At 37.4% G+C, this 72089-nt stretch overlaps 2 protein-coding genes across 5 annotated transcripts; one reads left to right on the forward strand and one right to left on the reverse strand.

The window, feature by feature from the left end:
* The first annotated feature begins 811 nt into the window (after positions 1–811).
* On the forward strand, positions 812–59888 carry nedd9 (neural precursor cell expressed, developmentally down-regulated 9). Of its 4 annotated transcripts, none has more exons than XM_088601259.1 (8): positions 812–1016; positions 18627–18731; positions 42170–42613; positions 52774–52872; positions 53457–53561; positions 54898–56046; positions 56992–57081; positions 57811–59888. In XM_088601259.1, exons 2-8 carry the CDS (start codon positions 18672–18674, stop codon positions 58318–58320), a joined length of 2457 nt encoding a protein of 818 aa, XP_088457385.1. In that variant the 5' UTR covers positions 812–1016; positions 18627–18671; the 3' UTR covers positions 58321–59888. The 4 variants fall into 4 exon arrangements, with proteins under 4 accessions (XP_088457385.1, XP_088457386.1, XP_088457384.1 ...); XM_088601258.1 differs by lacking the exon at positions 812–1016 and adding an exon at positions 16755–16896; XM_088601260.1 differs by lacking the exon at positions 18627–18731 and having other exon boundaries at positions 813–1016.
* Positions 59889–63428: 3540 nt separating this feature from the next.
* smim13 (small integral membrane protein 13) lies at positions 63429–71808 on the reverse strand. Its single transcript, XM_088601263.1, has 2 exons — positions 71359–71808; positions 63429–67032 (listed from the first exon to the last, which is right to left on the reverse strand). Exons 1-2 carry the CDS (start codon positions 71432–71434, stop codon positions 66842–66844), a joined length of 267 nt encoding a protein of 88 aa, XP_088457389.1. The 5' UTR covers positions 71435–71808; the 3' UTR covers positions 63429–66841.
* Between the last annotated feature and the right edge of the window lie 281 nt (positions 71809–72089).

Here is a 72089-nt window from a genome sequence, read left to right on the forward strand (position 1 = left end):
GTCATATGCCAGCATATGTCTAACCCAGTCTTATTTTGTAAACAAATTGATATTCACATCTTTTTTAAATTGGTATCTGCTGGTAATAAACAAATATAACCAAAGTAAAAGTCACTGTATAACCCAGGCTTGTCAAATTGTCCTTGTAACTAAAATAAATCATCCTTACACTTATATAGTGCTTTTCTGGACACTCCACTCAAAGTTCTTTACGGCAAAAGGGAACGCCCCTCCATAACCACCAATGTGCAGCACCCAATGGGATGATGTAACAGCAGCCAAAGTGCGTCAGTACGCTCACTATAATGAAGTAATGAAGCCAATTTAAATATGAGAATTAAGAGGTCATGACTGGTAAATCTGGCCAGGAAACCAGGGTTACACCCCAATTCCTTTTGAGAAATGCCCTGGCTATTTGTGTATGATATATATGTGCATCATGGCAAAATTAATAGTTTGATGCATCATCTCCTAACAGTTTGAAATGATCACATTGATATGTTTGGATATTTTCTGTTTATAATTTTTTAAGTGAGCCCCATATCACATGTCTTCAATTCAATATTGCTAATACTTGTACATGTGACTACGTTAAATGCTTATAGCCTGGCTGTCTTTTTCCTACTTTTTAACCTCATTTCTGTAGGTTTGTTACTCAGCATAAATAGGAGACATGTTTTAACAAAAAACAGGAAAAAATATCTAGAGCTTCAACAACAAACACCCCTCTTGCCAGAATGTTCAGAAAGTGTCTGTTATCAGATTATTTCCTGTTTTGCGGTCTTTCTGGGTGAGCAGTTTGCTTTCTTTTCGTAGTGACAGTTAAGGAGTAGCAGAAATGGACACAACATTGAACTACTGGTTCCAACTCTTCGCTGGTCTCTGCTAGCTCACAGGTATACAGCAACCAGTCAGAACTGCAAAGACACATGAAATATCTTTAATGGTTAATTGGGATCTGTGGAGAAAAACAATCTTCAAGGATGTGAGGGTATGGAATGCTAAAAGAGAAGGAAGTAAGTGCTTGTTAATGCTTGTTAATGAAGATTCATTTGTCAGAAGTACAAAAGAATAAATATAAAGCCAGCCAGTCTGTTCTGTATTGCTGTCCCACAGAACCAAACAGGACCGCTCTAGTATCAAATGAACTTGTCAAGGACTCTCAGTAGATCAACAGGGCATTTGATTATGCTAGAAACATGAAGAACCATTAGGGATTTGCTATTATTGGGTAAACTGTAAGCAGGTAAAATCACATTTCTTTAACATACTGTAGCAGCATTCCCTGTCTGGAGAAACCCACTTGAGAGTCAGTCCAACCATGAAGTCTCTTGTTCACAGGAGTAACACTACAGGGATGATTGCTTTTACATTGATCTCAAATGAAAGAATGAAAAGTGATTACTATGTCAACTATGTCAGAAATAACATACTAAGTAACAATAAAATAGTAACTACAAACATTTAGATGTTAGAATTCTTACTGTAGGCGTGTGCAATGGTTTCATATTTACATTTTCACACTGAGTCATACAGGCCTATGCTTCCTGACAATTCAAATTTTAAAAAGAGCAAACAATATTCATGGCATGGCTAAAGCAAGCTTTATCATGATTAAAAAAAAAACTTTGTTTAATAATGTTTCCCTATTCTTTCCAGGATAGAAACTTTAAAAACCTCCTACTAAGTATGCAGTTCTTTAAATGTAACCCCAGTTACCTTAATGTGTGTTTCTCTTTTAGACAAAATCACATCTTAAAAAGCTGAGTAGGCATTGCATACAGCAAACTACAAAATATCTTCCTATACATGGACCGCTACACACTGGAACATTCGTTCAGATCACATACAACTTCATCTCCATGGCCTTGGGGATCCATCACAAATTATAAATGCAACATGAAGGGTTTATAAAAAATAGGTGAGGACTTTGTGTTTTGGTCTTAAGTTAATTTGCAGACAATTTTGTTATACATGTACTGTATGTCCTCAACAGTTCACTCAGAAAAAATAGGGATTTCTCTTATTTCACAGGAAAAAAAACTCTAACCTGAAGACAAACTGGAGATCCAGGAAAAATAAATGAGAGGAATAGGAAGATATAGATCTGACATTGTTAAAAAAAAAGTGTGATAAACATAATAGTCACAACAACATACCTTTCTGTAGCCTTTTGGTGGATAATGCAAACAATTACTGAAATATTTATTTCAAATCACAGTACAATGCCAGCTATTTCCAGCAAAGAGAAAGTCGAGACTCAGCAGACATTCTTGAAAGAAGCTCTGCCAAATGAAACAGATTCACAAAAGTAGCCTTTAAAACTTAATTATTGCATAGTCCATATGTTAAGAGGAAATATACAGAAGCCTTTGACAAGACATGTCTTAACACATTTTTATTCGATTTGTCTGATCACTGAGGGGATTATGAAGAAATACAAAAGAAGTACAATAAGAACAGAACTTTAAGGCATGTAGGAAAGTATCAAATTGATATTAATCCTAAGGAGCCAATGATGAATCAATGAACTTTGATTGTGACGTTCTGGATGAGCTTCTACAGCACTTTATACTGCCTACACGTGTATAAGGTACCATGAGTTGCTATGATTATGTTTCTGGACAATGAGAGTTCGAAATTGTTAAATGAGAAGCTTTGTTTCTTCTCACCTAAACTGTAAACGGTGTATTCCTAAGACTCAAAGTTGTTCTAATAGTAGAAAATATCACTGGGTGCGTTGATGAATTTTTGATTGTGTTTACACACTACTTTTGCACAGTGCTCTATACATTTACATAATAGTGTGTTTGCGGCAGTGTATACTGAAAAGGCAGAAATTCATTCCAGAGGTAATAAAGACTGTAGGTGAGAGGTAAAAGGAAAAGAAAAAATATTTACTGGGCATGGGTATTAGATTTCATTGTCCTTATTCACTGCTGGAAAGAACAGCCAGCAGTCTGAAGGGGGCCTCTGAGGCAATATTGTCTCACTAGATAAAGCTTTCCTCTAGGGGACAGGGATCACTGCGAGAGAAGCTGAAGACACTGCAGGATAAAACAGAAACAAAGAAATGGTTTATTAGTCAGCGGTTAAGCCCAATTAAACAATGTCATCTGACCCTTTTAAAACAAGCAGTGCAAGACTTGATGCACTTTTTAACAGCATTACATGTGCCAAGATAACCAGAAGAGGTTTTCTTTGGGACGAAAAGAAGGATGAGTTCAATACGATAGGTGCTTTGAAAACGAACCTCCGTTTAATCAAATTGCATTTGTCAACTTTGGCGTATTCTGGCAGGGTTCCATGACTGCAATACATGGAAGAAATCTAAGTGCTGGACTGTGTTGTGCACCATGACACTTTTCCCACCCAAAAATAAGTTGTGAGGTAGACAGCATTGCTAAAACGAAAATAAATATTTTTCAAACATGCAAAATATTGGGGCAGTTTTAGATACAGTAGGAATGAGTGCTATAAACATAAATACTCAAATACGCAAGGCTATCAAAATGTACAATAATGACCTACTGTGACAAATCTGGATTTAAACATCTTTTTTGAAATTCTGGTGATCCCGTCACTGCTAGGGTGCCTGATAATTGCTTGATCTACTGATAAGCACACAGATAGTAACACAAATAGAGAATGGTGCTTGCAGGAGCAATAGATTTACATAAAAGACTATCAAGCAGTCAAGGATTTGCATATAGTTAAACATGTTTTACATGTGATATTAAATAAAACCTTGCATTTGAACTTTGCATGTGCCAAAATCTTGTTTTTCTTTACACTTGGAATTGCCATTTATTATTTTAATTTCTATACTTGTCTCCTCCACGATAAAATCAGTTAGACAGGAGGAGTGATGCAGCTGTGTATGGTCACTGTTGTACAGTAAACCAAGAAAAACCTACAGTATATACTGTAGTTGAAGCCTAGCCAGTGAAACTTGGGCCTCTAGAGTGCCTTGTGTGCTTTCCACCCTTCTTCCCATTTGATTATTATTTAATATTTTGTCTATATTTTCTATCCAGACACCATCCTATGGTGTCCCTTTTCCTGAAATTGCAAAATGGTCCATACATAGGTTTTTAATAAGGATTTAGTATGAATCATATGATTTAAAACTTTAATGCTCCTTCTATACTTCTAAGTATAAGATAAATTACATTGAGTGTCAGCAAGAGTTAAAGAGAAAAAAAATAATATGTTGATTACATATTGTAAGTATTCAGACCCATGAACTCTTTTTTTGCTGATTTTCTACCTTGGTGCAAATTTTGCCCATTTGCTTCGGCACATTTTTCAAGCTGTCTCACACTGTTTGGGGATTGCTTATGGTTTTCAAGTCTTTCTGCAAATTCAATAGAATTCAAGTCAGGGCATTGACTGGGTCACTCAAAGACATTCATTTTCTTATTGTTAAGCTGATCCAGTATAATGCCTTGTTATAACGCCTATGCTTTAGGTCATTGTCCTGTTGAAAGTTGAATTTTTCATTGGGGTTCAGGTCTATATCCACTAGGATTTGCAGGTACTGTAAGTTCCAATCAGCCTTGACAAGCTTTACGGTCTGTGGTGAGCAGAAACAGAATTATTCCATACAACTGCCACACCAGTACTGGACAGTAGACAAAGCACTCTGACCTCTGACGTATTTTAGCTACTGGCTGTTCTAGACTAGCACAGAACAAAAACAGTAGTATTTGAATGACCGAAATACAATGTGTTAATTTAATGTATCCCATTTTGAGTTAGACATGTGTTATTGGTGCTTATCCTTTGTTAAAAATGAACTTTTTTTTTTACTTATATCAATTTTATTCTGCTCTTTAACTTCAACAAGACTTTAACATTAAGAATAAGGTATGGAAAAAAATCAACACAGCATCAAAAATAGTGATAATTATGCAATGGATGCCACTACAAAGCGTAACTCTGATATCTGAAATCTATTTGATCCACATTTTCAAAGAATGTGAATGTGTTTAAAGGCCATTAAACACTTCATTTGTGGATTTAAGAGTATGATCATGTAACCACAGAATCCACTGCCTGTCTTTGGAAAAGAAACCTTTTCTGGAGGATCCAGACATAATTCTTTTTACCCTACAGTTATGCTTTAAAGGGATAATAAAGATGGGCGGAGGGAACAGGGAGCCCACGAGGTGAAAGACAAACTGAGCTGTTCGCCCTAGGCGATAATGAAACAGACGAAGAAGAGAAATTAAATCCTGAAGGAGGCTGGGGTTTAAAGACAGATTTTATCAGATCAAGACAACACTGACATTTAAAGAGGAGTGAATTAGTCTTAGCTCAAGTCTTTCATTTCATCTGTACCACTACTTGTTTAATACCCACATAACTGTACAGCGCCTATTTATCCTCTTTATCAAGTAGTTGAGATTTCTCAGTTTTTCAGCAAAGGGGAGATGTTTTTATAGACATAAATGCTTTTCAGTTAGATATCTTCTGCTTGTGAACCATTTTTAAAAAAAATGCAAACTGTGAACTGATACATGCAATTATTGTATGAGATTTATCCGAACACTTTGCGTCACCCTAATTTTTATGCCAGAGTGGAAATTTCTCTCCCGCACAGAAGAAATACTGCTACCCTTTCCAAATAGCCATGAAAGCACTGTAGACTGTTCTCCCATATTAAAGTGCAGTTTAAAATTGACAACATGAGAGCTTTTTAAGAGTGTTCAAAAGCACACCTGCTGACATACAGTAAATCTTCCACATACCACCAGGGCAGATAGGCATACCCCAGTCCAATGTTAGGTTCTCTAGTGCTTTTAAGATCAATTCAGACTTGCCCTTTCAATTCAAACTCTTCAGAGCATATATCTCCATTTCAGTGGATCTGGTTCTCTTGATGAAATGCGAACAAATGAAAGAACAAATTGCAGTGATTTTGACTGCAACTAAGAAACAAACAACTTTGTCTGACAGTGTTCAGTATATGCTGTATTTTGCAATATGCTGAGGAATACATTTAAATAAGATAATACAAAGATAAAAAAGTCTTAATTCAATAATTAATAGGGATTAATTTGGATTAATACCTACTTCCCAGTAATTTTAGACATGACATGACCATTTTGAAGGACCTTAAATATAACTTGAATAAAAAGATAGCAATAGCATAAAGTAGGTATGTATGCTTGTGTGTACAAAGGTATAAATATGTCCACATTTACCAATAAGGCTTTAATAAACAAAAAGGAAATTCACAAGAGCACTGAAAAATAAAATACACTATATACAGTACACAAATGTCACCTCTGGTAATTGAAAGGAAGTGCCCTGTTTGACAATATATATCTTTTCATAACTTTTATTCTGGACACCAGGATTTTCTGCAGTCGGACATAAACTCTGGTTTTTAGTCTCCTGCTAATGACTTTGTCTTAAGTTGTAACTATTAAAGGCTTCGTGAATGTGGTAATGTTCTTAACACTCTGTGAGGCAGCCACAGCTGGAAAAGCAACTAGGCTCTCAATTTTATTTTACTTCTGTTGCAAATTTAGAGCAAATATATGCATATAGAGCCCATGTAAGGCTGGACTCAAAACTAAAGCGTATTAATAGAGATTCCTTGTTAATTTACAGTTGGACTCAATGTGAAAGTGTATGTATAACATTTGTGAATTTACATATTCTCTAGTACTACTTTATGTTTATAGTCTAAATACAGGCTGTGTACTGTGAGCTATTTTGCTTTTTCCATCAGCTCTCTGAAGAAAGGTCTGAAACTGTTTTTGCAATGCCTGCATTCCACATTTGCTTTATGTGTGGTGAAAAACTCTAATGATAAGTTATGATACTTTTCCGTCTTTTTTCATCACCGGATTGTACTAATGCTTTTCACATTTTTCCTTTCAACCATTTTCAGCTTGGACATTACTAATGCTGTACAGCTTGCCGGATTGGTTAAGATGAAAGGAGATACTGTATCTGGTCAAGAAAAATACAGTACCTTGACCATTGTCAGCAGGACAGAGGAGTGGAAAAGTTCTCACTGTTTGCATATTAAATGGACATATTACTGAAACAGGCGGATTTTCCTCTTTCACTTTTTCTCAAACTGCTATTGCTGTTTATTTCTTGGGTTCCTAATAGTTGTTTTCTATGGAGGTGCATATAACACTGTTGTGTACTGAAAGCTTAGTACTGAGCCTGATGTCTGAGAGGAAGAAGGGTCTGGAACAAGCTGTCCATGATGTTGAAACTGGCTTTTTTCAAATAAAGGCTGGATGGGTTTCTTGGGTCATTTAGTAGATTCTGGCTCCCCCTGTGACCCTAAATTAGAAGAATGCGGTTAGAAAATGTAAGGGTGGAATAGCAGAACATTAAGAAGTGGTATTAAAATCCGTAACTGTTAACTGTTTTTGAAACAGAAGTGTGATGGCTATGGGGATGATTATCCTTCATTTGTGACTGTCTAAACACAGAACAGTGACGGATGTTTGCAAAGACTGAAACGAGACCACAAATGGGAGGTTAATGCAGGAGCTTTGCATTCCTATAAGATACTGGGGCCTCTTCTGGGAAAATTACAGCATGCTGCCAACCAGCCTATGAAAACAGCATTAGGCATAGTAGACAGTATTGGGTCTAGAGTCTCATTAACATGTCATGCTGGCTTTTTTAACATAAAATTAATAACAACAAGCATCAGATAGTTAGCTTTTGAGAATGATATATGATATTTTCATGGGGTGAAGGCAGGAAGCCTGAGGTGTCTGCTATATTTTTCCTTTGCGTTTCTTGCTTGTGTCTGAAAAGTGGGGTGGGGAGCTACGTGACGTCAGTAACTTGTACAAGTGGGTGTATCCTGCAGAATGGAAAACTTGAGGTCACCTGCTTTTTCTAGGACACAATCATGCTAATGAAAAGTTTCTATACTGTTTATTAATGCCCATAGAGCATATTTACACAGGCCTCAACAGTATTTAGCGAATCTCTGAAAGAAAGAAAGCAGTATATTACACAACAGGTGACTTTGTTTTTATTCTTCTATTCCATTCTTTTGTTTAATCCTTTGTTTTTATGACATGCAAACTTGTAAGCAGATGTGTTTCAATACTTCACTATCTCTTTCTATTTTCTTTCAAAGGAAAATACATTTCCAGGGAATAAAACATTCTTGATTTACTTCACTTAACAAAAAAAATTTACCCTTTAGCATTCTGTCTACAGGGAAACACATGTTTTCTTTAGTACAACATCTTTTTAAAAAAAAGTAAAATACCCTTTAAATGTTAGCAAGACCCCTTTCAATTGGGATTGGGATTGAGACAAAATAAAATATAATAGATTAACATGAACAGTTGTATTTTTATTTTCGCTTATTGTACCACAGACATATTTTGTTACAAGCAATTTGTTTGAAAATATAAGAAAGCTTTGAAACTTGACTGCCCAGTTCTTGGGTTTCTTTGTGTCATTATCAGCAATAGGTACAGCACCAATATAGACAGTGAACCCTTACTTCACCATGTCCATTAAATGTCCATTGAATTGTCTTAAAACCAAATTGAGCTGTAATATGTCTGCAGTTAGTGAGATAAGGAACAACAAAGCTTTAGCTAAAGTGGAAAAATTTCTTTGACATCTGTGAAGTACAGGACTTTGTACTTCAGAGCACTGAGAGATGTTTCAAAGGTCAGGTTTAGGGGATGGAAGAGGAAACAGAGAAAGCTGCTAAACAGTCAAACCAGAATGACCAAGCTAAATCAAACAAAACAAGTTACACTTGTGTACGTCTTTGCCCCAAACAGGCATAATTTGAACAATGATGCATAAATGAGACACATTTGGGCCCTAACACAAACCAATTTGAACAATACTGTACTGCATGTACAAATAACCAAAGCAATATAATATGTAAGACATTTCTTTGTGATGTTTCAGCAAGAAAATAAAAATTATACCAGCAGATAAGGATTTGTGAGATAGTTTAGGGTTAAGGCAGCCTTTAGGTGCTAGTTCCGAATTATGGTTAAAATGCTTTATATTCTATTTCACTTTGTTGCAACTCTTTTTGATTTGTAATCCTACTGTATGTAAATCATTGCTGCGTTTCTTTTTCTGCACTTCCATCCGATTGCAGCTAAGCCCATTCACTTTTATAATACCTTAGCCCAGGTGTTTCTAGTCCTGCTCCTGGTGTGCTATAATACCATGTGTTTTATAATTCTGAGATAGTTTTAAAATGGTATTCATGGACCACAGTTGTGTTCATCAGACAAATGACTTGATTACTTGATCAATAACTTGCTTGTTCCCAATCTTTAGAAGTAAGGGGCCTGTAACCCTTGCCTTACCCTCTCACTATGCACACAGGCAATAAGGTCACTTACAGGCAGGGGTTCCCAGCACCTGCTGGTTTCTCTTCCAGCTCTTGGTTACACATCTGAAATGAATTAATAATAGAATTAATGAGAATTGTCTGAATGTTTTCAACTCTTACATTTGTTTGACATAACTTTTCAACGATTGAATATCAAAAGCAAAATCAAATCCCAATTGCCCTATCAGGCCGCTCATTAGTTCAATTAAGGCTTTGATTAGGTATTTAAAGCTGAGCTGGAATGAAAACCAGCAGGTGTGTGGTCCTCTAGGACCAGGATTGGGAACCCCATGTCTTCAAGAAAGCTGCACCTGGGGGACAGACAGAGGGAAGTTTCTCAATTTCTCAGTCACAGTGGGATATAAGATAGATACACTTGGGAAACATTGAGGACTGTTTTCAGAGATTTCTGAAATCAGTACTAAAAGCATAATAACATAAAAAAAAGCAAACATAATCTGATAATGTTTTTTATTAGCATTCTGGTTTAAAGAATGAATGGGCACTGTTGTCAAATTTCAAAAGGAATTTTTGAATAATCCCAAATTTCATTATGTAAAACATCAAGCCATAATACAGTATTGTTTATTACAAAACTAGGAGCTGTAGGCTGTCCACAAATGGTCATTGAATGATAAATGTGGAATTACTGACATTGACCCCAAAATCTCCCTTTCGTTTTGAGAAATAAGAAGATGATGTGTTTTTAAATCTTAAACAACTGAAGATTATTCAATTATTCAAATATAAATCAATTTCTGATGTTCCACAGCACATAAAACCTGTTTTGTTCATTTGTTAATGTTATGTTTTATAATATATACAGTTTAATGTATAAATCTGCCTAATGTTCTTTTGTTGTAAGTGTCACCTGCTAAAATCCTTTTATCGGTAACTGGCATGCAGCCTTTTCATATGTGTCTTTCAGAGAGGCTCATATGTTCTAAATCCCTTTTATCACTGGAAACACTGTTTCTGAAGTCTTGCACTGGAGGCTGAAACAATAGTATGTTATCAAGCTTGCCTAATTCCTGGCTTTTTAAGGTTTAGAAGGGTACAGTACATAAAAGAAGGGATCTATGCAAAAGTGTATGTTCTTTAAAATGTTTTAAAGAAATTTAACACAATAGCTAGTTTAACAAAAATATCTTGGTATCTTATTTTCTATGGGAATCATAGATTCTACACTATGGTGTCCAGTCCTTGTCTGTAAATTTTTGTAGGTCTCCTCAAAGAACCAGCACTTGAAGAGTTGGAATACGCTGTTAAATTGGTTCCATTAAAAGCCATTAATAAGCTGATTGAGTCCAAGCAAGGAACTATACAAAGCAGTGCAAATCACATCTGTTAAGCTATCAGCAGTGACATACAAATTATTGTGAAAATAAGAAGACTTTGTGGCTATTAAACATTAAACCTGGAGAAAAATATTTGCAGTTTTTTGCCATGTTCAGATAAAGTTTATAGCAAATTATAGTGACTAATATCCTGATCCCTGCAAAATGATACTACGGATAAACAGAATGAAAGTAGATCAAAATCTCTTGTGCTTCAAACTTTCGTAAAAAGGTCTATTGCACAATTCTGTGATGATGAAAAAAAGAACAATTGGCCGTACAGTTATTGTGCACAAGGAACATACACTCTTTACCTGCGACCAGACTAGCAGGTAACAACCAATAAAATCTCGAAATCTTTGTTTTCATTTTTGGTATAATAGTATATATAGTGAAAAAATTAAAGAGGAAAATTCACTTTTGAGCTTAAATTTTATAGCTACTAGTGCTGCTCCATTTACTGTACGTACTTTAGCTTTTCAAAAAACAAGAGGCTTTCTGCCTAAGACAGCAAAAGCAATTCACTGGGCTAAATTACGTCTGCATGACAATAAACCCAGTCTACACACAGCTTTCGCATGCCATGAATAACGAAGCAGTCAAGCATTATATTAGCCACAAATAAGCTGAACCAGGTCTTTTGACAAGGGGTATATACTAAAACCTTGCTCTCCAGTTTCCTTTTTCATTTCACACAATAGGCTGAATTAGAGGAGATTAAAGACAGCAAAGATTCCCATTTCTACGCAGATTTTAACTGCATACAGCCTGAGCTGTAGGTCATGTTTGTCCAGATTTCTATACTTTAGCCCCACTTTGAAAATGAAACTGGCTGAACATTGGCAAAGGTCTGTCCAACTGGCAGAGGCCTAAGTTGGTAGAAACCTCTACTGGGGCAGGAAAAATCTGTTTTTTACAAGCTGGAAAAAAAAGTACAAATGAGTATGTGTTTTCAAATCCCCAGATTTCCGAAGCATTTTCTGCTCTGGTTACATCCTGTACTGTGTGTTTCTCTTTTTCTTTCCTCTGCCTCCTGCTCACCAGATACCAGAGCGTCTTTTGTAGCTGATCAGCATAGGATCCAGCTTCAATTCATGAGAGTCCAGAAGGTCTCTGCATGCAAACCAGCACTAAGACACACGGAGTAGGGAAAAAAACCTTCTGTACAGAAATATCTTCTAGTATGATATCATTTTGCAGGACAAATTTCTGACTTCCTCATGAAAAAGCTAGTACACTTCTTACATGGCACTGTATATATCTGTTACAGTACATTTATCAGTTTCCTTTTCACTTCTGAGAGTCCATATTTTTGCCTCAAAATTGCTAAAGAGATAATTCTTCCTTATAAAGTGCTTTGAACAATTCTATTGCACAAAACTGAGTTTATTTTTGGATTTTGCCAAAAACTGTGATTTACAAAAGGTTTACTTTGCACCAGCACAAGGTTGACTAGACAAGAAGTGCCACTGTTTGAGAAAGATCTGTTGAAGAATGGGCTTTGTAGTGATTAATCTCAATAGAGCAAAACATATAGGTGCTCACACAAAGATAAAAAATTCTAATACAAAATCTGGATTACATCTATGGGATTAAATGTTGATGTACTGGGAATAACTAAATTTTGACATGTATGACAATATTAACTTTAAAAGCTTTAAGGAAGCAGTTGTACTCAGCTAATAGCAGAAAGCTACTTATTCCTGGTAAGTGTCATAGAAACCTGGAGCTCACTGGGACTTCATAGGGCTCAAGTTGAGACCACATCCTGCATGGAATGACAGGGCACTCAACCCACACAATTGAAAAACATGCTGTGTGCGCACACAAAAGGCAGCCCAGTCTGGAACCCAGGACCAAAGAGCTGTGTTGACTAGCCATGCCTTCGTGCCAGTCACAACTGACAGTAGCACAAACTGAATGTTTTCCCAAAAGAGGAGTAGGAGGTGGTCATATAAATGGCTACTAAAATGATCAATTTAAAAAGGAGCTCACACAGCTAACCTAACATTTTTGTTAGTTTTTTGCTTGTAACACAAAAGGAATTTGGGTTTCGACACACCCCAACCCTGTATTTGATTCTACTCTTCTATCTGTAGTGGAAACAACATGAAAAAAGGAAGGGGTGGGTCTCGTTACCACCAGTTTCTAAAGACGGGAAAGGAAACCGCGAACTCACTTCATTTTAATTTCTGTCAGTTTTTCTGTATTCTTGAGAAATACCTTCTGTGTTGTTTTATTTAGCTATGCAGTATCACTCGGTGAATCTCAGAAAGCATGGGATGGAGAAAATAATCCAGACTTCTTACAATTCTTTAAACCAGTTAAAAGGAAAAAAATCAACTTTGTGTGAGAAGACATCTGCAGACAGTTTATAAAACACATTCAAGACAAAAGGGAAGGTTTGGTGAGAACTGTGGAAAATGTTCTTTAATTCTGCCATTAAAATAATAAGATATTTCATGTTTTATTTAGATTTATTTACTGAAAAATATACAATTTCAAAAGAAGCTTCTAGAAATACAAATTAATTCTGCTAATAACCACAAACATTTCTGTTGTCATTTATTCATATACAGTAAATGGTCTCTAGCCATAATAAGCAAAATTATTATTTTATGGTGGTTATCCACTTTATCAATCAGTTATAACATGGTACATCCCATTGGTCTATGCTGTGAGATAGATTAGGAAAAGTTCACTGTAGGGATTCAGATTTTCTATATCTCTCACTAGAAAGTGACCATGATTACATTCTGAAACCACCACTAATATTTTGCATGCAACATTTTCCTTCCTTAAACAAACATGGAATCACCAGCTACAGTATTTACACACAGTTTAGACCTGCCATTTGTTCTTCAGTATGACTCACCACAGCACTCCTGGTCCCACACTAAGAGAGTGAGGACGGTGTGCACGCCTCTCAAACACATTCTCCTCTGAGAGCTCCACCGTGGCTTGAAGGGGAGTAAGCTCTGATTGAGGGAGCACTGGCAGTAACACGCATGTGCAGGTTTCTGGGCATGATGCTTTCCCTGTAAGTCAAACCAGCCAATGTCAGACTCCCACTTCATCAGGTGTGGGCTAAAACATAGGCAATGCACAGAACTGACTGAAAATGTTCACTCTGCACAGAGAAGATTTGTAGTTTCACTCTGACATTCTCTCCAGTTTAAACATAGTCTTGCTCTGTCAGTATGGCCAGATCATTATGAATTGTTTTCCATGTTTGGTGAAATGATTGTCTTCTGAGTGCCAATAGGGACACAGTTTGCTTGAAAAAAGACAGGGAAGGAAGATCATGAAAGACAGGCATTCCTGGGTTGCAAGAATGAGGAGCCTGTCCTGGATACATGGATACAGGATGGGATGCCAGGATATTGCAGGGCATGTATACAAACCAGTGCAATTACGGTACACACATTAAACTAGCATGCATGTGTTTGGAAAGCAGTAGAAAACTGTAGAACCTGAAGAAGACCCATGCAAACAACATGTGAACTCCACACAGAAGACACAGAAGCACGGAATCAAACTCAAGTCACAAGCAACATTGTGAGTCTGCAGCATTAAGCCCCACTGTGCTGTATAACATGGAGAAGTTACAAATGAGGCACAAACTCAGTATTTCCCTAGCTATTACTAATTAATTGAAGTAATGGTTACCTTACTGATGTACCTGATGTTTTTTTTGTTCAAAATAGTTTACAGAGAAATCCTGAAACACTGCTCCACACTGCTCAGCCTGAAAAATGAATCATTGTTTTCTTTCTACTTGCATATTCTTTACAGTATGTGCTTTCACATCCTGCTTTGTCTGTTTTACCTGCATTATCATGATTCAGCATTTTTCTTTCTGCAATTTAGAAGTCTGTAAATGTGTCTAAGGACCAGAGTGAGGAGACTAATTGCATCTCTGAAGCAAATTCAATGCAAAGCACTGGGGCTCAGTTTGTGTCTCGATCAGATTGTTTCCCAAGTTGTTTTAAGTTTAGTATTTGTTTTACTGGCATTGTACAGACAAGGACATTGTGACCTATTTCTCTCACTTCTCTGACCTGACCACAAATGAAAATTAATGAGGGTATTTAACTACTTCTGGTTGCAACAAGCACATGTTGGTTGCTTGTTGGATCTGTAAAAACATGGCTTTGAAAGATGTAAGAGCGGAAATAACACATGATGAAAGAAAGTGCTCTTTGGTTTCCTGGTCAGTTTAGTGCAGGTAAATAAGTTTGCTAAAGCTTGTTTGCTAGTATTACTAACGGCCACATTGTCTTTTTGAGTTGAATGAGTGGAAAGAAAAAACATTGCAAGGGTTGGCAAAATGAAAGTGCACAAGGGCAAATTTGGTGATCATAGAGCGAGACCAAGAGATGCTAATCTAATACAATCTACTCAGTCCTTACATTCAACTCTACAACAGATCATACTCATACTCACTTCATATACAGTACATACATGTGATTAGCATCTGTACATTCATTATCAATTAAAATATTTTGGATGGCAACCACCTTGGCATATGACTAAGCGTGAGATCGTTGTAACTTACTAAATATCTGGACTTAAATTACCCAACAGTTTTGATGACAAGGATTTGTATGCCATGAATATTGCTTTGATGTCTCTGTCAATGTCATGATAAAGGTAAGAGCACTCATGGTTTCCATTGGAAAAAACTCAAGTAATGCAGTTGCTGTTTGGTGTAGGCTTTGTTAAATGCCACACAGCAGGCCATGTGACAAAATGATCCATTTCCTGCAAGTGGTGCGTGAGCACAGAGGGGTGGTTTGCATTTCTGAAACCCCATGTTTCTGTTCATCAGTGGAAAATATCTGCCCATGCACACATATGTACAGAGTGAAAGAGATATTCAGTAGACAAGAAACTGTGTCTCTTTACACACAGAACAAGCAAAAGTTAATTCACTGTCTGCTCGAGGAGACGATGATAGCTCTTACACCTGAGTAATGACTGACAGTCTATCAGATGAAGCATGCGTTTCTACTTTGTCTCAGTACTTAAAGAGATTATACTTACAATATTTGGGCTGAGGTTAAAACAAGTACTTAAGTCTCTACCTATCAATTTTTTTGAACTCTTCCTACAGCCTCTTTTGATAAATACAGTATAAATATATATATCCATCCATTCTCAATTACAACTCAGTTCAATACAGGGTCATAGTGCACCAGAGCCTGACCCATTGGAAAGTAGGCACAAGCTGGGATACAGTCTGTATAGGATGGCAGCCTATCACATGGTACACAGCCTCTCATCTGGAGGACAATTTAGAGATGCAATATAGACAGCATGTCTATGGACTTTGGAAGGAAACCAGAAAACACAGAACATCCATGGCACTACAAGAATAGCATGCAAACTCCACACAGAAGTCTCTCAAGCCAGAACCAAACCCAGAAGCAGAAATAATGTGGGGCAGGAGCTATGATCGCCACACTACCCCAACATATACAGTACATAAATTAAACCATACATTTTTGTATATATTTATACTATACTGTATAACATTTATATGAAAAAATGGTGCAGTACTTTTGATGATTTAATATGATAGGGTTATGAGACATCTTTCAAAACTGGGTAGGTCCAATTGGAAAAACTGAGCTGTAACAAGCCTTTTGTGAAAACAAGTCACTACAAAAACAGGCCTACTGTACAAAGCAATATTCCACAACAGGACATTGTTAAAATATTGCCTGCCTGCAACAACAAATATATCTCTGGTTAAAAGGGCTAACATCCCTGTGAAGTGTATTTGGATGGGGAGCACGTAGTTTTCTCTAAAATAAGAAACTACCTTTTCAATATGTGTTAGATTTCTTACTAACAATTAATTAAATACAACAAAACATGTCAAGAAATGTTGAAAGGAGGCCAAATAACATGAATGAAATTTTGAAATATTTATTACTCATACTGTAACAAAAAGTCACAAATTAATGTGATTCTGTACCTACAACATGAAAGGAGTGTCATGAATTCAAAGTAGAACTTACACCGAACATCAGCAGAGTATAAATAGCATTTGTTGGTTAGCATATACTGTATGTGGGTATATATTCTCAGTACAGGAAGCCTGTCTTATAAGCTTTCATTTCTCAAAGTAAGACGATGAGTCTGACTTTGGACTGGATATTTCATCTGATATCTTTGTTCAAGTTAAGGGTAAGTTACCACTTTACTTTAAATTAATAAGTTATTTTTAAAACACTAGTGGGTTAAATATTTTAATCATACTAGGGGACTTTTTCTCATGTTTCTGCATAATTTATTTTGAGGCAGTATTTATTTCAAGCAGGTATCGTGCTTTGCCTCTTTGTTGAGCCACAAAAAACTTGGTTAAGCAAGTTTTTTTTCCCATTTCTCATTTGTTCTTGCCCCTCAAAACTCAAGTATGCTTGAATTACCATAATATGTGCTTTTCAGCTGAAGGAAATAGACAACACTAAATTAAAGGTTTAAAGATATACCATTTTGAATACAAAGTCTATACATTTTTTATTAGTTCTTCCTTTACAAAAGAAGAAAAATGGGCACATTCATTTGAGAAAAGCACATATTGCCTTCATTTTATCTTATGGAGATTAAGTGCTTTCTAGAATGATATTTACTGTACCTTTAAAAATTCTAATTAATATAGCTACTATAATTTTTCAATGTCTTTTTCCATAAAACTTTAATAGTAAAAAAATGGTTTCTAAATCATTTTTTATAACAGTTATAAGTTATAACAAATATTGTTATAAACATTTGCTTTCTTCTTTGAAGCAAATTTCAAAAGTAATCCTTTAATCTAATAATCAAACCAAAATTGAAAGATGTCAAGGAATTGCAAAGCCTTTGAAAATTCAATTGAAATTGAGGTAGCTTTGCCTTATTTTTTGTGATGAATGTAGTCATGTTTTTCTTAATAAAAAACATGTATTCTCACTGGATGACAACAGTCCCTGCTGTTAAATAGTGTAACACTATGGGGTTGATGTGGTCGCTCTCGCTGCTTCCGCATCAGGTCGGCCCCCCACCGTCGGGGACTCGAACGCGTCACTCAACAGGGACCCAGCCTCTTGAGCCAAAGGGAAATCTCCCCTCAGCCCGACGGCTGCGGTCCCTGCTATTCACAGGGAAGGGTGGTGACGTCACTGCGCTAGTAAGCCGGCCCTCGCAACCAATGGAGGCCGTATGCGTCTAGAAAAAGTGTCTTGTGTCCTGTGTCTAGAAAAAGGACGTGGGTGATGTTTTTTTTTATCACTTGTCATTTCATTCCCTAAATGACATTTGAAGTCCACATTTAAATATGGCAGTGACTTCATCTTTCTCTGCTTGGGATAACAAAGAATGAGCAATGGATTTGTAAATTAATGTTTGCTGTATTACCCAACTTCTTAACTGCCAACTAGTACAGTATAAAAGACTGCTGGTCAATAAGTAACATTTAGCATTACAGCACATTTTATCCTGACATTAGACAGTCATAGTGTCTCCCCCTTATGGTGCTATTCAAAGGTGGGGGCTTATAATAGCAGAAAACAGCCCATCCAGCACATTCTTGCTTTATGATGCTTTCTTACTAAATTTGCACTAATTTCCTCAAGGCACTTTCCCATTTACAATTTACTACCAATCCTCAGGCACAATATCTTTGAGTGGTGGGTTAAATTGCAGCTAAACACTTCAATTATGAGGCTGGGTGGAGACAGAGATGCCCCCTGAAACACTAGTTATATTCATTTACCTAAATATGTGTACAAAAAACACAAATCTAGGTTTGCTAGTGGAAGAACTGTAAAAGCTTTGAAAGATGTCTTCCCTTACTTGACAGCCTTTTTTGTGTGAGCTTCTACTCTTATGTCTGTTGCTTTTGTAAAAAAATAAAGCTACAAAAACATATTTTCTAGGTGCGAACAAAATCTGACACGATAGGAAGAAGTGGAAAGGAATGAATGGCAGAAATTGGGAATCATCTATCTGTTCCAAACATCCAATGTTCAAATGAGGACCAGGTAATGGCTGAATAGTTTCAGACTACTTTTTTGTGGAATGGTGCAGAGAATGAGCAAATTCAGATTTGGCTTTAACTTGCTTAGTGGAGGGAATAATACAGGTACAGTAGCTTAGCTATGTTATTCAGACTGTCAGACTTCCTTAAAACAAAATTCTTCACCCAAGGTCAATGAGGAAGGTATGGGCAAGGGTTTGTCCCTTAGTTTGTGCCTTGTAGCTCAACAGACGTACATTCAGTAACAGGTTATTAACTACTGCCAGTATGTTAATATACTGCCAAATAGCTGGAGGCTTTTGACAATGCTGAAGAGATGGTTGATCACTTTCTGTCCCTATTATGTCCCTATATTAATTTACTACTAAAGATGGTTTACACAAGGTCAGCATGCCAAAAGAATAGAGAACATTGCAGCTTGGTTTGTATGGGGTTTGTCTTATCATTGTTTTCATTATCTACTCTTGCATGCAAACAGTGATCAATACAGGTACAGTCTTGAAGGAAATTCTTTTTAATTGTAGAAGACAGTTCTTCAATCGACACCTTTCAGGGCCTCCTTAGTCATTTACATTCTTGAGGAGTTCTCTGAGTATTTTCTCAGGGGGTCCAAATTATGAAAAATGCTCTCTGATATTAATATTTTACTAACATTTCAAACGCCACTGGGTTGGATTTTTTCAAACCTCTTCTTGTAAAGTGCTGTAAAGAGAGATATTGTTTTGTTTAATGGCACTTCCTGTTGCTGTTGGAGATTAATAAGAGTTTTTTTTAATCCCATTTGATCAATTTTCATCAAATAAACTCTATCAAGTTTTTATTTGATTGAGTACTATTAAATTCCTTCTTTTTTAAAACATCGTGAAAACTGGCAGGGGATTTTCGCAAGTATGACTTTCAAGAGTTGCTTGGAAATTTCCTGTACATTGCAATTCTTTTAAAAATCCTAATAACTTACTCAAAGTAAATAGGCTATCAAAGGTTAATGTTGCCTGCATGGGGAACATCAAATTTCCTTTTTTGGAATATGGAGCTGGGTTTTTCAAAGTAATTTTGCAAACATTAATCATAATAATTCACAAATAGCTTTGTGCAGTATGTGCATTATTTCAATTTGCAATATTGTCTGCTACTTTAAAAAGACAAAAACAAACAACTTGCAGCAGTTACAAAAAAAAGTTAATAGCAGAAATGGGATGCAATAGTGTTGCTGCTAAATATATTACAACATCTTTCATCACCTTTGCACAAGTCTGTCCTCTGGTTCTGAATGATGAAACTCATTTTGACCCTGGCAAGAAGCATCTCAATTTGAAATGCAACTTTATCACACTCTTAATCTGTTACTTTTCTGGACCTGTAGGTGGCACTGTTCTGTATTAAAAACAAATTTCCAAACCAGTGCCCAGTAATACAGTACACTATGATGATGGAAGTGCCATCCTTTAGATGAGACTTAAAACCAAGGTATTGACAACTTAGTCATTAAAGTTCCCATAGCACTATTCTTAAGAACAGGGAGTTACCTCTGATGACGTACTGTAGATAAAACCCACTCTGGGCTTGAACAATCTGGCCTTCCTAAATCTCCCCATTCATTAACATTTCAAAGTAATTTCTCACTTCTCCATTTGATCTGCTGTGTGGAGAGTGTCCAGGGAGGGTTTACTTTAACAATGAGCTGTTTCAGATCAACATTTCTGCTCTGTCTTTTTGAGAAATTAAAATTCAAGAAAGGGTTTTATTGTTGCCAAATATGATAAACGACTCTTCAGTTCGCTGATCTTTTTTTCTTGCTCAGCTGTTCTTTTGCATGGAAAATGCTCTTTCTTAATTATTTGTTTTTACAACATTTTACAAATTAATATATTAGAGACAGCATAGAGGCTGAGGACATTGCTGCCCAATAAAAACACTGGCAAAAAAGTAGAATTTAACTACAGCTGAGGTATATATAACTTTAACCAATACTGTCAGAGAAACATTTTATACCCACACTTTGCAATTCCTGTTTTTTATTAAATTAAATCTCAATTCTTGCTTATTTTCAATTTATCTAAGCTCTCAGTTACATTATCACACCCTTAAATAAATTAATTGGTTGATTAATTAAATCTCTCTCAGTTTTTAATACCGTGACATCCAAAAATTGGGAACAATTCCGTAATTCTTATTATTCAAACGATAAGTTCAAAAAGGGATTTGAATACATTAAATAAAAACATTAAATAGATAACAAGATTAAATAAAAAAGATCATCTGCATTACCAAGGCCAGGATTGGAGTGCAGTGTTTTACAGGAAGTATTACGTTTGTCTTCTGTACATTAAAGGTTTAAGGTTTTTCCACAAACAAAAACTTGAAGCACAATTCAACATTTAGACAACTTGTGGTGATAAGTCTGATTTAGTTTGAGTATGTAGCCATGTCAGCATGCACATGCTGCAGATGAACAGGTAAAGGTTTATTGAATGCTGATAGGAAAAGAAAAGAGTCATAACGTTTTCTCTGGAGCCTTCTTCAGGTATGAGGGAGAGAGGGAAACCAGCAGATAAGTAACGCATGGCAGAACAAAGACAGGGTCGTTAAGAAGGGGCAGGGAGCAGGGAAAAGAGTATCAACACTCAGTCTGATTTAGCCAAACATACTGTACAGTCCATTGTAGTCACTGCAGTGTTATTCCAGTCTTTCTTCAAACTTGGCTGGAGTCACTGCTGTGACTGTAGATTGTTGGTTACCTTTGATAACCCAAAGTTATCCAATTTGTTAAACATATGCTCTGGTCTTTGCTGGAAGCCCTGTAGTTTCCATCTTTGCATGATACATTTTTGAGCCTGATCCTATGAACAGTCACAGTGGTGTATAGACATTAAAAACTGCCTCCAGGACTCATAGTGAAATAGTTATGGAAGGGAAAGTTTAAACAGCAAGAGAATGACTCATTTATTCTCATGATCATTTTTTTGTTTCTGGGTAGAGACAATATTTCTGAATTTTGCCTAAGACGTTTTTAAGACACCGCTTGTGGAAGAAGTCTTTGAGTCAAGGAGAGACTTTTTTTAGAACAACGCTTAAACCCAAGACCTTTACACCCCAAAACAGGTGATTTTCCTCTGTGTATCGTCATTGTTCTGCTATGTTTAATGTCTGACACAGCAACACACTGTGAGCACTGAGAAGATTTCCAGAGGCAGCAATTCACGGTCAAGCCATAACATGCCTCCTCCAGGCTTCAGGATTTGCTCAGAAGTACAAATATGGAGTACAAAGATAGCCCGGGAGAGTTTGGGAACAAGGTTTTGTAGACAGATACACCTTTACCAAAGTGATAGAGAGGTTAAGGTGTGGAGAAAGAATTTGCAGATGAATTGCAGGATCTCCAAAGACCACCTGTCACCTACTGTATGAAGCGTGGTGGAGGTAATGTTAGGCAGGCTGCCTCTGGAACTGGCTCACTTGTCTTTATTGATGGCATGGTGTACAGAAATGAATTATGACAGGAGCAGAAAGAATATCTGATATTAAAAAACATTTTTTTACTGCTTAAGTAGAAGAATGTGTTTCCATAATTTTTGATTGCCATGTCTCAATGTGGCATAACAAAGTACTCAAAAATATGGCCAGTACAAAGGAGTTCATCAGGAGAAAAACTCTTCGACTGGGCAAGTTAATCTTCCAGATTTAAATTGAATTTAGGATGGATTTTCCATACTGAAAAAAATGTGTCAGAACATCCCAAGAATAGGGTAGAACTCAATATGGCTGCAGCAGAGCATCTCAAATGATCACGAAAAGTTGGGTGAGCTCAACAGGCAGATGACTCAAAGTACACGCAACCAAAATCTTGTCTGCGTTTTGCAGCTGTAAAATGTACGGAAAGTGAATGTGTTCCAATACTTAGGATCGCTTGAAATTGCTAGGTTGCGCACAAAGTATGTTTGTTCTAATTTAATTAAAAGAATGTGTGCAATTACTCGAAAATAAAACGTGTTTTATACTGTACTTTCTTTCATACAATCTCATTATCACAAATAAAATGCGCTATCACAACTATCGCAAACACAACACTTGTTGAGTACACATTTCGAAGGACTTCCTCTAACAGGGCGGAACAGCTGCCGCCGGCCAATAGCGGATGGATTATGTAAACGAGCTCAGCAATCATGCTGGACAAATGAATTCTCTTGGATCATATATACTAGAGAGAACCTGGTGGGAGTTTTGGGAATAAGGCTTTTTCCTGCGTTTTTAGAGAAAGCGAACTTAGATGGTTATTTAAAGTGAAAAGAACTCAGTTGCAGATGCTTTCGCTGTGATCTCTAGAGCGGATATAAAACTGATCAAAGACAAGCCGTTCAGTATGAAGTACAAAGTAAGTACATGGGGTTGTATTTTCAAAATTATTATTTTAATATAGATGTTAGATTTTGAATTCGGAATATTTGCGGAGACTGGTGGAAAGAAATGTGTGTTTCCATTATGTACCTAATACTAATAATATCTGTGAAACAATCCTGTTTAAAGAAGTGCTCTTACAGCAGCCTAGTTCTAAAGTAGTAGACATCTGTTTTTCTAACATAGTTGAACATTTGCTTAACTTTACATCCTTATTTTAGTAAGGATGTTACTTTAGCTCTGGATTTCATTCTTTATTGAATCATTTTCATTTTGCCTTTGTGTATTTCAATATTACTCTCAAAAGATGATGCTCTCGGTTTCCTTTTAAAGCTGTTTGAATACAGGGCATCGTGTATAAAATGGATGTTTGTATCTTGAATTGTCAGATCACTCTCTGTAACCTTCTACTGACTAAAATGATTTAATGGAAACACACCGTTTGAGTCTTCTTACTATTAGGAGCATTCTTCGTTAGGTGTCTCTTATATATAAATCATAAAATGAGTCGATTATTTTAAAAAAGAAAAACAGTAGAAATTAATCAATGTATTAATTCTGAGCAGTTCATAAATTAAGTTTGTTATATGCAGTTCTGTGAAAGAAAAATTAGGCTGATGTCAAATACAGTACGTTCACTGATGGTTTTACCGGTATATAGCCAGTTTCGATACGTTAGGAAGCAAATCTGTCTTTGGTTAGTAAAGTCGTCTGGAATGACAAAGTCCTCGAACTATCCAAACATCCGGATGTTACTTCTTCCGCTAGCGGTAGCTAAGCATTTTGATAAAACCAAATTATTCATTCAAGCAAGCTTGCACTTTGTTTCAGCTTGAAAACATTTTTATCAAAGCTATTAAGTCTGAGTCCCCGTGACGTACAATACAGGGTAACATATTGTACTGTACACTCACCAGAACGATTAGGTCTGTTTTTCTTTAGTGTTCAAGCTTCTTGAACGTAACTGTTACAGAGTAACTTTTTTTACTTGATGATAGTCCTTATTTTAAATATCTTGTTACCTATATGTCTTTTCAGGTAATCATTGCTCTTGTGTAGCTGTCATCTTGCCATGTAAAACGACTAATTTATAAGGGCCGATTTTTCCCCAAAAGGAATATCCCTATACAAATATTTTGTAAACTACTGTATTGATTTAGCAGTGGTTTTGGTTTACATTAATGTTTCTTTATTATGTTTATGTTTCAGTTGTTTTTATAATAAAATAAATTACGTCAGGTTCCATACTGTACCCTATATATTTTTGTCAGCATTGATATTATGGTTTAATGAGTCTTTATTCTTGCGTGACCTTGTGGCCTATTTGTTTGTGGTCAGACAAACAAAAGTATTTAGCAACATCCATTTGCATCTATTATGAAAAACATCACAAGCAAGTCTGAAAAAAAAACATTATTGTTGTTATCTGGCTTTGAAACATTGTTGTTTTGAAGACTTATTGTAGTCCGTGTCTTTCTGTGTTTAATACTGTAGGTAGTTTTTTCGTTGAATTGTGAAAGTTGGTGGAAAATGTGAAGTGCTGTTCTTCACTTGTCTTCTGTATACTGTATATTTTACATAACCATTGGCATTGATTTTATTAACGTCTGGTATACTCTATACGTACTGTATAGTCTAACGTGTACAGAACAACCTCTTTTGTTGGTTTTGCTTGCTAAGAACTAGCAAGGGTAATAATCTTATGGAGTTGTCTTTTCGCTTTCTCCTCAACACAATCAGATGAGCATAATAATTAACACTGGGGAAAAAGCGCGGTTATCCACCACTGTTCGTGAGATTTAACTTTTTTTGTTTATATTTCCGAATCTTGTCCAGATCTCGCATTGTTAAAATACCATAAAAGGAATGCAAAGCCTCCAGATTCTAGCCCATGGCGTTATATTTATCGGGTGATTTCACCCCGCCACACTCTTACGTCAGGACTAAGCGCTAATGTTATGAGTCTGGTCCAGAGGTCTGAGTTTTAAGCTCTTTCCCCTACGCACAGTCTGGGCTCAGGTTTCTTCAAAGGGTGAAACCCGCCACATTAAAATATTTACATACTATATGCTGCCGAAGTTAAATCGAGACTCGAAGTTAAATCGAAGTTAACGGCAGCCTCATCCCACCTCAGTGTACTACCGTGCAGAGATTTATTCAGTGCAAGAATTCGGAAGGCAATTAGACACGCCGAATGCACAATGTAAGAGGACAACTAAAATACTTCTGGAATATGAACTCCCTTGGCTTCCTTTGTCCGAATAACAAATACTCATGCAAAAGCCCATGTGTATTTTGGAATACTGTATCTTTTTTACATAAGCTCAACCTTTTATACTGGTACACTCTGTGCCGTACATAGCATAGCATGTAGTGTCCTTCTGGCCTATTGGCCAACTTTTATCTGGGTTTTAGCAGACTACCACTGAGGGATTCTTCTTAAGAAACAACTATATTTTATTTTTTTGTATGATATAATTCATCCATACAATTCTAACTATCCAGGTTGTGGCTAACAAATACAGTACCTCTTGTGTTCTTGGCTGGAGACTGTGAACCAAAAAACAGCTGTATAAAACAAAATTGTGTTCAAAGTCTGTGATATCACCTCCTCACTGATGTGATGCTGATAAGGCTGATTAATCTTAGCAGGTTGCTGTAGGTCAGGACAGAGAATATGTACAGTTCCAGAGGCAGTGCTTATAGCAAGAAAGTGCTGTGCATTTCAGGACAAATTCAAGGAAAAAAATAAGGCTACATATTAAGGATATCTGTACAAGGATATACATATGTCATGGTGACCATTGTCTTACTGTATACTTATTTGTAGCACAGCATTTTCAAAGGGTTTGTCATTCTTGCCGTGGGACATGAGTATCATACCTGAAATGCTTTTAGTTTTTTTCCACTAATGTAACTGTGGCTAAAACATCCTTTACAGAGTTTACATTCTGCTTCTAGGCAGAGTTCCAAATAGAATAGCAAAAGAAAAGCAGCCAGGCTTTCTAAGTTTGGGAAGTGGAATCAAGTGGGGAAGAGATAGGGATGATCCCAAAGGAGTTGTGCTGCCAGTATGGAAAAGGAATGTGTCAAAGCCATGTCTCTTAGCAGTCCTGAGTTAAATCTGCTCACAGGGTGGCATGGGTGAGGACACTTTGGATGGGCGGGGGGGCAATGTGAGAACAGTAGAGATTCAGAGATGCGTGAAATTCCCAGCTGGCCTGAAATCAAGCATTTTATGGTGCAAATCATGGAAAGACTCAAGGACTGCATTCAGGATGCATATTTCTCTGGGTGCTGTTCAGACTTGCTTACCCTCTTTGTATCACGCATGTTTTACTGGCTATTTTACAAAAAACAATTCCACCTCTTAATATGATTTAATGGTTGCTTAGAAGTAGGGTATTCAGCACTTTTCCTTTAAAATTATTGTCAGTATTAAGGAGCTTTTTGAAATTTCTTCCTTTTGGTACAAGGATAATACAAAGTAACCCCGTGATCAGTCAGGATGTTTTTTTTGCTTTCTTGTGTCTGTAGAAGACTGCAAAATGTACAGTTTCATTTCTTAAAGAAAAGAGAGTGAACAGCGTGTTATTCACTGAGCTCAAAATCAGGTTTTTAAAGCAAAAATTAAGAAAGGCTCACAGGTTGTAAGCATATTTATTGGCTAATGATGTGTGTGGCTGTTGAAAAAGTTGATGGAATGGAGATGGATTAAAAGCCACTGTCCTTAGAATTATCTGTCCTTTAAACAGTTGCTAAACAGGAGATATGGGCAATTTCTTATATTAGTACAATAAATATGCCTCAAGCATCAGTGTGCCTTTTCAGCAAGACTTTTATCAATAAGAAAACTTAAGACAATAAAGAATGGTTACAACACAAAGGGGGCCATTCAGCCCATCTGAACTTTTTTACTACAGTAGGAGCTTAATGTTTTAACTTTTCTATCTGTTCATTTCTTAAGGGTTTCCATTCAACCAGCTCCAACCACAAGATGTGGGAGATGGCTTCAGACTACCACATTCCTCCGTATAAAGAATTTTCTCCTGATTTGTGTCTTGAATAGCCCTAAATTTAATTTCCACTTGTGTGCCTGGTTCACTGCATTGCTGCTTGATGTGAAGAAGTCCTCAGATTTGCCATATCCACCGTGTAAGACTAGAATATTCCATTCCTGCACTTGGCACTGCTGTGTGAGTACTCTGGTCTTGAGCTCACATGGCATGACAAATGGATCTGGTTGGCTGGCTTCACTGTGGCTCAAGAGATATTTGCTTTACTGGGAACCTTCTTTGTAGGGGAAGGGATGGGTTTTTCTTGCATTCTGTTTCTACTCTGCACTGTCCTTCCTGAATGCATTACCTTAAACTTATCCACGTTAAATTTTGAGGTGACCTTAAATTTTGACAGGAGTAAGTTTATTAGGTATACCAGAGTTTAACCCTGTAGGCCCCAAATGCAGTTCTTCCTATAGGTCAGCCTAAATGACTCATTATTTAAAGATTAGGACAACATGTCTTAGTGAGTGATCAATTAAGGAAGTAATGTTTCAATAAAGGGAACAACGGTTCTTGAGAGCTGAAGGATATTCTCATTTTTGTTCCAAAAAAGCTTTAATTTGCTAAATTTAATACAATTCCTGTTTAATTGTTTGCAGTTCAATTGTTCCAGGCCTTTAGAAATCAATGTTTCAAAGATGACATAGAGTAAATAAAATTTGCTGGAAAAGGGCTTGCCAGGCCTAGGGTTCAAGACTAATATACTGGGTAACTAATGTAAAGGAGTGTCTCACCTAAAAGTAAAATGTCCCTGATGATTCGAGTCTTGGGTGGTTAGTTGGTGGTTTTTGAGATATGGTTTACAGTCAGGAGAAGTGTGTATTAAATCAGAAACCCTGTCATAATTAATCAAAGGCAATTATTTATTGCTGTCTTGTTACGTGTTGAGGAAGGATTTGCTTTTCAGAATGTGGAAAAATAACCATCCCCTGGCACACAAGGAAGGGAGATGAACATAAATCCTTCAGTGATTCTGTTTGCCCAGTACTGACAGGCTTGAACTTTTGTCACCTCCAGGAAGAGACATAAAAGTTGCCCTTGGGGCTCCGTAAAACCGGGCTACGGTTTGCTCTCCTGGATTACAGAGATGGAAAAAAATCTCCTGACAGTTACTGTAGATATCATGAACAGAACTCACTTGCATGGTTTCATTTTCTGGATGAGTGATATTTACTCTTGGTCCTGCGGGTTCACAGTTCACCATTTTTATAGTTAACTTATGATCCTCAGTTAGTGACGACTTACAAATAGTGGTAAAATAGAGTAATTAAGCCACCAGTTGATGCAAATCCCATCACTAAGAGGCTAAGGAGGAATGGAAACTAAAAGACCCAGTTCCCTATAGGACCAGGATTGAATAGCAGTGTCCAAGATTGTGCATGATGTTGTACTTGAAAATCTTTAGTCACCTTTGCAAGTGATTGTCTTATTTTTAATACCCTAATCATTAATAATTTTAATATAGTAATCAAGTTTTAATACTTCATCAATAATACTGTATTACTGTGTTATTTATACCTTCATTGTTCAAAGGCAAAGTTGAAAACATGCGAAACATGCTTTAGTCTGTGAAGATAATTAGTCATCATTCAGACTTACTGTATGTGCAGCTTGTACTGTATATCCATAACTGACTGGAACACTTGTCAAAAAAGGGAACTTGTGGCAGCTGGGCATAAGAAACCCTTTGCAAATTTGTGTGGTGCTACATAATCAAGATTTTGTTTTTGTGTGTGAAGGAGCTACTGACAGAACATACTCTGCTTTAAAGGGTCACATGTCCTGTTGTCCTGCTGTGGTCTCACTGTTTTGAAAGGCATTTTTAGTTTTAAAATAAAGTTACAGTTAATGTACCTTTAAAAATGCCATATTGGACACCTGAGATAATGTGCAAAGTCAAATAAAATATTAATTCAGAGGATATTTGCTGTGTAAGTGAATTACAAGTATAGCTTGAAAGCAAAGGTATGGACACATTCTGTGACAAAGCAGCTCTTTCCTTTGTCATTTATTTTACTTTTCATTTATTTATTAAATAGTATGGAATTTCTGTGGGATTCTGTATTCCTTTGGGACCGATGTTCTTTGCTTACATTATTGTTGTACAGTTACATTGCTCAAATCACCGATGTACTGAAATCTTGGTCGGCACATTTTTCCCTCAACCCTTTTTTAACCCTTTTGGTTTAATGGTTAGAATGGTTGGACTGGGGGAGGGGGTATAATATGTGACTGGAAACATTTTTATAGAAAATGTAATTCCTTTTTTCCCAGACTTTTTAAGGTAATTCCCTCTTTGTAAACAAGAAAAGATGCCATATCTTTCAGTCTAAGAAAAAAAGACACAATTCACTTTTCTTCTGGTGAATGTAATCAAATCAATTCGTATAACACCAGCAGCTTCTGATTTTGATTTTCACGAAGGTGTTTCTCCGCCTAGTAGCAGATAGTATCCTGTAAATAAGTAAACCCAAAAGGGTTCATTTCTTGTCCTCTCTTGGAACTCTTGCAGGTCACCTCCCCCAGAGTCTTTCAGAAGGCTTTTTGTGGAGAAGCTAATAACTCAGTGACGAATGCAGGAAATGGGTGGAGGAGACGAACATTAGGGTGGATGAGGTCACACACAAACACACACATCACAGAGGCCTGTGTGACATTCACACGCAAGGGACTGACACTGCATGCTGTCCTATCCTCCAGGGGCTGGAGCCAGACCTGACTCTGCTTTTTAACAAGTGATATCTTTCAAGATGACCAGGACTTGAAGGTTAGCCTGGACAGGAAGCAATGAAAGCTCATGGTGAGCTGAATGTGAATGGGAGGCCTGTTGTGTGAGGCTCTCTATTCTTGCTCATTCACACCAAGGGGGTGGGATTAAGTAGGCGGCCAGCCTCTGATTCATTACATCACAATGAGGCCTTGTCAGTACCTCTGTCTCCTGAGAATAGTCAAGTCGTCACGGACATAAAGGACAAAATGAACTCCAGGCAAACAAGGGAGTTTATGGTGGGTGGGAGGTAGGTTAAAAGATTTAGATTTATTGTTTTGTCTGATAATACACCCAAGCTTTAGTTTTATTTCTGGAGTTTGATGATAATCTGCTTGTAAATCTTTAAACGTCCAATATCCACACTACAAGGAAGGATAGTTTGTTTTCCACAGCTGATGTTCAGACACCACTTACACCCTTGAGGAGTTTACATTCTAATTTAAGGAATGAACATGCAAACATTTAGTCAAATTATTAAAGGTAACTTTACAAATTCCATTAAAAAAAATAAAGCAATATTACAGTTATTGGTATTATTTGCAGGACACGTAACTCAACAAAAAGCACACCTTCTTCATAAATTGAAGAAAAAAACAAGACAAAGTTTTACCTATGAAATACTGGAGCACCATCCGTACTGTGGGTGATAATCCAACAACTGGAAGGTTTAGGGTTCAAAACTAAGGTGAAATCCTGCTGTCGTGCCTTTGGGCAAGGTACTTGGGTTAGGTTGATCCAGTGAATTACTCTATACATACCTGTAAGGTATATGTGACATTGGATAAAGCAGGAATTCGTAACATTATCCTCACTGGAATTTCTGTAGTGTTTACAGATATGTGGTGTTGAAAGCAGTCTAAGGTCATGGAGGACCAAAATAGCCATGAATCTACTATCCAAGATCATGCTGCCTATTTTGGAGCTTTGCAGCATGCTGGGCTCCCTGGAAATCAGCCAAATGATTAGCCTAATTGTGAATGTGCTGCTCATTCTATGAATTGTGCAGAAATGTTACTGATCTAAATTTACCAGGAGTATCTGGATCGCGTAATTTGCCGTTTTCTGTCAACACATCTGGTTGCACTTTGGAGAACATTTTGTGAAGGAAAGTCAGATCCTTTAGGTCTAGTGATGATTCATCACTGGTGGCCTTGTAAGATCTTTTCAGTTCCCTTGGTGGATATGTTTTATAAAATGACAAGCATCATGGTGAAAACATTGCACTGCTGGGGGCATGGCCATCTAGCTTTACACATTACAGTATAGTAAGTAACAAAGGAACAAGTAATATGTTTATTCCATGCTTTCTTTTGGAGGGATTCCATTTTACAATTTAGCTACAGAAATTTCATAAGATTTTAGCGGTGAATACAAACTCTTCATTGATCTATAAATATTAAGTTACCATAGGTAGGTTATGAATTATTGGAAGACAGGAATGTTTTGACATTACAGTACTTGTTGGGTTATGACATGAACTTAAAACAGTCATAACAGAATGTATGCTCACCATATTTACATATGCAAATATACAGGAATGTGACCCCAGGTTTTGCCAGGTTTTGACAGGACAAGAGGACACATTAAGTTCTGTTAAAATTTTAGAATATGCCAGAATTACATCATCTTGTAAGTGAGATATCTGTAGAAACAGGGAAAAAAATTATATGTAAAAAAACCACAGAATGTACAGCAGGATCTGTTAAGTTTCAGACATCACATTCACTGACCTCAGCACAATACAATTGTTAAAGTAGGATCAGCCATTGGTGCAAAGAAAACCTCTGCTTTCAATGTACTTGTTCACTTGATAAAAAATGTTTTCATTCTGAAACTATGGCTTGATGAGTCAAAATGATAGTTTCCAGAGTGACTAGGGGTCGAAAATAGGGATATACATGACAAGGAAAATATTTGAATTATTTTGGTACGTTGTACCTCCTCTCAGATATTGTATTAGCTCTGTTCTGGTCTGGACCTGCTTCAGGTCCTTCGGGACAAGAAAACTTAGCATGATTGAAGGAAACTACTTCTGACTGAAATTATATATAGTGGTTGCAGACTTGTTGGACAGAGCTCCACATTACAGTTTGGCAAAGAACCAGAGGACTGAGCCAAGCCAAAAATAAAACAGAATTTCATCAGAGTAAAAGGCCCATAATTCTGGGCTGGACTTCACTTTCACTGACCTCAGCACAATACAAGTGTTATAGAAGGACCTGCCATTGGTGCCAAGAAAACTTCTGCTTTCAACGAAACTTGTTCCTGCTTAATGTGCAGTATGAGGACATTTCAAAATTTTGTCTACCTGGTCACCAGAACATACTGCGTAGCCTCAAGGTCTAGGTATGTGTACTCTCTTATACCACGGTACAGTTTTAACTATGTAATTAACCCTATGGTTCCTGCAAAATAAATTTCATATGACAGTGACATAAAAATTAAGGTTTTAGCTAATGGCTAAAAGCCCATTAGTAAAGCCTAATGACAGACTGCACCTCAGTTTCATATTTCACCCAGTGCTGTAATGTAAAACACAACCAAATTATGAGCAGTCTAAAATATTCCAATGTTGTTGAGTTAGAATCAACCTCAATCATTTCTTAAAGTCTTACACTAAAGTTGTTAATCTTATGAGTAATCAGAATACTGGAATATCATGGTCTGCTCATAACCTCAGTTGTTGTAACATAGCTGTGCCGGAATTATTGAAATGTATTTTTGGATGCTATTTCGAAACTTTAATGCTTCTGAGCTTATTTTTACCAAACATGACTTTGTAGAGTGTATAATACTTCCGGATCACTGTAGTTTCCTCTTCGGGAGTTACAGTAGTTACTGTGTTCAAGGAATTTGAGTTTATTTTTGAAATGGTGAAAGCAGGAAAAACACCAGGTGTTTCCCGGGTTTCCGGGGGCAATTTCATGTTGGCATGTTAGTTTCCATGGCGGGTCATTTTCCCAGCCCTCTGGCTATGTGTTTGTTGTGAGCTGTCCTTAACCACATCATTTACAAGAATCTAGCACACAGTTTCTCGCCTGGGGCTACGTTCTCTGGCTGCTTTCCAGTAAGTTCTCCATTACGGCTTCACCTCTTGTCTCAGGTGAAGAGTATTGCAGCACAGTGCTGGCATTACAGTGTGAGAAACTTTAGAGCACTAGTGAGATCACTTTGCGACAGCTTTCTTAATTAAAGAGATGTGTAGATTGGAGACAATGAGTTGCTGTTGTACTATTAGGTAAATGGACTTCTTTGGGTTGTTTGTTTTATCTTGAAAGGTACAGTATTTCTAATATTGTAGTTATTATATTTATTTTGATGTGTGGCTCACAATCTTAGTCACACAATACATGAAGAAACCAAATAGGCATATTTTTAATCGTTTTTTGAAACTCTGCATTATTAAAGGGTACGTGTTCGTATCTAAGAGAATACGGTATATGTTTTTTACAGCAGCAATTTTTACAGTTATGCTTCAATGTTTAACAGAGAAAAGACAACAGAGCACATTTATTTTAAAAAGGATCAAGTCATAGGTTTATTCCATGCTGAAAAGAGAAGAAAGAAAACACAACGTTTCGGCCGTGGAGCCTTCTTCAGGTGCTATTTATTTTAAAAAAGCACATATAGGATAAAACACACTTGGACCCACCTAAAAATTCATAGAAACATGTATAGTAAAAACATGAATGAAAATACCAATATATTGACTCATCATCATGAAGAGAGTAATGCTTAAATGGTCTTCACAAACAGAAAATATTCAATTTTGTTTTCTTTGTTTTGTTTTATGTGTTGCATAATAAAACAGGGCTTCAGTACTGCAGTGGAAAGTTCTGCTGAACTGAAGCTGAACTTCTGAATTAGTATATAACCTCAATATTTCCTTTGACATCTGAAGAACTGGTTAATACCTGTGGTGTGCGGTCAAGCCTTTTCAGATTGAAAATTAGGGTCTGGATATTTTTATTTATTTACAAATCTACCTTAATTGGTTGAAAAGGTAGATTTTGTTATAGTTAATGCTGATGTTAATTAACAGAAGTTAGGGAGGAGGTCAAATTCTAATCTTGCACTTCCTTTCAATGGCTGCACACAACTCTGCATGCATCTTTCCACTCCAACTGCACCTTTGCAGCTGCCTCCCTGTTTCATTCCTCAGAAGTGAGGTGGGCTGTGACAGTGCTGGTCTTCAGCTAGATCTTAGGTCTTTCATTTCCTGAGTAAGATGAGATAATGCCACAGTATTAAGTGCACTGCCCCTCAATATTTGTCAGCTTGTTTCAATGTTATTAGAATTTAATACTGAAATTCAGTTGCAGACTGTTACAAAGATTTGGTCCATCTGTCTTTGTTTTAATGGTGAGTTATTTTCACGAGTTTAACAGTGGTATTATGTTATGTGGAGATAAAATGAACTACAGAAATTGTGTGAAACAGAGACAGTCAGACATGACAACACTAGAGCACAGAGCTGGTTTATTGATTGCCCCTTACTGCAGATGAAATAATGTCTGAACGTTGTTTCCCTATTTGCAGAGATATAATTTGAAAGGCATTTAACTAGAATAAAGTAAACAGTTTTCTACTTTGTGCCACCAGTAGATGAAAATATTGGAGCATACACAGTAGAAGGGTCAGCTGATGTAAGAAATGTTTTTGTTTTTTTATTTGAACTTTAGCACAGTTTAGCATTAAATTCCATTTTTATTCATTTTAATTTTATGTATTTAGACTCTACACAGGTACTAGATGAAAATTTGAAATAAGTGACTACAGTCCGGATAGATTATTCCAACTGTGGAGCCCTAGTGAACCAGTGGAATTTTTGCTGCAAATTGAATTGTTCCATGGTTGTGTTTGACATAGGGCTGAGTGGAAAAGGAAATAATATTTTGTTTTTTGTTAAATACTCCACTGGGTATGCAGAATCGCTGGAATTCCAGTTGGAACATAAACAGAAACTTATGAGGTTGGCCTAGTCACAGATATTAAGAGATGTACAGTAAGTGTTAGGCATTACAGATCGAAAGAAATCAGATATGCTTTGTAGGGAAATGGATGTTAGGATTGTGATGTTTGCTTATGGTTAGACACACCTAATGCAATGAGAGAAGAAAACAGCAAAATCATTCCATTGTTGGAAAATAATGTTATAGTGTACTTTACAGTAACACACAAATCAGTATAAAATGTGAATGACAGTGCTCATAGGTTAAGCTTCAATCATACATTTTATCCTTAATGAGACTGCTAATATGATCACAGAGTAGTAATATGTTTGGTATATACGTAGCTAACATTTGTTTGCTGTGAAGAAAACCTACAGTGCCTCAATGCCCTAAGACATGACAGAAATCTTTCTGAATATTATATTAGAAGCCCTAACAGGCATTTTGAAAGAGTGGGTTTTTTTTCTTTTCCAGGAAAGAGGCACCTATCAGCCTTGTGATTATACCTTAGGGACACTGCCTGACATATTTTCAGGTGTTTCTTTGGCATTTTGCTTTAGTGTGGGTGGTTGTTGCATGTGCAGTTTTTCTTGTTAAGTACTTTATTTTCTTGTAAAGTAATTTTTTCCAGTTCTTCTGGCATTTTTCTACTGCTAAAAAAAGCAAAAAACATGCATTCACAAGTTTATATTGGAGGTTATGTTTTAAACATTAAAAAACAGCCCTGAGTGACGAAGGCCTCCTTTGATATTTGTATGTCTGTTAGAAACATTGTATGTGTCATGGGGTGAGTTGAGTAAGTCAATTTATAAATAGTGTTTCTATGATTCAGTGGCTCTTTCAGCTGTTTGTACACACCATGCAGTTGCAAACCAAGATCTCCACTCCTCACAACTGGCAGTGTTGCGAGTTAGAATCTTAGGCCTCCTGCAGACAGAATTCCCTTCACTGGAAAATGTTCAGACCTTGTTCTGAAACTACTATTGTGGTGAACATTAGTGTGCAAATAGACAAGGAAAGACCATGCGTTAAGGGTGTTATATGACGCGAATTATAATGGAAATGACTCTTTCCACAGCCCTTACACAACATTTTACAACACTTTATAATGGGAGACTCCTGTAAGACATATGCATTGAGTCATATATACATAATATACAGTACTAGTAATTAGCATATGCTGGGCAACTGTGTGCAAAGACTTCCTGAATACTTTTCAGACATTGTAAAAATACTACTACATACCCTTCTCATATCACCAATTAGGCATGTACTACTAAAAATAGTTCCCTGTTTGTATTAGCTTAAGTTCTGTACTGCCAAGCATCATAAGAGAACTGCTAGAAAAAAGCTGAACTGCTGTGGTTAATGTACGCCTCTGTGCACTATGTTTCAGCAGTATTTTCTCTCCCCTCTCCATATTGAAGTTAATGCAAGACAGGAAAAGCAATATTCAGAGGTGTAGGATAGCTATAGGATAGGATACAACTTGCTGTGTCTTTGATTTTACCCATTATTTCTCTGAAGAAAGCAGGGGGCAGAGGGATGAGTATTTATCACTAATTGTATTTTCCAAAACTTCTGCACTATTAGAAACATTAGATTATAGTGAGCACTGTACATGGTAGCAGAGCTTTGTTTTAACCATTTTGTTAAATGATAATTGATTTTAGCTTACATCATAAATAAAAAAAAACACTGACACATTGTTTACCTTTATATAAGCAGAACACAGAGCTGTCAAAAGTCAAAGATCTGTATGTTATCCTCATTTTTATTGATTTTGAGGATCACACTTGCAGACGCATAGCTCACTTCATAACAGAAACTACTGTATGAGTGACTGAGGCCTATCTTAACCATAAGGTGGTTGGATGCAACCTTGCAGAACTAAGAACTGTCACTGCTGGGGGGTGGAAATGTGAGGAGGCCAAGATAGGAAGCACAGCTTGCTAACAGCACTGAGAGTATCAGACAGCACTGCTAGAAGCCTATCGAAGAAGGAAACGGAACCACTGAGAAAAGCTACTTGTTACTTTTATTTTTTAAAACGCCCGCTAATTCTATCTGTATTCTGCCTGAGGTTGTTGTATGATACTGTATGATGTGCATGCCTTGAAGCAAATAATACTTAATGGTTTAGGTAAATTCAGAAAAAAGTATTAGATTTGCAATACCTATACTAGTCAAGTGCCCAGACAAGGCGTCCTGAGGGTTTTTCAACTTATTTAACCTTTTTTGAACGGCTGCAGAGGTGATTTAAATGGAGCTTTTCCTGTTTTCGTAGTCAGATTTACTGCACTTACAAAGAAGCTCTGTGAAAGTCCGACCCTTATGCCTGTGTTGAGGTGTACGTTGAAGTTTGGGTTGGATAGGTCTGTGTGCATTTTATTTTAGTGGTAATTGATAGAACTTCACGTATCCAGTAAGGCAATGACACAAAGACTGGAGTTCAAGAAAGGTTCTGTGAGCTTGTCTTAAGACCATGAATCTTCACTTTTTGCATTCTGAGCTAGTAGCTTGGAGAGGACAGGCTTGGCAGCTGAGCATTTAATAATGAAATCTAATTTGAGACATTGCAATAGTGGAATCATGGCTGGCACGGTCTGGTGTGGTTTGGGGTTTTCAAGATTATAGAATGCTGCTGCGCTCAGTAATTTGTATTTACAAAACAAAAATGACTTGTCAGCTACTATTCAACCAGAGCATATGCTACCTCCTTAAAAAGTAAAAACAACTAAGAACAACTTTAATAAAGATTTTCTGTTTAGTGTCAGTTGAGGAAGATCTCATTAGAGCCTTTGATTAATATGATTCGGCTGTCTGGAAGAAAACCCTGATACGGCAAAGGTTAGTATAGCACAGGATAAACAACACATTAAATATCATTATCGTGCCTTAGGACATACATGTACAGTGTGAACAGTAGTGTTCGTTGATCTAGTTTATTATTAAGTGTTTAAAAGCAGTACTTTGATTAGACCAAAGGCGAGAAAAAATGGAAGATTTTTCAGATTGTGGGTTGAGAGAATCTACAACAAAGTCCCTGGTTGGGAGTTCTATTTCTGGTTAAAGATAAACTGTATTGTTAAGTGTTTTACTTTGGTGCAGCCAGAATTAACAGCTGATGTAATCGTCGAGGCTAGCAGGTTTGTCACAGTAGCAACAAGCTTAATAAATTCTGCTGGACAGGCCAAATCTGTTTCTGCATTTTTTAGAAATTGTGTGGTGCAAATTAAACAAGCCATATGCACATCTATTTTCTTTACTCTGCCTCTTACAGTATATAATCAGTGTTTCCTTTCTGGTAATAGTAATGAATTACGAAACCTTAGGCACTGCAGTATTTGAATTATTTCTAGGATTGCATTTTCTGCTTTGCCAACATACTGTATGGGCATGCAGATCTCATAAATGAAGGAAGTCTGAAAATCAGTATTCCATGTTTGTTTTATGAGATTATGTCTTTTTAAAAAATTTCTGCCTTTTTTCCCATTTCACTATTCTCTGTCAGGCTGTTTGGTTGCCTGTTTTTGGTGCTTAAAATGCTGTGAATATTGAAAAGCAGTCAAACGGTGTGTGAGGACATGCTGCCAGGCACAAGTAAGATGTTGTACAGTTGTAAGAAAATAAACAGAAAGAAACAAAACTTTAAATTTCTTCTCAAAGTAAGATTAAAGTTATAAGAAGTGCAACATTTATTTATAGGCATTTACTGTATTTTTCTTCTAAGTACAGCTTTTTTATGTGGCTATACAGTACATCGTTAAACATACTGTAGGTGTGTCAGACTGGTATTTTTAGAGTATAAATCATTGCTGGTTTTTAAGTATTAAATTCTTTAGACCACACAGGTTCCACCAGTAACAAGATTTAAGACACATTTCTAAAGCTAAAGAAAAAAATAATGAAACAAATTAAATTTTAAATTTTATGCATCATTTATCGTTTTCTTATTTGAAAAAGAGACACTAAAAAGGGGATTTGTTTCTCTGAGTAACTGGGAGAGTGCATAATGAAAAGACTGTATAGACAGTGTGTTGTTCTCTCTTCGTAATGGCAAAACAGAACCCTAGTGTTCCCTATATTATCTTTATGCCTGCAAATTCCTTTTTGAATGAAGGCCACTTTTGACATGACTTTGGTTTGTACCAAGGAAGGCATCCTGAAAATTGCTGAAAGAATGTCGTGTAGGCCTGCTTGCATTGCTACATTTAGAACAAAAGTATGGTTGCAAGTGTTTTAGGAAGTGTCCTGTGATCATTTGCACAATAACACTTAAGTACATTTCCCCATTAAGTGTTTGCTTAGGAGTTGAAGGGTGTTTAGCAGAGCAGCTGAGCACATGTATTCAATATCCTTGTTAAGGGAAAGTGTACCTATGCTCGATACTAAAAGTATTTAAAGGGTTTTATACAACTGGCGCCTGGCTTTTTGTTGTTGTGGGTTTTGTTGTGTTGGCCTTTTATTTTCTCTGAATTAATTCCACATGGCTCCAAATGCACAGCTTGATGCTACATTGGGCATCAGTGACAAGGCTGGGGTCCTGCCGTGAGCTCGTTGTGTATAGGGAAAATCACACCAGAGGGCTGTAGTAATGCAGATGCCCCAGATGTCAGGGGGGTCACTGGATGAGAGATAACAGCAAGGTTTTAAAAATTCACATGGGAACCTTTAATCAGCCTAGAGAGAAACAGAGGGTAATGCTTTGACATTTCATAGGAAAGTACAACAGAGCTTTCTTGCAGCTCACGTAGAAGGTGAGAGTCAAATGGAAAGAGAATGCACTGGCATCTGGAATCAGATGAAAGGCTAAACTCCTTAACTCATGATGTGCTGAAGGATGTGTGTTCTGTTTCTGCATGACCATAAGCTCAGTTCAGTTGAGTTGTCATATGCACAAGTGCAATGAAATGCTCAAACAAGAAACAAACAAGCGTGTTCGCATGATGTTTCATATTCTGTCATGTTTTGCAAACTATAAAATCCTTCAGATGAAAAAGAGACGTAAAAATCCCTAAAAGGGAAACTTTCAAATACAATGTACAATAATACAAAAGATTTCCGATACATAGAGTAAAAAGCAATGTGCCTTCCCAGTCCAAAAGGTGAGGTATGGAGATATTCCAGACCCAATTTCTAAATCCCCGCTTAAGCTAAAAAAAGAATTGTATGTTGCAACATTCACTTACAGAAAATACCTCCATAAATCACAGGATTGCACATCACAAAACAGGAAATAGTCTTCAGCCCAATCACGGTATTCCTCAGGCACCCATGCTGAGCTTTTGTGATGTGCAATTCTGTGACTTGAGTCTATATCCAAAAATAGTGTGACTTTTCTCTTAATTTCAGTTCTAACACATTGGTGAGAGTGTGGTGGTATAGAGACTCTCTTAAAGTAAAACCTCAAAGACTTAATTTAATTTTATGACTAATTGGGGTGATGAAATTCCTATATCTGGAGGTCATGTTGGTTTATTTACAAGAAATTAGTATGTTGCAATTTCTTAATTTGAGCATAATTGTGTGCATGTTGATAGACATAGAATAATCATTGGTACTAGAAAAGAAATATTTTTTTTTTCTAAATGATATCGTAAGATCTAGGGGATTTTTTGGCATTTACACAATCATATGAAGTCAAGTGCAAAAATATTTGTCTTGCTTTGTAAAAATAAACAGAAATTAGGTCTTGTTCTTATAACATAAGTAAAGGTAATTCAATCATTACTTTTTTTGAAGTTTTATTTTTTGTGTTAATACATCTACTGCTTTTTCCATTTTTATTTCAGGTCATATTTGTAGAATCATGTTTTAAATTCTGGAACAGAACTTTATTTTAAGAATTATTTGTGAACTTGGGGCCTATTTTTCCAACGTGAGCAAAACATTCACTAATCAGTAATAGTATACCTAAATACTGAATTCAGTGATTATGAAACTATTTACTAAGATCATGAAAATCAGAAATTACTGAAAATCACTGATTATGCTTAAATGTACTGTGGAAATACTCATACAGTTTAAAAACATTAAGTGTGAAATCTTATAAAACGTCCAATAAATGCTTCAACCTGTTGTTGACTGTGTTACCAACTTTGGGAGATCTGGCCCACTCCTAACTGGAGCCACACTATAGCATAAATACAAGTACATCAGGAATATGGTTAATTGTCAGCTATTATGACAAATCAGATTACTTCTTCAGCACCTTCTGTCATCTATACTCTGTTCCAGACCATTTGCTTGTCATCAAATTGAAAAGGTCTCTTCTTTCTTATTTCATGAGGCATTTCTGATCTGTCATGTAGGTTAATCTCAATCCCTGCTGAAGAATTCGTACGTGTTTTGAGTACGCATGTCTGTGCATTCTTTAGGCTAATGTACTGTACTGCTACCCACGAGTTTCAAGAGTAATTTCTAAAATGATTTTTAAGTCTTAAAATACTCTGTAGTTAACAAAATAATTCAAATTTCCTTGAAGTACAAAAAGATTATTTTACTAGGTGCCGGATGATATATGAGATCTCCAGCTCAAGATCAGATTTTACATTTGAAAGCACCTGTTTTTTTTTTCTCAGAGATGTTTATAAGATGGCAAACTGCAATAACTACAAAAACAGTTGGCTCCATAAATTGTGGTAATTCAGGGTGTCCAGTAAATTCAGTGACAGTGATTTTATATATTAGTTGATTAGTGGTAAGCCATAGTTGTAGCTTTTTTTTCAGGATTTACATTACTGTCTAGCAGATGTCTGTGAGGTTTCTTAAATCCCCTTTTTGTAGCTCATGACTGAATTTATACAGTATGTTATCATACACTGCACTCCAATTATATAAAAATCATGTCTTTGGGCTTATTTGTGAGATATTTTTTAAAGTTTTCAAAAGTGGCCAAGGGCCTAATTTTCAAACCTTATTTTCTGTTCAAGAACAATAAAAGGAAACACCTGCAACAGAATAAGTTGCAGAGCAATAATGCTGAAACTAGAAGAGCAAGTGTTGTGCGAACATTGGTGAAACTTCACACGAATGAAACATTTTTTATAACCATTCAAGGCTTTGATGCATACAGTAAATAGCAGTTCTGTTACTAGATTTTAAGACATTCTTAATAAATAACTCTTCAGATGAATAGAAACTTGCTTTCAGTGTCTAAGCTAATTAATTCTGCATTGTTTGTCTTAACCTGGGCGAGAATAAGAAAAATCAGTAATACAGTAGGCCTTTCGCTAACACTGTCTGCTTTTCTTTCTGACAGAACCTGATGGCGAAAGCCTTGTATGACAACATACCGGAGTCCCCAGAGGAGCTGGAATTCCGCAAGGGGGACGTCCTGACAGTCATCGAGCAGAACACTGGAGGGCTGGAGGGATGGTGGCTGTGCTCACTCTACGGACGACAAGGCATCGCGCCAGGCAACCGCTTGAAGCTTCTCATCGGACCCCTGTTTGATGGCCAGTCCCCCAGCCAGCAGCCCCAGATCCAGACCCCCATGTCCCAGGCATACCAGCAGCCTGGCTACTCAACGACGCCCAGTCAAAGTCCTGCCTTAATGGATTCTCTGTACCAAGTGCCCCCCTCTCATCAGAACCAACAGGGCATCTACCAGGTGCCCCCCAGCTATGCTGCCCAGCCTCAAGATGTGTACCAAGTGCCTCCCTCAGTACAGAGAGGCCTGAGGGCTGCAGAGGGGCCCTGTAAGGTCAGTGGGCCTTAGTTTCATTTCCATGTTTGCAGCCTCGTGAGAGTCAAGTCACCAGGCCAAGCAGTAAACTCCTGCAGTGGCTTGTGAGGGTGTGTTGATGCAAAGCTTTTGATAACTTGTAAATGAAAGGCCACTGCTGGCCTTTCATATTCCCACATTTGTCAGTCAGGCCTTGCTCTGTAACACAACCTTTACCTTTTTAGCTACTTAATGATGACAAAGTGTAGCTCTATAACACAAAAAGGAAGCTGGAATCGAAATACAGTATGCACCATTTTTCTTCCGCCCTTTAAAATGTAAACTGAATGGTTTATTACATTGGCTTTCTCAGTAAACTGTTAGTGATGAACTGCTGGAGAATCAATAAGTGAAACACAATTCTGTATGAATTAACATTTGGCCTGGAGCCATGAGGTCTGTTGGGATCTTTTTATTTTAACTTTTGGGTAGCACGAAATTGCAATTAGGAAGACCTTAATTATGCTTTGAGTAAAAAAAATTGAGTAAAACATTATGCTTTGAGTAAAATGGGAATTGGTAATAAAACAATGGAACTTGAAAGAATTGATGATGGTACTAACTTAAAGGAATTCGTTAGATGCCACCACATTTTACAGGAATGACAAGCAAACTACTGTAGCAATTAATGAGCATACTGAACATTGCTTGCATGAATTTTCCTGAATGAGAGGAACTAATTATTGTTTTTGGAGATATCGCTCTGAGACATAGGAGTGCTTTCAACGGGAAGTAAACTTTGCAAAAAAATCACTTAATTATCTGTGCATGGTTTTATGGTAAATAAGAATTAGTCCTACAGTGCACCAGAGCTTTTGGATTAGTGTGATTACACCATGCACAGCATCATGAAAAAGCTTTATTAAAAGTAAAACATACAAATGCATTGAATCAGAATGACATTTTGGCTTATGCTTTATATTTGACTGAAGAAATGCAGTGGATTGACCTGTTGCATAGGGCATATGATCTGATTCCCGTCACATGACCATTTCAGAGCCATGTCTGGTTGTAGTGTCTCATATTAAACAGTCATAAACTTACTTCTGATTGTATTGCACATCAAGTTCTCAAAGGACCAGCTGTTTAACTTCATATGATGTCTGTAGGACTTAATTGAACTAATAATTAAAAATACAGGGTGTTGCTAACATCTGAAATTGGTCCCTTGTAAACATAGCAGTTTACTGTAGCTGTCTCTACATCACCCTCTGACATTTTATATAAAATATTCCTACCTTTTCATTGTGTTTCAAACCACAAAATCCCCTTTTATGTGCAGAAGAGTGCATTTTAAAGTGTCAGATGTAGTTCTGAATCAATAATTTGTTAAATACCAATTCACCTAAAAAAAGCTATGAAGAGTGAAAGAAAAACTATATTTTGTGTAATCCAAAAAACCTTTATTGATACTGTATATTTTCAGAGCCCTGATACTAAGTCTTAATTGTTTCAGCCAAGAAGGGTCTTGGAGGAGAGATTGAAACAGTTCAGGTGTGGACAGAATTCACAATTTTTGGGGTAGTTAAAACAATCCCAATTTCATTTTTCAAAAACCTGTACTTTTTACAACTAAAATAATTCCTGGGACAGACATCTGCAAAACTACATTGGTTTGGTTTGTCTGCATAGCCGTGAATGCCACACAGTGTGGAATAAATAAATGCTCCAGATCTACTCCACAGTTTTCTCTTTACATGTAACTTATCCCCACTAGTTTACTGGAGGTTATTTTCTACTGGGGAAGTTTATCTTTTCCCCAGTTAATCATCTATATTACCTGTAACCAAAAACACATAAGCAAGTATAAACTAAAATATTATCATGATTAAGCATGCCTTACTTTTCCTTGGAAGTCATTAGCAATTGCTGAGTAAAAGTTTTGTGACTCACAGTAAATCACTATAATCTAGCAATGGCACACCTTAATCATTTTATTAAAAAACAATTTCATTGGAGAATAGCTAGACTGTGTTTTGTGTATAGAGTAACTCAGTGTTTTAGGACAGCTGACTTTAGAAAGCTGCAGGTAAAACTGTATCTCCTTCTGAAGCAAATGCTCATGAATTGGGTTTTTCAGACTGTCTCCTCCATGCAAGAGAATGTTAAATGCTCTGAATAATATAAAAACACATTTGTGCTACAGTGTCTACATGCCCAGTTAGCTTTCTGTTGGGATTTATAAGCTTCCAGGGACCAGGAATAGGACAGAACAGGAAATGCTTGGCTGAAAGGTACAGCAACTGAAATTTTCCATTCAATTTTTGTTGGCAAAAAGGTCAGACGGTTTCTGTTTCAGAAACTCCACCTTTTTCCCTTTTACGGTAAGGTTTTATGATCTGAGGATTTCTTTGCGTTTGATAACAATAAAACAAGAACCTAAGAAAAAAGTTTGAGTTGCATAAGGTCCTGAAAAGGGAGTAGAATGAGAAAAAAACTCAGCAATATGCCAGTGAGCTTTGCTCCAGAAATCCACTGGTTGTCTAGCTTGCTCTGTGACTGTAAATCAAAGATCCAAGGTTTCACTAAAATCCTGGCACGTATTCTCTACCTTTCAGACAGGGGTGGATTGTGATGGACTGTCTACTGAAATGCTTCATGAAAGTTTATGTTAGTAGAGGAGTGTGGTAAATACAAGGCCATTTTTTAGATCTCCAGAAGTGTCTGCAGATTTTGTTTTGTCTATTCTGCAATAGACAGAACTTCTGTTTTCTCTTCATTACATAAATTTAATTCATTCGTTTCATCAGACTAATACAAATCAAGCCTTAATGCAAAATTAATAATTACTTTTACTGAAATGATTTAGTCTAATATAAGGATATTTAAGTAGTAGGATTTAAAACCCCATGTTAATCACAGAAAAATTTAAAAGTGCTTTATTAACTTAGATACAAGTAAAGGTTTGGTCTTGATGTTTTATAGGTTCTGGTAGTCTGTCCCTTCCTGACTTACTGAAAGGTCCACCTTATAGTCCCTCATTATGAAGTCTCTCATTTGAAAATAAAAGTAAAAACATATGTAAACCATGAAAGCCATGAATCTTAAAAAAACTAAACAATAACCCTTGTCTTATTTCATTTCATCATTGTACTAGGCATGGGATGGCTACAGTACAGTATATTCGCCACATAAGGGATTTGAGATTACCAGAACATGTTCCTTTATCTTCTGATGGCCGGCAGGTTTTAAACAGTTTGGCATCCTGGTTTACAAATACACAAGGCAAATGACTGGAAGCAGCTGTCAACCAGTGCAGGCCAGATGCTGAAATACTTTATTAGTTACGAATGGGAGTTGCGTTGTTAAAGATAATCAGAGTGCTTATCTAGTAGGAAGTGACTTCACTGTGTTAACCTTCAGTAGTACTGCTGTGTGAATGCTGCCAGACCATGGAGGGGACATGAGTAAAAGTTCTAGAGAGGTGAGGCATAGTTACAGAAAAAATGGGATATAGACTAGGCTGAGTGATAATGTTTCCTAGAATCACTCAGCCTAATTACTAGAACCTATTCCTGTTCTAGTAATTAGATGCTTAAAGCCTGGGGAGATCAATCAATTTGGTCAATGTATTCAAATAGTGAGTGTGACTCCTCAATAATCAGCTCCACTTTAATAAATCATAGAGAACCAGTATATGAGGATTTATTATTATTATAAAGTTAATGTGTCTTGCTTTTCTGGTTTTGTTTCTTTGCTAATGTGCCCCATTACTAGTGGGGAAAAATACCTGGATATTAAAGGGGACATTTATAGATTTGTGCAAACAGAAAATAAGATGTTCATGCTCGTCAGAGATGAGGAGCACTTACAACAACGAGCCAGTAGAGTAAACTGCTTGGACGAATGGCTAATTTTTAGGTGTGAGACTCCAGTCAATACCTTAAAAACACCCAACATGAGTAAGCGTGTGAGGAAACGAACTAATGAATATCCAAGTCAATATTACAGTTTTGAATCAGCATCCAAATATAAACAAAAATGTGTTATTTGCAACACAGCTAATGGAAATACTGTAGCTGTCATGTCTTTTTTCTTTGCCCTGGGAACATGCACTGTTAAAAGTCTGACTAATAAAGAGGATGAAAGCACAAAAATAATTAACACTTAATCTTTTAAGTTTAATTTTAAATCTGTTGTAATGCTGATTTAAGATTAGTTTCGACTGCAGGTAAACTAGGCAATACGTTTGGTTGGGGACCGCAAACCCTATCGCTGTTGAGACTTGTAGCGTGTCTGTTTTTCAGACAGAGGGCACTTTTATTATCCTGCATTAAGGCGGGTAAATAAATGATCTCACCTCCCCACCCACAGCCAAACTGAGTTTGTAGAGCAACCGCTGTTTTATAGGTGAAAAGTTTAATTCCACCACTGTGGCAGCAATCCAAACACAGAGATCCTATGCTTTCAGTCCCTGGCAGGCAATAAGTCAAGGGCCTGTGAAGAAGGGGAATTTTGAAAGGACTTTTTTAAGGGGGCTTTACAGTAAATGAATCAGGGTGAAAAACTGTGACTTTCAATGTAGAACGTACTTTTCTATTTGAATATGTATATATAAAACATAAAACCTGTGGCCTACTTCACTATGAAACACTTTTATCAAATTCAGCTGTGCCATAAATGTGTTACTGCGCTCAGTGCAGGACTTCTATTAAAGAATTTCAGATGTTTGTGGAGCTGTCTTATCTTATACACATTCAATACATTATTTATTACATATATATATTATAAGATGTTGTCTTTGTGAACAAGTTTTTCATTTATTCCACAGTTCCTTGATCCATGGTCTTGTTTTTTGCTTTCAAAAAGATACTAAGGTCCAGGCTGGATAAATTATTCAGGGTTGAAAGTTCATACTCCAAATTATCTTTCTTCTCCTCAACACTTTAAGAGTTCAAATCTTCTACTTACTTATGACAGGGTAAAATGCCCTGTAGTAACAAAAAGATGAATTCGATCGCAGGGTATTTTTAACTTTTATTTGGCGAATTTCCAAACAGGTGCAGTCTCAGTTTTCACTTTTGCATTGCAGTGTTTTGAGGCTTGTTTGTTAACCTAGGGTAGATAATTATTTTGTATCAAGAACTTTATTATTTGATGGTGCTCTAGGTCAGTCTCTAGAGCTCAGCACCTTATGATCATCCTTAGGCACAATTATACATTATAGTCCAGTAAACAATAATAACACTTTATATACTTTAAACTTCAGTAAAAAATCTGATTTTATTTTTTGTCTTTTTTCCCTCTGGGAAAACAACTCCATAATAAATGAATTGGAAGGTTATATCTAAAGTTCAAAACTGCTGTTTTAAAGTGTGTTAAGTGTTAGCTAAAACCAGAAGGACATTGATAGCACCCTCATATTGTGGTGATTAATGTGTGAGTGTGTCCATATTTATCACAGAGTGGACACACAGGTAATCAGGTGTTTTGTAAAGCTCTGGGTGGCAGGAAAAGGTTGGAGGAGTGCTGCAGTGATTGGCGGGGGGCTACCAACAGCAAGGGCAGTCCTCCCTTTGAAGAAGGGGACAGACACCTGCTCCTGTCCGTACGCTGCTGTGTGAGGCTGGGAAGAGAGCAAGAGGTCATGACCTCTGTGGGAAGAAGCACCTCCTGCATGGCCCCCTGTCTACTTGCCTCTTCGATGTTCATAGCAAGAGGCAAAAGGCAGAAAAAAACAATTGGTCATGCTAAACACCTTGTGTTTGCATCATCCTGCTCTCGGTTTCTTTTCTCCTAAGCCATCTGAGTAACTGGCCTCAACTCAAGAGTCATCTATAAACTGCAGCATTTAACCAGTTTCTGTGCTTAAGAAACTGACACCGAAATATCATACTCCAGCTTGATATTACTGTATTTATTAATAAATGTGAACCATCTCAGTCTAGCAAAAGTTATAGACTCTCAGGTCTCTCCCCTGTTTAATGCTGGACACGATTCACACTCTGGATTTCTACAGTTCTTCTAGCAACAGGATAAAATAAATCAGACTTCTGCTTCGTGTTGTGAAACCTGACACTCTCTCAAACTCTTAACTTTCTGCAAGAAGCTAACAAGCAGCTGTGCACTACAGAAATCCTGTCCCAACAAGCATTTCCCCCAACATGTCTCTTTGAAAGTAATTATAATAACGATGATGTTGCTAATGATTAATTTTTTTGTAGATGTAAGCACCACCTGCAAGTTGAGCAGTTAGGAATCTGTTAGGCAACAACGCATTTAAAGGTTTTAGGGCATTTCTCTAGTGTTGAGCATTGAAAATACTGACCTTTGTTAACTAAGAAATAGAAGCAGATTTATTACCTTTTCATGCATATACAGTGTATTGAAAAAAATTTAATCTTTTCCCCTCTCTCTTATTGGAAAACTGAAGGAGGCGAATGCCTACAATTTCTACAAGGTCGGAAGTACATCTGGGACGGGGATTGGAGCACGTGTATAGAGCACAGGAATGTCACGGTACATATTTCCAGGAATGCCAGCCATCTCTGTGAGGACATAAACAAATTGGGCCTTGGAGTTTGGAATGCAGAGTTTGGCTTTTAAAAACCAGATGGTTCACGGATGGTCCTTCAGACTATGAATGGCTGTTAGTTCAATGGCATTCTTCAGGAAATGTATTTCCAAACACTGCCCTGATAAAGCAAAGCTGCGTTCGTTTACCATTCAGTCCCAGTCAAGAGGTCGTTAGCACTAAGCTGTCCTATGTTCTTCCCTTTTAAAAAGTGAAGTTCTGGCCACACTCATTCAAACCGCATTAGGTTTGGGTGTCATATGGCAAGGACAAAGTGACCCAGGAATTTTCTTTCCTTTTCTTTTGTACTTAGATGAGCTGTTTCAGTTTAGGTAAGCTATTTCATCTTTAGATAGAAAGCAAAAAAAAGAAACATCACACATGGCAATCCATTAAAATCCAATTCTCTTTCAGTTAAAAAATTCCCTGTGCGGAGCTTGTAGTTCTTATACTTAAAGTGTATTTAGGGGTCACTGAATAAAAAGGGCTGTCTGAGACTTGAGTTCTGAAATTGCTTCCTCCCATCAGCAGACATCTGTTAGAGGGGATATGCGGATGCTTCTTTGTCACGTTTAACAGGAAACCGTATGGTTCTTATTTTGCAGCCCTGTTACTGAACCCTGCTAAGTGTTTCCTATTACTGTGAACTCTTATGGGGACTTGGCCTGGTTCCATGGCTTCTTGACTGTGAATTCCATGCATACTTGTGTCTGTCGGAGTGGCGCGGTCAACAATCTTGAGGCAGAAGAGGCTTGACAGCAGCCCATGCGCACCCTGCTTGTGTTTTTCATTGGTTCACCTTAACAAAGTGAAGAGGGCCTTGTTGGAAACTGAGTTAACCCCTAGCTTGTTGGGGCTGGGGGCAGCTCCCGTTTTTCTGTCTTCGACTTAGGGGATAGAGCCAGACCACAGACATCACGACTCGTTTAGCTGAGCACTGAATCGGATACGGGATTTTCAAAGAGGGCAAAAACCTTCGACAATATGGTTTTTACTTAACCGTGAACTGACATAACCGTGCGCAACATTCATATATTGCTCTATATATCAGATGTATTTACTCTGGTCACTTGGTGATTTCAGTTGGAACACAAAATGGATAAAGGTCACAGCATTCAGCAGGTTTGACATGATCCGATGAACTGTGAGCCAATTACTGTAATTAGTTTCATGTTGTTGGTTCCAATTTCTGAACTATTTTTCTTTATCTAATTATCATTATTATAAAATAGTACCCAAACTGTTAACAAGCTTGAGATCTAGCCTTGCCAGACTATTCTGCACCAAACCCAGTATGTTTAAAGTACTGCAACCCATCTTGTCCAAAATGAATTATGTTTTTAACCTTTATGCTATTGATTCGGAGTGGTGCGGGCAACAGTCTTGAGGCAGAACAGGCTTGACGCCAGTCCATGCGAACCCTGCTTGTGTTTTTCGTTTGTTCACCTAACAACAAAGTGGGCCTTGTTGGAAACTGAGTTAATCCCTCACCTGTTAGGGGGCAGCTCCTGTTTTTTTAGCTACGACTTAGGGGACAGAGCCAGACCACAGACATCACGACTCTTTTAGCTGAACACTGAATCCCACACAGGATTTTCTAAGAGGCAAAAGCTCAGCAGTTCAGAATTAATTATGGTTTTAACCTTTATTCAATTTAATAAGAATTGAAAGGATTTTCACATTTCTCTCTTAAAGTAAATCATTATGCATAATAGCAGAAATGAGGGAGGTACAGTAAGTAATAAATTTAATTAATTTGAAGCGTAATCATTTTCAGTGGTGCAGCTTCAGAAGCTATTGATCCTTGCAAGTATTCCTGAGAAATTAGTGTAAAATGATATACGTTTGTAATGTTCCTATATACACATTAGAAGAATAACAGCACTGAACTGCATCCCCATACTGTCTTTATTACTCAGGTATGATCATGACACCCCTGTAGATACTGAAAACGTATTTTCCTCTGAGGTTTCCGTAGTCTTGGAGTGTTTTTTTTAATAGTAAAAACTGCTCAATGTAAGAAGCTGATTAACCAGACATTTGTACAAGAAAGGCATGGACAAACATTATCACGCTCATCAGAAGTTCCTAATCGCTTGCCTACGTGACAGATTTACAGCAGAAAAAGTTGTTATTCATGCAAAATAATAATTTCAATGGGAAATCCTGTTATCTCAAAAGTTTCCGTTTTTTTGAAAAGCCGTGAAGTTTTCTGCTTCCCATCTGCATGTCTGCTTGTGGCTGGAAGTGTTACTCACGTGAGAGCTTTTCTTACCAAATACAGAATGTTCATTTACAGTACGTATGTCAGCTTCAAAGGCATATCCAATAACTAACCTTATTACACAGATGCCATAGCTTCACTTGCTGTGTGTACTCATTGTTCTGTTTGGTGGAATGGGCACAGTCGGCTAGTTTGTGCTTGATTAGTACAAAAGGATTGTTGTTTTTAAGAAAAATCTACTTCCAAAAAAAGAGGAAAAAGACATAACATTTTTCTTTTGTTTTACCCATCACCCTCAACCCCCCCCCCCCTTCCCCTCCCAGCTCCCACACATAAAACATTTGGCGGAAGAGAAAGAGAATAGCGTCTTGAACTGTTTAATTAGAAGGTATGGCAGTGTGGGTAAGCCAGAAAAACAATTAAACGGGCCATTAAATAGAAGGCAGTTGTTTTTTTTTGTTGTTTGACCAACATGCGTCAGCAAGTGTGGAGGCCTGCCTGGCCTTGAAGTTGCTGGAGGAATGGTTTCTGGACGTTCACCAGATCTACTGAATCTCTGTGGCGCAAAAGGAAGGAGATTGCATGTCTTTGTTGCCAGAATCTCTTGGATCCATTTAACTCACTACGCTGATTTCTCTCTTTACTCTGTAAACTGGTAAAATCATGACGGTGAATTAGGCAACAAACGCATAATAAATTGTTTCTGTACTGCATTAAAGTAGTAGGAAAACAGAACCATTGTGTCATAGCAGTCAAAGACACAATGTGCAAGGCACTGCCACCATGCTTTCAGTACCTGAACTAACTTCAGCTTTCCTTAATTTCATAGTCGTACGCATAGAGCTCAATGATGTTTTTTATCTCTGCCAATTTTAATAAAGCATTAAACAATTTTCATAATTTAAATTAACATTTCTGAGACAGGGTTTTTGAGGAGGCATTCAGGAATAATTGTGTTAAAGGACATTATAATGTGTGCAGCAAATCTATCAGTGACGTTTGTGGTTGATTCATTCCCAGTTATGCAGGAGAGAGAATGGTACAAGGTTTTTGAAGGACCTTTGATTACTCCCCAATTCTATTCTACCCTTTTCTTGTGTGATAACATTTATGTTGGCATGTAAAAGTCATTACTTATGTACCAACCAACAGAGCTGTGTATCGAGGAAACAGTACACCACAAGTCCTATCCCAAAGCTTTTAAATAAATTTTAACTACCACAAAAAATGTAAATGTTAAAAGTGCATGTGTATCTTGCTTTCTAAAACCAACATCCATTTTTAAGCCCAGTAATGAAATGTTTTGTGTGTCATGTAGATAATTCTGTTTTAGTATATAAGAGACGATTACATACTGCCAATTTTGTGCTTCATTAAAACACAAATTTTCTGTATTAACAGGTAGTGACTCCAACTCGTGTGGGGAATACTTATGCCTACGAGACTCCCTCACAGTACCAGAAGGACGTCTATGATGTTCCCCCAATACGACCACAAGGGGTAGGCTTTATCAAGGAACCATCAATAAATGGTCCACCTCTTAAAAGTATTTGACTGTAAATTGTACCATCCTGATAGTAGAGAATTATACACAAAGCTGTAGTTGCATATGTGTTTAATTATAGAAAATAAATCCAAATGGTGATTACAGACGCTTCATTCTTTGCTAAATTCTTCTCATTCCTTTCTCATTCCGTAAAGAACAAAATACCTTGGGATGTTAAATCTTAATATAGTCATGCATGGGGTATTAAACAACGATACAAAAGTACTTAGTTCATTGTGAGGACTAGTAAATTTGTCTTAGAGGAGACAGAATTAGAGTTTCTTAATGATAAATATAAGGCCCCTGGTTATATCTCAACTCAAGTAATAATTACAAATTCCAGACAAACACTAGCACTTTTTTTGATGAAGACTTTTCACTGGGCAGGCAGAGAAGAAGTCTTTAACAGACCCATAGTTGCAATCAGGTGTTAAAAGTTTGAGTGAGGGTATCCAGCCCTACTGTAAATGTGTACTTAGAAATGTGCAGCATTTTCCAGACTGTGTTCTCATTACTCTTTGCTGTTTCAATTGTACAGGTGTATGACATCCCCCCAGGAAAGCAGATGGGACCCATGTTTCCAGGACGCATGGGCGAACCTCGGACTCAAGGCGTGTATGATATCCCACCAGCCGTTCAAGGGGTACGCATTTTTAAAAATCTCATAACTTTGAACAACCACCCGGAGCTTTTAGTGCTAGAGTTTTCATTTTAGCACCCTAGCCAGTTTCCATTCAGGATCAAAATTATTTTTGCGAACAAATCTTTAAAAAAAAATAAAGAGTAAATCAATCTTCTCTCATTCCTTTCTCCTTTATCCCCCAAATCCTCCCCCAACAAGGGATAACCCCCCCTCCTTTTCTTCATCCAAACCCTATTACCTGATTAGGTGGCAACAACGCTCCTCTCACCACCTCAGCTGACCGCAACAATCTTCATTGTATTGCAGACAATACTGATTGATAAAAGACAATTTTTTCCAAGCAGAGCAGGATGGTTATTGATGTTGCCTTCTGGGGTTTTCAGAGGTATTGTAGCAGATGAAATTTGAGCTTTAAAGGCCACCCTGTTTTAAATACAATATATACATTCTTTACACATGTATTCACTTTATTCCACCTGGACCTTATTCATGGCAAATACAGTTCTGTAACAACGTAATGGAAAAATAAAAGGTCTACAGAACAGTTAAGATCTGAAGTCTCTCAAGGCAGAATAAAATGTATTTTTCATTTTTTATTAAAGTATGGTAGTTCCTCCTGTCTGTTTTCTGAATTTCTACATTTCTTTGAAATGGTATATCCTGTCTTTACATTCCTATAAAAAAATCTAAAAGTATCTGGATGTTCTGCATGGCATTTTATACCGAAGTGGTAATCTCAGAATTTTCACCCACCCATGAGAGGATCTTTCACTTCTTATGAACTCTGTTGTTGACAAAGCGAAAGACAAGATAATTATTAACTTTTCAAGCAGACTAACTTTTCTCTTTCCAAACTACAGATCCAAGTACAGTTTACATCATTGCCGTCATTTTATTTGTAATAATGTGAAATACGAGTGAACCTGTTATTTGCAGCACCCCTAATTATGGTCTTGGAAAGTCTGTCTTACAGTTGGGAGCAGCTTCAACCTCAGAATCCATAGCTGACTGAAATTACTTGCAGCTGAAGCTTTTTTTGTGTGTATGTGTGCAGTGCATATTATATATTATGCTTAAAAAATATGTTGAATTTTTAAGGAGTTGCATAGTGTTCCCACATACAGACAAACAAGGTATTTCAGTTAAACTACTAGACTTAAGAGCAGAGTGGTTAAGTGCCACAAAAATGAGCTTAAGGGATGACCTCAGAATAAAAATAGACGTTTGTTAGTCACTCTTTCCAGTAGCTCCAATGCTTGGAATCCAGTTTTTACTCTGAGCAGTAGTGAGTGTATTCATAGAGAATGCACCTCTCATGAATGTTTTTTTTTTGCAGGTGTACTCCATTCCCCCATCAGCTCTGAAAGAAAAAGAAGGAAACTACGATTTTCCCCCACCAATGAAGCTGAAAGCTGAAGGAGTCTATGATATCCCTCCTCCTGCCCTTAGTAAATCTTCTGGACAGTCCAATTATGATTTCCCTCCCAATTCCGACCTGCTGTCTCACAGCAGTAATGGGATTTATGATATTCCACCTGCTCAGCTGCTGGGGAGTCAGCTGGGCTCCCAGAGAGATGTATATGATATTCCACGTGGGATGCAGCCCCCTGGAAAACAAAGGGGCACTATGGACAGGATGGCTGGAGATAGGGGCAAAGGTATATATGACATCCCCCCTCAGGTCTCCCAAGAATCCAAAACTTTGCACGACATGACTGATGGAATCAATCGGTTATCCATCTCCAGCACTGGCAGCACAAGGAGCAACATGTCCACTTCCTCCACCACCTCCAAGGAGTCCTCAATCTCCAACTCCCCAGTGCCAGAGAATAAGCTTCTCTTGGACTTGGACACGGCCATTCAAAGGAATGCTTGGCTCCAGCGGTCTGTCGAGGTCTCCATCTTGGGTCTCATGGGCTACACTTCCCCAAACTGGAGATCGTATGACTACATGGAGAAGCACATGAATGAGATCCGTGCTGCCATTGACAAGGTGAAGCAGAGCCTCGCTGACTTTCTGAACTTTAGCAAAGGAGCAGTGGCAAACGCTTCAGGACTTTCGGATCTCACTTTACACAACAAGCTGAAAAAACAACTCCAGAGACTGGAGGACTCCAGCCAGATCCTGTCACAGACCAGCCGAGCCTTAGATGCCTGCAGCTGGTCTTTAAACATGCTTGTCACCAACAAGGCCCAAAGCAAGAACGACGATCTAGACCGTTTCCTCATGGTATCAAGGACAGTCCCAGATGATGTCAAACAACTGGCATCTTCTATAAGCACGAATGCTGAGCACCTGTTTAAGAGAGCTCCAAATGGGTCTTTTTCTAATGCCAGCAGAGAGGAAAGCAGCCCAACAGACTATATATACAATAGCCCACAACCACAGAAGGGCCTGCCAAACATCGATGAGACACCTAACAGCAATGGAAGTGAGCAGTGTGTCAAGAGCTGGATGGAGGATTATGACTATGTTCACTTGCAGGTAGGTGAAAGCCATGCTTGTCCACTTGCTGGTCTTGGAGTGAGGCAGAGAGGAGACCACCAGCATGTTCTTTCTAAGGAGAATCAATCCAATATTTCTTGTAGAGTAGATTGCAACATACTGTATAACAAAATAAGACCTCGAATTAAAACTTAGAATTGCAAGCCACAGTCACATAAATGTGTTGCAGAACATACTGTATCAAGAAGTGTTTGTCAAAAAAAGGTCCTGTTTCACTTTCTTTTTCTTTATCTTGTGCTTCATACCAATCATCATTAATTTCGGATTATCACAGTTGTATATGTACAGCTCATAAATATTATTACAGTGAGTTTGTTAATCATGAGAGATTAGCCCACTGCTCCAGTTTCAGCAACCAGACATGTTCACGAAACTCCACTGTTACCATATGGATGTTAAATATATTTTATTCAACACAGGAAAACAAAACATATTACTTATGCTGTGAAAGTCTGAGAGACCTGAATATCATTCTGAGATTACAGGTCATGGGGATGTCACTATGACAAGCATCTACTGAACATATTTTCTACAGATGACAGCTGTACCAGTAGCTTTGAAGTTCATAACCAGGGCCGTCACAATTTAAATTTTGTGGTCAATTTTGTCTGTAAACAAAGTTTGCATTTGAAGTGTGTCTTTGTATCTGAGGGTGTCATTCTCATCTGCCTATTTCTCGCTTCTGCGGGTGAGGTTTTACCTTACAGTTTCGTGGGGTAGTTGGAGACTCTGAAAATGATACCCAAAAGCATTTGTATAGTAAATGAATATGGGTACCATGTTTGACTTTACACCATATTATTTTGTGAAAATGTGTTACATAACCTGAATCCCTTACTAGTGTAAGACTGAAGTACCTGATTTGAAACATTTTTGTGTACAAGCATGCATTCATCAATGGAGATACATCTGTTGTATTTGCAGGGCAAAGAGGAATTTGAAAGGCAGCAGAAAGAGCTTTTAGAAAAAGAAAACATCATAAAGCAGAACAAGATACAGCTGGAACAGGAGCAGGTGAGAAGTGATACTGCATCCTCATGTTGATATTTCACATAATTTTTTTAAAATATATAATCTTGCCATGAGTTTCTTTGTGCCAGATATAAAATCTGCCCATTTTTGTCAGACACATGAGGAAATAAACATTAAAAGCAAATTATTAAGACCTGCTGCACTAGTGTGACAGTCTTTTCAAACGTTGCAATAATTAACCTGTGATCTCAATCAGTTTTTAGTTTGCCTTAACCATTTCCAAAAATCAAGCAACTATAAATGAAATGTAACAGCAGATTTGCTGCAGCGTATAACAATCCCCATCTGTTAAAAGTAAAGAAATCTGGATAGACAGATACAGAATGCATTTTCTAAAACATGGTGCTTGAGATTTTTGGACAGCATGAACCTTTCAATCAAGTGAGATGTTTCCATGGCAGCAAAAATCACAGAACACAAATGTGTTTTGTTGTGTGTAATGTATACATTTCTACTTCTAGTGTTCACTTTTCAGACAATTTCTGTATTTGACATAATTGGACATAAAATAAAACAGCAAGCTTCTCTTACTTTCCTATCTCTGTATGAAATATGGGTGAATTAAAATATCAGAAGCAGGAGACAAATATTTCTGAATCCTTTTTTTTTTGGCTCGTCAAATATTTGAACGTTCATCCCTGACATACTGTATATCTTCTGTGTCCTTGGTTTTGTTTGCTTTTCAAATCTGAGCCTTTTTTCATCCTCCAGCTGAATCAGTTTAAACAACTGGAGAAGGAGGTCATCAAGCCTGTGGAAAATGACATCTCCACGTGGAGCGCGCCTCAGAGCCTCCTTTACACGAATGGCGGGCTCTGCACAAAGGACAAGCAGCTGCTTTTCTTCTACTCCGAGCAGTGTGAGACACACTTTGTCACCCTGCTGAACGCCATTGATGCTTTCTTCAGCTGCATAAGTGCCGGGCAGCCCCCTCGGATTTTTGTGGCTCACAGCAAGTTTGTCATTCTGAGCGCCCACAAACTGGTCTTCATTGGGGACACCCTGTCAAGGCAAGCAGCCACCCTGGAAATCAGGAACAAGGTGATGGACTGCAGCAATCTCCTGTGCGAAAACCTCAAGACCGTTGTGGCAGCCACCAAAATGGCCGCCCTTCACTATCCCAGTACTGCGGCCGTACAGGAAATGGTGGACCAGGTTACAGGACTTTCCCATCAGGCTCAGCAGTTTAAAGTACAGCTGGTGCAGATGGCTTCGTTGTAAGGAGTCAGATCAAAGAAGTTGAACATTTTGTTTAAGGGAAGCAACAAGAAGGCTCCCCATTTCTTTTGTACATCGGAGCTTGTATTTTTGTGTAGGTTGTTTTTTACATTAAGGACTTTCTGATCTAGGAAGCAAAGATGTCATGTAACATTTTCAGTACACTTTCTTTCATTTTAAGCACCTTATTTGTCTTCCATTTTATCTGTAGGTTAATGTGTTTATCTATATGTGCCATTATGTTACTGGAAATATACTCTTTTATGTAAATAACGTCTGTCTCACTCTTTTTATAAGTAAAGACCTGAACATAGAAAAATAGGACTTATTTTAAGATTAAGCTTCTTGTGTTTCCGATACATTTAGTAATAGCTGAGATTTTAAGTTCTCCCAGTTACAGTACCTTCATAGATTCATTATGGATTCTTATTGGCAGAAGATTCTGTGTTAGAATTACTCTTAGTTTCCTTCAGTAACTTGATGTTATGAAAGCAGACTTTTCACAGTGTGGTGGAACCTCTTGCACCTCTCTGAAGCTGAAGCATTGTAACCTACCCCTGTGTAAATAATATGTAACATCTTACTGTGAATGTTTGATGAAGGGTGCAGGTACTTTGTGATTTCATGTAAACAGAATAGGGATTGAGTATAGAGCTGGGTTAATATAGGCAGCACAAATGATTTTATGTACAGCTATACTGATGAAATATCTACCTGGTGGGACGGGCTAGAACAATGTGTGGTAAAATGAAAGCATCTTTCCACATAGTCTGTACCATACAAGCCTTCAAACTTCAGATTCATTCATTTGCTATGCCATGGACAAAAAATAAAATCTCAATTAATCTTAGTCTTAACTTTGAGGTAACTCTGGGGTTTTTAGAACTAACCAGAAAAAGGAAGAGTTAACAGCTGAACACTGAGTCAAACAAGTGTCACTGGATTTTCAGAAAAAAACTGTCATTTATAATAAGTTCCTTTTAGAAATAGTCTATTTTTTATTATACTTTAGATTATGCTTTTTCTATTACAATAAATCAGAGCTGTAAATGACTGCATTTATTATTTTATACTCTGAGAAGGAATATTTATTTGTTTTTAAAAATGCATAAATTAAACTCATTCTACACAATTATGTATATTTTGGAAAATACTAAATATTTTACGAGGTACATTTAAGAAAGATATTTTTCTTCAAAGACATTTCTTTAGGACTGTCGGAATCTGGAATAAGTTGATTTTAATACCTTTCAAGAAACAGCCAGATGAGAACTACAGAAAACAAGCCCGAATGGCTTCCTCTCATTTTTAACTGTTCTTATGTTCCATATCATATGGTACCTGATGTGTAAAAAACATTTGTTTTCAGATGGTGCAAGACGTCTGAAGTCCAAATTATATTTTATAAACATAGTATTGTCAAACTTATCTCCTACATTTTAAACATGCTTTTTGAAATTAATCTCAAAAACAGATTCATACATACTGTGTATAATGTTTTTCATATGTGTCTCATAACTGTAATTTTTAAGTGCTGTAATAAAACAAGCAGCAATATTGCAAACATAAAATTTGTTATGTGTTAGTACTGACTGAAAACAAAGGTCTGCACAAAATTGGAGAATATTACAGTATAAATATATATTATAGTTATATATATTATAGTATTGGAGAATTAAAACAATTAAATAACTTGATGAAGCTGTTTCATAAATAATGTACAGAAAAATCACATTTTGTACAATTTCTTCCAACAATACAGGAATGTAAATCTTTCCATCGTACGTTAACATATACTGTATATTCTCATTTCCATCCAGAATATAAATGGAGCAGTGTATATTATCTAGTGTACTTTGTAGCCCAATGTCAACAGCAGTAAAATATACTGAACCCAAGGAAACACTAGCATGCAATAGATGGTGATAACCTACAGCATGTCATGTATATTTCTGTAGGGTAAAATAATTGATTAAACTCTCAAAGGTTATTAAATGGTCTATGCACAACATTAATTCACTACTTTAAAAATATAAAGTTTTCTGTAGTTTTTGGAAGGTGAGGCAGGGTTTTTTACATTGATATACTTTCCATCTGTCTATTCAGCTTTTTCTTTTTAACCTCATTTTATGCTAAGAGTGATTTCCTTAGCTCCCACAACAGTAACCGATGAACAGACAATGCTAAGCTAACAACTGGGAAGCAAGCAAGCAAGCTTCTATTCCTAGATGTTTGAGGTTTTCTGTCTCACAGGAAAGAGCAATAGTTCCAACCTTGGATGCTGAGCCCAGTCAACAGTACCAGGAGGGATCTGAGGACCATCTGGACCAATAAGTGGCATTTTGGTGCCAAATTTGTAAGCAGTGTCCAGGCATGGTGGCAGGGAACACTGCTATAGCAGGTGCAGCTCTTTCAAAAGAGATCAAAACCAAGCTACTGTTCACAAATGCTGAACCAAACAGAAACCCTGGCTAAACTGTTGTTCGTGCTTTTGCAATCTAGCCTGCCAAAATTTCCACTTCTATCTGACTGGAATGTAAAAGGATAGAAAAAGTACTAGGTATTATTATTACTGAATAACCAGCAGAATGTCCAGTGTGGGGCTGCGGTACCATTGCTGTCTGTGCTCTCTTGCTGGAGACCACTGTGAAAGTGAACTTTCATTTTTTTGTAGTGCAGATAGAAACAAATGTGAAAGGCCAGGAAGTGTATTTTCCCATGTTTTCTAATAACCCCAGAAGACTTTTAAAATCACTTCAGTTTTTCTGTTTCCAACATTTTGGAGTGAAGACTGCTACTTGGCATGATCAGTGAGCATGTCACAGCCATATTAAAGAATATTTTTCCAAAACAAACTTTTATCATACTGTAGATAACAAGGAGGTTAAAAACAAACACTAATTCAAACATTACAGTAAAAGTGAAGTAGCTTTTCTCAGACATAAATCTTAATTTAGAAGAAAGCTTTCATAGCCTAGCACTGACTTTCTAGGGAGACAATTGCTTTTGTAAGACCTTTAATCTATATTTAATATTGTAAAGTAGACATATCAGAAAGCCCACAACCAGACTCCTTCTGTAAATTACAGACCGGCTCTAGAGAAGTGGCACATGTTTCTCAGCTGGGCCATTTTCAAGAGTATTCATCAACAAATTAACCGTGATGCAGCTTTAACAGTAAATTTTTCAGAGCGTGCACTACCACATTCCAAAACACCTTTTTGTTTTTGTTTTTTATATTTTTTAATCTGCTGGTATTTGTCAAATTATAACAAATGTGAAATGAATCTGTTAATCTCAGTCAGCATATCTGTATCAGTAAAGGATTTGGGAAAACCATTCCCAAAAGGCTGCTGCAATTCCAACTTCAGATACCATAGAAACAGCAAATTGGTGCACTTCGGAGACATACAGTACTGTACAATGCCAATAATCTGATAACTGACATTCAGGGTGTCAATAGATCCAGCACAATTAGATGGATCGAGGTCAGCCGCCTCCATAATCCCATCAGACAGTGGCTGCAACAGCCTGACCACTGTTTAGCAACTGAAGAATCAATTTAGCAACTGATGCAAGGAATTCATCCAGCCATCTCTCCTAAAATACGCATACACGTACTTCTTTATCACCTGAAAGACACGGCGATGATACAAGAAAACAAGTGTAAGTTAGGTTTTGGTCTTTCCAAAGAGGATTATGAGGCAGCTCCTAAACCATTTTGTTTGAGGTTAATTCTGCAGGATCATTTATGAATCGATTTTTCAAGATGGGGTTGAAAAGCCTCCATCCAGGACAATGTGCTTTCAACCTCTAATTCATTCATCAAGTTATTGTGTTTTCTGACCTTTGTTTTTCGTTCTCATTTAGAGATCTGGACACTGTGAATTGAAGCCTTGAGTAAATCTGAGTTCAACACACCCAGCAACTGAAGATGTCAAGGCCTGGTTCTGATCGAGGATTTCCAGGAGGCTTAATCAACCTCTAGGAAAAATAAATCCATCTCATTTTGAACTTAACGAGTGGCTAGGGTAAAGTGTTGGACTTTTTCTGGGCCTAGGTTAGGTGTTTTTTTTAATAAAATTCTCAAGTTGCTCAACAAGCTCACACAGTCACACAAACCACAAAAATACTCCCTCCTAGGGAGAAAAAACATTTTTTAAACATTATTCATAACCAAGGCTCAAAATCTGAGGGGTAAAGCACAGTTGTGTTGTAGTAATTATAGTACTGTAGGTGATTTATGTGTGTTAATAAAGTCATTCTGGATTCTCCTTGGGACCTTTTGCAAAGTGTGCCGGAACAATGATAAAGCAATAAAGCAATAGAACTGAAGTTGTGTATCTGTAGCTTCACCAGAGTGAGACTGTAGTTAAATCCGGAGTAATATCTCATATCTTTAATAGAACATTAGAGTGTGAAGTCCCACCCACATGACTGATTCTACTTACCCCAAAGATTGCCCTTTTGTGTATTCACACTGTGTGATGTTTTTTCCTCTTCAGCACTGACCTGTATTCCTGTTGTCTGCTCTTTTGTCGAGGGCAGTAATGGACAGGTAATATTAAATTGCATTTTATACAAAGGTAATGGAAATCAGGAACAAGCTAGCTGGGCACATTGCTAGAGCTGATGCCTTGGTTTTTTTTAAAGAAATGGCAAGATAACATCCTTGGATAAATTAACTACTAACTTGGGCTAATATAGTCCATGTAGTCCAAATGGGCTATATTGGCTGAATGAAATCCTCTTGTTTATAACTTTTCTTATGAATTAGACTTTGAGCAATATATTCATAAAACTGTTCTACATTTCACAAGTACGTAAGGAGAAAGTGTTTTATTTTGGTTGTGGTTTCGAAAAATACAGCAGGCCTACATTGGAATAAATGAAATTCTCAGATACTTTAACGGATGTGTGAATTGATAACATGCGGTGATAAAACGGAAAGATCATTTACTGTGCATGTCACGTCACGTCAATGACCTAACCAGTCATCAATTCCTACAGGTACAGCACAGAGAATTATTTGAATATAGAGTAGTTTAATATTGGAACATCTCCATCCAAAAACAATAGGATACAAAAGTAATAAAACACTAGATGGCATCTTATTGTACCTCAGTGCTTTTATTTCCTACTTGTGTTACAACAAATAAAAGCACTGGAACAGTGAAGGCTAGCAAATGACTTTAATTTTTAAAACATGAGCTTTAAGATGTAGCAGCACTGAAATACAATCTGGTTAATTCTGCTGTAGCGTTATGATAAGTTAGGGATTAACAAGCTGATCATTTCCGTAGCATTCCAAGGCCTTTTTTGTCTTCGAAGGTGATACGGCCCTAACTCCATGCTACATCACCACAAATCGCCATCCATGTTTATGACAGACCATTATACAGTATGTGAACTTCTCTGTTCTGGTTTCCAGGCTTGCTATAGCAGTGTACGCCCCGCCATGAGGACAGTAAAATGGGCATGGTTCTATTTATAGACTGAGGAAAGTAGCAAGGAAAAGTCTCATTTCCTTGGCTTACCACAGTCATTTCCTGACCGTCATCTGTAGGCTCTAGTTTTCCAACATGTATACTCCGAATGTTTTTAAACATGTATCTTAAAAATCTTTTACAATCACACAAATTCATGTGAACTGCAAAGTCACTAATCAGTATCGTTGAAAGTACTTCTTGGTTCTACACCTTTTCAAATCTTATAAAATGCTTTATTTTTTAAAGCACAGTGTGTATTAGGAAACAAATGTAATAGTAATCAACAATGTCTACAGTTATAGCTAAGCATTAACAATAAAAAGTGAATATGCATTGAATTTACAGATGTGGTATCAGTTCAGTGCAAATCAGTTTCAAAACTAATACAAGTTACTACCGCCACATACATAGCGATAGACCTTATGTACATTTAAATGGCATGCATGCACTTGAAGCACAAAAAGAGCTTCATCATTTAAAGTTAATCCTCCTAAATGTCTGTGAAAAGTAGTTCAGTTTAAAATTTTGCAATGTGAAATGCAAAACTGCCATCTTGTGTTCAGTCTCCATATTGCACTTTAAGTATAGTTACAAGGCATGACTGCAACACGCAAACTCCCCTTGCACCCATCTGCAGGCAACATAACAGAAGAAAATAATTCTGAAACTAGAGACAAAAGACAAAGTTGGTCAATGGCAGACACAGTTACATAGAAATATAACAATCCAACCAACTTTGAGGTAAGTCAAGGATGTCAGAAGAGTTCTGAAAAGGTCCTTAAACTGAATGAAATGAGCACAAACCAGGTCATAAAGCTAACACTGATATAATTGGAGACACAGCTCAATGTCAGTTATTCTGAAAATAACTAAATAAACTTTTTATTCTTACAAAATACTCAAATGATAATAAATCCTCCTAGTTTTCACTCTTCATTATTTAAGTAGTAATGTTCACTATTCACGCTACCAATCAGACCAAATGTTCTGCAAAACCTAGGATGAAATATTGACCAAATGGACATACAAATTCTATTACAGATAATTTACAAATACAAAAGCAATCGCATTTTACTATTGCAATATCTTAACGTCAGTTACAATAGGAATATTACCATTTGTTTAATGTTAAAATGAATGCGGTCATTAAGTTCAATTCAATTCTAAAACCAAGATTCTATCATATATGTGTCTTTACTATAGTACATTTCCAACCCAAGGATGAAATAATGCTTTCTAAGCAAAAACTGCCCTACCGGTTCAATGCAACTCCATCTAAAAGTGTTTGCAATAAAAGCTTTTAATTTCCCACAGGTTACATGCTTTTTCCCCAGAGAGGAACTGCACAAAATGCCCGATCCATCTAGGCTTATGTGGCTCTAGGCACTGTTTTACTGTAACATTATAGCCCATAATGCAAGAACCTTCAAATAATTTCAGTCCATTGTCCAGCTTGTCCATTGTAGCAGACCGTTCTCTCAAAGCATGGACATTTTTCCTTCCTTGAAAAACTCTGACAACCCCCATGATCAAACGTGTACTGTACTGTATGTGTGTGGTTTAGGCACATACTCCTATCCTCAACGGCATCGGTTTAACATTTCTCTCAACACCCCCTCCACAAGCCATCAGAAAAGTGTTACTATGGTCCACCTCCGTCAACAAAAAAGCTAATTTACGTCACATTAAAGCTCAGCTGGAATGAACACCAGAAGAACCTGTGACCATGAGGACCGGATGCACCTCAGTACCATTAATGAGTTTCCCTCTTTTTGGACATGGCTCACTGTCCAGGAGCTCAGCACAGCTCTCCTTCAACATTCCTCATCTGACACGCTGCCAGCTCTGAAGCACCTTCCAGGAAAGTCAGTGCCATCTGGAGGAGTGATGCTTCTATTACTCAATGCACTGCCAAACTCCAAGGTGTCTGGAAAGTTCAAGTCTGACCAACTCAGGTGGAGTGATGTTCACAGGACGGAGTGGCCCTTGAGGCCTGAAGCTGAGGAACACCACTGTAACTCGATGGAATGGCTGACAGCACTAAGGGGAACATGTTAACTTTATAGGGCTGTGATTACATCTACACCCTAATTTGTATCTCAGGAGACTTTGAGAAAATTCTGTTTTTTTCAGTCAGTAAGATGCGTATTCTGTTTAACAAAGAATGACCCTTTTAAGGAATATATTAAGGGCGATTCCAGCTACAGTAAAAACAACACAACATGTAAACAGTTTACAGTATTTGCTATTGTCAGAGACCATGTTCAGAAAAAATATCATATGTAAAAGCAGCTGAAAAGGGTGCTTCTTAATACATATAGAACATAGAAAAAACAACAATGTGAATGTGCAAGACAACTTGATACACAAGAAAAAATCTTTCTACAGTCATTCAGTTGCTTTTATATTTCTGAGTCAAGCAGCACTCCATGCAGAAGTAGAGTTAAATGACCAGAGGTCCACTGTGGTTCTAGTGTTGTCATAACATTCAGTTTTCAGAAGGCCTCCAAGCAAGGAGTCAAGAACCCTAATGTTCCCCTGATTAATGTTAAACCGTTATGCACTATTTCACCAACCGCTTTCACACATTTCTTTCATTGCACATTTGAGTAACCTTTGGAGTACAGTTTCGAAACTCACTTGTGGAAAAAAAACTGAAATAGGAAACCTGGGGGTGGAGAGTCAGTCAGTTACAATAGTTTTTCCCCAATTAATAGTAACGAAATGCTAACAGGTTGCTACAGCCAGTGTTATCTGGCGTTTGGCAAGCACTGCCTTCGTCTGTAAACACAGCCGGTGTGATGTAATGGACAGTCATACGTCTCACAGACATCAGCACACTGGAGCAAGTCAGTAGCCTTAGGGAGACATGGAAATCAAAGGTTACTGAACATGCTCTGCACTCAGCAGTACTAGTGGAGGCCACACTAAAATTCTAACATAAAAATGCGCCACGTCACACACGTTACTAGCTCCTAGAACACAGGTATGTTCAGAGGCCTGGTCAGAGGGATGATGCAGGACACCGAGTCTCCCTATGTAGCTTCTTCAGGAGGGGCTTTCCTCTGCCGGGCCATCCTGGGTCTGTGCCGGGGGGTCGGGGGCGAGTCTCGCTCTGCCTCCGAGTCGGACGGCTCGTCGTCTCCCTGTTGGGATCCCGTGTCACCCACCAGCTCTCGCAGGAATTTGAACTTAGAGAGGAACAGCTGCCATACAACATACCAGCCTGCAGGCAAACACAGCAGAAAAACGCCGATATAATGACAATATCAATGTTTCACATCATGTCTTCTGAACAGATGTTAAAAAGAAAAAGGGAGTAGTACACAGACTTGCTGTACTGTAAAGCATGGTTATCCATGAGGAAAGATTCTGACTACAAGAGAACATGTAACCAGCTGACAGCATGATGTTTATTTTTCAGTTTGCTAATGTCTCCTCGACAACGCAGCTGATAGTACACAGGTTAAGCATCCTTACAATGGTTCTACACATCGACAGACATGAAGCTGCACTACAATTAAGGGGGACCAGGACAAAATGCAAAGAAATAAACATGCAAATTGTTCCCAAACACCTGATTTTAAATTAAATGTTTTAATTAAGTTGCATAATGTGATATTACAGTATTTTCCTAACAATTTCAACTGACATTAAACGCTATGCTAATATGAATAAACAGAAAATGTTTCTAGTTTTCATTTTTTTCTGCAAATAGCAGTGATTATTTTTTGTTAATTAATAATTAAATTGCACATTCTCCCAATCACACTAATTTTGCTAACCCTGATGAGAGGTGTTAGCTGTTTGCTGCAACAGTAATTAAGAAATGACTAGCAAAAGGTAGAATGACTAACTTAATATTTTCACCTAAAAGGCAATTTCAAGCTCCCTTCTTGTATCCTAGGGACTACAGAGATGCACTATCTCCCTTGATATCACAAAGGTCAACGTGAACATCTGAAAATGGACGCCAAACTTATTTTGAGGCATATCTCTGTCAAAGTCTTCGCCCCAAATCCCTGCCAATAATCACACAAATTTCATCTTGTTTAGTCCACAGAAACTAGAAAATGGGATGTAGACTTTGGCCAAGAGCGAGCTAGTTCATACAGGTCAGGGTAAACCCCTTTTATTAATCATTCAACTCAGGCAAGTTTTCCACACTATCAGTTTCATGCTGAAACTAAAAAAAAAAAAGATAAAAACACTCAGCTGTAAATCACAAGTAGACTGCCAGATGACTTTAAATTACACGATCTAGCCAAAGAAACAAATCTCTCCATCATTACTTTCCCATTCTGCTGAAATCTAAATCGCACTCAAGGCATTCTCAGGGCTTCTGGCACACCTAAATTTGATCTGATTGTTTTTGCGTGTGGTTGTGTTGAAGATTAGACAGATGCTGGGCATGAGATCGTTACCCAGGACGTTATTTGGAAACATTAAGTCGTCACTTCTTTAGCTTAGCTATCCCACATCTGACAAAGACAAAAGGCCACTTTGAAATGTGACGCTGCTCACAGAGTACAGCCCACAATGAACTGCAAATTACATGCTACTGGATCTGAAGTCTTTCCAGTATTTACGTCACAGCAGACCAAGACTGCTTTTTATTCAGCCCACTGTACACACAACCCACATCCTGATCTATGGGAAATCTGTGCAATGGGTGCTTTTTTTACTTACCTCACCCCGAACCTGTAATCTTGTAACTACATGTTCAACAGTTCTCAAGCGCTAACACTTAAGTTAGTTATTTTTAATGATGGTAGCCTTGTTTGCATATCCCATTACACATGTCATGTCATTTGCCAAACCACTCTATACCATAAGGTGTTGTGGGAAGCCAGAGCCTACCTGGCAAGCAGCGAGCGCAAGGCAGGGTACACCCTAGACGGGGCGCCACTCCATTGCAGGGCAAGTGCAAGCCAATCATACATGGGGTCAATTTGGAGGCCATGGTAAAGGCTGAGGGGGGAAATCTGGCCCAGACACTGGGATAACTCCCTACTCTTCACAAGGGTATCTTGAATGACCTCTGAGAGTCAGGACCTTGGTTCAACGTCTCATCCGAAAGACAACCATTACACGTGTATTACATACAAATATACTCTATATCAAATTTCAGAACTTAGCTAGAAATGCAAAAGTGAAATACTGTATATAAAGTCAGATCACACATTGGCACTTTCCTCTTTCAAAAGGTTTTAAAAAGGTTACTGTACAACCAAAGAAGAGTGGGATAAAATCAGGGAATATAAGTTAAATCAAAATTGTACCAAGCACTCAATAATGTAATACAATATCTTTTAAGTCAACTCGCACATTGGTTGACCCTTTCAATTAGCTGAAAAGCATTATGTTCTTAGAAAGCAACTACACCAGATGACTGGCAATAGTACCATTCTACAAATGGTACCTTCTACCTAATTTCTTGAAAAGAGCCAGAGTATTGTCTTTGACAACACTGCTGTGTAGCTTGTTCCATATCTCGCAAAACTTGGCTGGGCAGTTTGTTCCAGACATGTAACACATTTTATGTTTGAAGTATCCAAAACCTCATGCATGCTTAAAGACTTAAGAGGTAGTGTAAATCGCAGGGGCGTTTTCAAATCAACAGATAATAAAAAGCAAAAATGAAAAGCCTAAAGTCCGTTAAAATTATGCTGAACACAGTACCAGAAACGTCTGAGGACACTCTGAAGTAGGGCTGAACTAAATGAATGAGTCAAGAAACACACAAAAAGGAAAGAGAAACTTAAGCAGCCTTTTTGCACAGAAAGCTTAACAGGAAGTGGTCCAGCTATAACACAATTCTGGAGGTGACAGATTTTTTTTGTCTTGCAATGTTGGCCCCACTGGAGAGGAAATCAGCATGGGTGCAGCATGCCTGTTTCTTAACTACAATGAGCACATGGTTAGCAGAACTATTTAAAAGGCTACAGAACAATTTAAAAAAATGGCTGACTTTGGTGGTATAAACGAAACTGTGTCAGAGAGGTACTCTCTGAACAGCAGTGGAAAAATAGTAAGGCGAACAGTACCTCACCTGTTCCATATCTCAAATCTAACAGTTTTATAAGACTTCAGTATACACTAGCAAACTATAACAAATACTTCATGCAATAAGACCTGTCCTGTTGAACAAGCATCTTCTATGAAAAAAAGTAACAGAAGTGGTTTCACTGGTTTCGCAGGTCCCAGCGACCCTGGATTGAATAAAGTGGTTAGAAAATGGATGGATGGACAGGTGATTTCACAAGCAAGGATTACAATTTTTTTTTTTCAGTTTTCTACAGGCATGAACAAGATGAATGCTCACACTAAGATAAATAAATCACACTCAAAAGCATGAACGATGTTATTAGCCCCTGGTAACCAGAATTCCCAGAAATACCGTAAAGGGTGGGGCTTGAGTAGGTCAGTGTTCCTAAGATTTTTGGTCCTTGCGAGTTAGCCGCAATATTGGTGACAGATGCACTGATCATCTCATCCCCTCAGGGCTACTTGTCCTATGGAAATGCTGGCAACACCAGAAGTTGAATGGCAGGTTTATATGAACCCATCGCTCTCCCCAGGCAGCACAGGGACAGAAGCCAAAAAGTCAAGCCGATAAACAAGTGGCTGTTCTCAAACAGGTGGGTTAAATTAATCTGGGAATGTTGTGCCTTCCTCGCTGAGTGGCTCATCTCTAAGTGATGGCGAGCTCTGGGGATGAAAGTATGCCAGTTTATAAATATTTATAAAGATTGTTACCCTGAAAATGGAAACCTTGTTATATGCATTTATGATATTTCCCCAAAAGACACTTTGAACTCCAGGTGTTACACATTCAGTTTAAGACCTCAAATAGACCTTATTTCTATATGGCATATTTTTGTTACAGGAGACTGGCAGTGCCACAGACAATAGATAGTACTGGGTGTAAGTGTTTGATAAACACCATAAAGCTCTGCTCTATAGGCTCACTTTACTTTTTCCATCCAGTCACCAATGTGCTGCAAAGCATAAAAGAAACGTCTCCACCAGTAGTCCTGGAAAGCTGTAATTAAACAAGTCGTCCTACAGGCATCTCCCGTGTTGCAGATAGAACCTTGTACAAGCAGTGAAACACTGAATAAACATAACATTTTACCTTTTCTAAAGCACTATTAGATTTCTCCTATTTTCATTGTGAGTTGTGCCACTCACAAAGGCACAAGAGAGGAAATAATCTAAATCCTGGAATTCGTTCTTCAAGATTTGTTTAGAAACGTGACCTTCCTGTCAGAGCTAAAATTGTTATTTTGACAGAAGGGAAGGGGGAGAAGTTTCGTGTATAATCGCAAACAGTAGCTGCATTTTCTTTTCAAATGCACGACCCCTCCAGTACACTTAGTAACTACCCACCCACCCATTCGCTTCATTATTACAACGAAGCTAATCACAGATGAAAAGATATTTAAAAGCAATTCATTTTAATATAGTTCCGACTGCAATGCCGTCGCCCCCTTAATACAGAGAAACAAACTGTGCTAATGGTATGACACATCTCCACAGGGCTACTTACCAAACAGCATGAACAGCAAGACGCATACAAGGGTGGCGACAATAACCAGCACAGTCAGACCGACGCTTTGCCACATGTTCCCCCCAGCACAAATACAGTATATATCCCTTTCGTCTGTTTCTTTACGTTTTAAGCTGCAAGCCCATTTATTATTTTGGGCTGTGTGTGTGTCCCATAGACGGCAAACTACTGATCATTTTTGCCGAGACGCAGGACCGTAGAATAAGCAGCGGCAACCGACTTTTACCGCTGCCACACTCGGCAAGCGCAAGTAGCTGTTTCTGCACAGCCCGCAGGACGGAATATAGATAGACCTATCATTAGAAATAAATACATAAAAACATCTAGACAATTAAAACATGTAAATGCATACTAGACTACAGTACGCGAGAAAACACACCACACACAACCCTGAGTCCAGTAGCGCTTGCGCGCTTGACGCCTGTGGAGTTGTGGGTATTGTCGTTCACAGAAAAGGGACTTCGGACAATGCAGCAAAGTGCGGAGACTACTTTTCCCAGAAGTCTTTAGTAAACTATCTTTAATATGACGTTCAGTGATGCGATAGGTCAATAAAAAGACCTTTCCTTAAGACTTTGTATTAGTAGGTGCTAAGGTTTTTCGTTGTAGGATTTTTGGGGATATTAACAGAAGCCAAAATCTGCACATCTGTAAAAAACTTTCAGAACATCAGTTTTCGAAATGCAACAAATCGATAACTAAGATTTACT

Source organism: Lepisosteus platostomus, chromosome 12 (genome assembly GCF_059453375.1).
Source record: "Lepisosteus platostomus isolate fLepPlt1 chromosome 12, fLepPlt1.hap1, whole genome shotgun sequence".
NCBI classification, from domain to species: Eukaryota; Metazoa; Chordata; class Actinopteri; order Semionotiformes; family Lepisosteidae; genus Lepisosteus; species Lepisosteus platostomus.

Bases quoted from the DNA above. Each gene is read 5' to 3' on its own strand.
- nedd9 (XM_088601259.1), top strand. From the start codon at position 18,672: ATGGCAGAAATTGGGAATCATCTATCTGTTCCAAACATCCAATGTTCA. The intron at 18,732-42,169 runs GTAATGGCTGAA...TCTTTCTGACAG, and splicing joins AATGTTCAAATGAGGACCAG to AACCTGATGGCGAAAGCCTT. The intron at 57,082-57,810 runs GTGAGAAGTGAT...TTCATCCTCCAG, and splicing joins TACAGCTGGAACAGGAGCAG to CTGAATCAGTTTAAACAACT.
- smim13 (XM_088601263.1), bottom strand. From the start codon at position 71,434: ATGTGGCAAAGCGTCGGTCTGACTGTGCTGGTTATTGTCGCCACCCTT. The intron at 67,033-71,358 runs GTAAGTAGCCCT...GTTTGCCTGCAG, and splicing joins CTTGCTGTTCATGCTGTTTG to GCTGGTATGTTGTATGGCAG.